The sequence below is a fragment of the Mustela nivalis genome (genome assembly GCF_964662115.1).
Source record: "Mustela nivalis genome assembly, chromosome: 7".
NCBI lineage: Eukaryota > Metazoa > Chordata > Mammalia > Carnivora > Mustelidae > Mustela > Mustela nivalis.
The window spans coordinates 93,665,932-93,727,193 of record NC_139026.1 but is presented as its reverse complement, the minus strand read 5'-3'; the positions used below and the strand labels follow the sequence as shown (position 1 = coordinate 93,727,193).

At 37.1% G+C, this 61,262-nt stretch overlaps 1 protein-coding gene and 1 pseudogene across 2 annotated transcripts; both read right to left on the bottom strand.

Annotated features, from left to right (window-relative positions):
• Positions 1-858: 858 nt before the first annotated feature.
• On the bottom strand, positions 859-23,257 carry LOC309868850 (olfactory receptor 6C1-like; annotated as a pseudogene). Its single transcript has 2 exons — positions 23,226-23,257; positions 859-1,848 (listed from the first exon to the last, which is right to left on the bottom strand). The product of its transcript is annotated as an olfactory receptor 6C1-like (transcript).
• Positions 23,258-33,982: 10,725 nt separating this feature from the next.
• On the bottom strand, positions 33,983-34,921 carry LOC309869885 (olfactory receptor 6C6-like; the record flags this gene model as incomplete). The annotated part of the gene is made up of 1 exon (XM_082741659.1): positions 33,983-34,921. The coding sequence occupies one exon, from the start codon at positions 34,919-34,921 to the stop codon at positions 33,983-33,985; it is 939 nt and encodes a 312-aa protein (XP_082597785.1).
• Between the last annotated feature and the right edge of the window lie 26,341 nt (positions 34,922-61,262).

Below are 61,262 nucleotides of genomic sequence, written 5' to 3'. Positions count from 1 at the left end.
ATGCCCAGTTTCAAACTAGTCCAAAACTAAGAAAAAAGCTATACATATATATTCCTTTGTAGTCAGAAAGTAGAGCTGACATTCCATGGAAATAGAGAAAGTGTACTTATCCTACACTTTTAAAACAGCTATTTCTTCACTAATTTCTACAGTATTTGTATATCTGTGGATGTATACATGCATGTATCTACCCTGTATATCTGTCTATATCTACTGAGTCATTATGGGATTTGGAAATATAGAGGTCTATTTATGTTCTTAAAGATCTATGCTTTTTTAAATTTTAGCAATAGGTAAATTATATGGACATACTCTATTAGGTAAGCAACAGTTTTTGGTTTTTAAATGAAAACTTTCACAGTTTTCAAAAAATCATGTGGCATTTGAAAAATTTTTCCTAGAGGAACTACAAGATGGTGAAGGGATTTCTGACAAAGATCAATGAAAATGAAAGATTTTATTGTCTGTATAGAATAAGGAAAATATCATATCAATAATTATACAACATCCCTTCTATTCTGGGTGATAGTTGTTTTCCCAAATATATCTCAAAGTACACCTTTCTGAATTAAAATAATTAGTGTTCAAGAAGTTTCAACGAACAATGGTTTCAGAAGGACGAAAACCAGACCGGCATATAAAGTTATACCAATTGAATGGGAAATATATTAAATGTACTTGTAAACTGTTAGAAAGAAGTAATGAATAGGATGACAGGAAGGTTATTGTAAACTGAAGAAGTTGCTCAGACTTCATTTTTTGCATATTTTAGTATATGTGCTGCCACAACGAGCACATCATTTTTGTATATTTTAAAGTGCCTGCAATGGGTGTGTCTAATTCATGTACCATAGTATTTCATTTGCTTGAGAAAAATACAATCTTCCTTGCCTTGTCCATGAAGGCTCGCTTGACTTGCTCATTCCTTAAACTGTAGATAAAAGGGTTTAATATGGGGGCTACTGAGGTGTTTAGCACAGCAACTCCCTTGCTCAGAGACACTCTGTCTTTTGCTGAGGGTTTAATATACATAAAAATGCAGCTGCCATAGGAGATGGAGATGACAATCATGTGGGATGAGCAGGTGGAAAAGGCCTTTGTCCTCTGACTATTAGAAGGAATTCTTAAAATTGTTCTGATGATATATATGCAGGATAGAAATATTAATGCCAGAGTGAACATTAAAGTAAACACAGCACAGGAAAACCCCATTATCTCTAGGAATTTTGTGACTGAACATGAAAGTTGCAGCAGGGGAAAATAATCACAGGTAAATTGATCAATAATATTAGATGTACAGTAATTAAGGTTTAAGAGCAACATGAGTGCAGGGAATACAATTAAGAATGAAATCAGCCATGAAGAGAAGACAAGGAGTATGCAGATTCTGGGATTCATGATGGTCATGTAATGCAGAGGTTTGCAGATGGCAATATGACAGTCATAGGACATGGCAGCCAGGAGGTAAAATTCAGCGACTCCCAAAAGAATGAAAAAAGAAAAAAAAAAAAAAAAAAGAACTGAGCAATGCAATCATTAAAGGAAATGGTTTTATCACCTATAATCAGGGTGCCCAGGAACTTGGGTATGCTGACGGTGAATGAAACCTCTAACAAGGAGAAATTTCTGAGGAAGAAATACATGGGAGTCTGGAGGTGGGAATCCAGCAGCGTTAGGGTGATAATGGTCAGGTTCCCAGTGATGCTGAGCATGTAGGTGATGAACAGAAAGATGAAGATCACTCCCTGAAGCTGTGGATCATCTGAGAATCCCAGGAGGATGAACTCTGTTAGTTCTGTGTGGTTTCTTATTCTCCAGTTGCTTATTTGTTGTTCTCCTGCCAGACCTCTAGGAAAAAAAAAAAAAAAACACACACACACACACACAAGGAACAAATTTTTATTAACATATAATGTATTATTTTCTGCAGGGGTACAGGTCTGTAAGTCATCAGGTTTACAGGATTAGCAAAGGTCTAAGTGTGGAGCCAGAATTTGGCTGAAATACTACATGTTTCCATCAACAGATGAGAATTTATTAGAACTGATAATAATAAGGATCCATTAATTTCCTCTCTTTTACCAGTGAAATCTCCAGTTAAGGCAAGTTTGAAAATATTCAATATCACAGAGCTAAAAGAGCTAGAGCAAGGAGTTTTCTCAGGCTTTTCTGACTCCAAATAACACGTGGTAGCTTTCAAAGATGTGCACATGAGGTTTATTTCTCAGCAAAGACCACCTTTGTGCTCTTGCTCTGATTGTTTACTAGTTTCCCACTCTCTGTAAGTTAAAGCTTAATTACAGTGAGAATCCTCAGAAATGGGAAAGAGCCTGTATTTTTTAATAACTTGTGAGTGTTTTGTCCTTAGACATTGTTCAACTTTTGCTAACACTCAGTTTTTCCAACTTCTCCTATTTCACCTGTCAGATATGCATGTCATTGCCACCAGCAACCTTAGAAGTTAGAGATAGAGGGGAGAAAGAGGCAGGAAATAATCTAAGCTGGAGAGTTTAGAACTGAGTTTAATCCCATCTGAATCCCTTGCCATAGTTTTTGATGTTTCAGCCCATATTTAATTATTATGACCTGTATTCGTATACAAATGACTTCTTTTTCTATTGAAAATAATAATTATTACTATTAATATTGAAGTATGTCCCCCAGCTAAAGAGTTAGCTAAACTTTCCCCAATAAAACTCAGGTAAATAGTTTAATTTCTTTACTTGTATGTGGTTTTAAGATAGTACATTTTAATTTCTTTTTTTTTATATTAAATGATATTACCATAGTTTTTCCATAAGGAAGAGTGAGGATATCTAGTCATGAGTCCAAGCTAATTACTAGGCCTGAAACCATGTCTGAATTTCTTCTATAAATATAATTTATTCTTCTGTATGCAGGCCTTTCTTTCTTTCTTCTTCTTCTTCTTCTTTTTTTTTTGTAATTAACATATAATGTATTATTTTCTGCAGGGGTACAGGTCTGTAAATCATCAGGTTTACAAACTTCTCATCTGGTTTCATTTTTTCCTTCCCTGCCCCCCACAACCTCCCTCCCTGCCTCTTAAATTCCTCATATCAAAGAGATCAAATGATAATTGTCTTTCTCTGATTGACTTATTTCTCTCAGCATAATACCCTTTATTTCCATCCATGTCTTTGCAAATGGCAAGATTACATTTCTTTTGATGGCTCCATAGTATTCCATTGTATATATACACCATTTCTTCTTTATCCATTCATCTGTTGATGGACATCTAGCCTCTTCCCATAGTTTGGCTATTGTGGACATTGGTGCTATAAACATTTGGGTTGCATGTGCCCCTTCAGATCACTACCTTTATATCTTTAGGGTAAATACCCAGTAGTGCAATTGCTGGGTCATAGGGTAGCTCTATTTTTCAACTTTTTGAGGAACCTTCATACTGTTTTATAGAGTGACTGCACTTGCATTCCCACCAACAGTGTAGGGTTCCCCTTTCTCTGCATCCTCGCCAATATCTATCATTTCCTGACTTGTTAATTTTAACCATTCTGATTGGTGTGAGATGGTATCTCATTGTGGTTTTGATTTGTATTTCCCTGATGCCAAAGTGATGCTGAGCACTTTTTCATGTGTCTGTTGGCCATCTGAATGTCTTTGCAGTAATATCCGTTCATGTCTTCTATGTAGGCCTTTCTTATAAAGTTATTGTGAGTATTAAATGAATTAATATGTGAAGCATTTGGAAAAATGCTTTACATGAAAAAAAAAAAAAAGCTACATAAGGATTAGGGCACCTGGGTGGCTCAGTCAGCTAAGCATCTGCCTTCAGCTCAGACCATGACCCAGAGTCCTGGCATCGAGCCCCACATCAGGCTCCTTGCTCAATGGGAATCCTGCCTTTCTCTCCCCCTTTGCCTCTCCCCCTGCTTGTGCTCTCTCTCTCTCTCTCCCTCTCTTTCTCTGTGTTAGATATATAAAGAAAGAAATATTTTTTTAAAAAGCTATATAAGAATTGCTCAATGGAGAAATCCCTTGGTGAAAAGCTTCAGGATTAAGATGGTGTCCTGGATTAACAACTTTGTTTTAAAGTAAGTGTAATGAATAAAGTAACAACAAGAAAATCACATAGTAGCAATGACAACAAAAATGTGAGGTGGAATCTGATTGTACAGTATCTGGAAGGCTCTAGGCAAGTGAATTTTAGTTTGCTTTTCTACTTTGTGAACATGATGACCTCTCCTCAGCATGGTTTATCTGTCTCCTGCACTCCATCACACCCTCAACAATTCACTGCTTTCATTCAGCTAAGATATGGTCACCACATTTGAGGCACGTTAGATATTTGTAACACTTCATCATTGCTACTAAAGGCTAATGATATCCACTTTGATTCTCTGCTGTTCCTCAGTAAGAGTAACCTTTCTGACAATGACTGGGAAACTTACGTTAAATAGAATATGTGTATGTAGGAAGCCTTGTTGGTAGCAGATTCCAGTGACACTCCAAATCATCTTCTTCCTTATTCCCACAACAACAGGTTAATTATTCTTTGTGTGAGTCTCATAAAAGTCTTTCAGTGATTCTTCCTATTCCATGACACATCTGTGCTGAAATATCCTGTGGAATACCTCCACTATGTTGTACATGTCTGAAAGTTAGGACAGAGTCTGACCTTTATAAAGCCTTTGTAACACAGTCCAGTGTCTAGAAGAGTCATATCATAGGAGGCTTAAAATAAACTTTTGTCTTCACTCATTCATTCATTCATTTTGGTTTGTTCTTGCATCATAGACACCCATCAGGTGAAGTTCTCTATTGTATGCCCAACTCTTGGCTGTGTAGTGTGTAGGTTGAATATTTGTTTTACAATATGTGTTCATATACGGAATTAAATATTACTCAGTCATCAGAAAGGATGAACACCCAATTTTTACATCACCATGGATGAGACTGGAGGAGATTATGGCTAAGTGAAATAAGTCGTCAGAGAAATTAAATTAAATCATCATATGGTTTCACTTATTTGTGGATCATAAGGAATAGCATGGAGGACATTAAGAGGAGGAAGGGAAAAATGAAGGGGGAGAAAATGGAATGGGGAATGAACCATGAAAGACTACGGACTCCAGGAAACAAACTGAGGTTTTAGAAGGGACAGGGGTAGGAGGATGGATGGTCCTGGTGATGGGTATTAAGGAGGGCACAGATTGCAAGGAGCACTGGGTGTTATATGAAAGTAATGAATCATGGAACACAACATCAAAACCAAATGATGTACTGTATGGTGACTAACAAAACACAATAATTAAAAAAAAAAAAACAAAAAACAAGATGTGTTTTCTTAGTTTACCTAGAAGATGTATATATTCACTGGGCCTAAAATCCCCATATCAAGTAAATTATGAAAAAGGACATATAGAAGAAGCCATTTTTTTGATATATAATTTTAAAAAATTTATAAGACATTATTTTACAATTACTTTCATTAAGTTTCTTTAGCATTCATTCCTTTAATTAACTGTATTTTGCTCATCAGCATCTCTCTTCCTTCATCAGGGTTTTTCATTGATAGCACTTTGTTTTCATAACACCTGGAAGTCTTAAAATGTATTTTCAATAAATAAGCAGTATTTGCTTTAAATCTCAAGATTGAAATTTCTGCACTATTTTATTGAAATCGGAGATCCAAGGTAAAAAAAAAAATATATATATATATATATATATTAATCTTCCATAGGTAATAATATAAATCTGCACTGTATATTACCCTTATTTAATTTTTTTGCATATTCATTTTTCCTTTTAGATTTCCTATCAATTTTAAGACTGTTCTGAAAAATCATACCATGACTGACAACATATTTTGGTTACTGATTAAACCTTTGAGGGAATATATGAAAAGATAAGAAAGAAGGTATTAATAGATAAGGAAAGGTTCATGTGAACAATACTGAAAATCAGTATTAATAGGTCAATTTTGTAGGAGCACAGAACATACATAAACTGTCAGAGAAAAGGGTCCAATATCACAGAATTGGGGGATGTATACTACACTACTTGTGTAAAAATGTTAATGTAAAAATGTCAATGGACAGTATTCATTTACCAACATCAACTAAGCCAGATGGATGTTATTCATTCATTCATTCTTTCATTCAGCAGGCTTTGGGGAGAAAAAAACCTCAGTGTTGAACAAGGTGCATATGATTCCTCAAGCCTGAAGCCATCCCAAGAATGTACTCATACAGAGTATGAAGGATATCTCTAAGAATTTAGCCCATCTTTTTACTTCTAAACACAGATCCATATTTCCCTTGGAAGAACATGGTTTAGGTTCAGCTTAAATTATCTTCCACCCATTTGGTCAAAGTCAAGAACCGCTCCTAAGGACCCCTGAGGCATACTCTTTGAGCTATTCAAAATGAAAATTAGCAATAACACTTCGTATTTGTTAAATAAGATGGCCACGAAGTACCTTCAAGGTTTCATTCTGAAAAAACCACTGTTCCATTCTCTCTTTAGTCATTAATAATTAAATAAAAAAGGAAAAATATATAAACTAATAATAAGATCATGGTATAAAAATCCTATTAATTTCTTATTATACCACTCTAAGGTAAATTGCTATTGCAGAAAGTATATGGGCTCTGCAGTTAGAAAAATGTGGGTTAAAAATATAAATAGGCCACTTAATAGATTTGTGATATTTTTTTAATTTTTTATTTTTTATAAACATATATTTTTATCCCCAGGGGTACAGGTCTGTGAATCACCAGGTTTACACACTTCACAGAACTCACCAAAGCACATACCCTCCCCAATGTCCATAATCCCACCCCCTTCTCCCAAACCCCCTCCCCCCAGCAACCCTCAGTTTGTTTTGTGAGATTAAGAGTCACTTATGGTTTGTCTCCCTCCCAATCCCATCTTGTTTCATTGATTCTTCTCCTATCCACTTAAGCCCCCATGTTGCATCACCACTTCCTCATATCAGGGAGATCATATGATAGTTGTCTTTCTCTGCTTGACTTATTTCACTAAGCATGATACGCTCTAGTTCCATCCATGTTGTCGCAAATGGCAAGATTTCATTTCTTTTGATGGCTGCATAGTATTCCATTGTGTATATATATCACATCTTCTTGATCCATTCATCTGTTGATGGACATCTAGGTTCTTTCCATAGTTTGGCTATTGTGGACATTGCTGCTATAAACATTCGGGTGCACGTGCCCCTTTGGATCACTACGTTTGTATCTTTAGGGTAAATACTCAGTAGTGCAATTGCTGCGTCATAGGGCAGTTCTATTTTCAACATTTTGAGGAACCTCCATGCTGTTTTCCAGAGTGGCTGCACCAGCTTGCATTCCCACCAACAGTGTAGAAGTGTTCTCCTTTCTCCGCATCCTCGCCAGCATCTGTCATTTCCTGACCTGTTGATTTTAGCCATTCTGACTGGTGTGAGGTGATATTCATTGTGGTTTTGATTTGTATTTCCCTGATGCCGAGTGATGTGCAGCACTTTTTCATGTGTCTGTTGGCCATCTGGATGTCTTCTTTGCAGAAATGTCTGTTCATGTCCTCTGCCCATTTCTTGATTGGATTATTTGTTCTTTGGGTGTTGAGTTTGCTAAGTTCTTCATAGATTCTGGACACTAGTCCTTTATCTGATATGTCGTTTGCAAATATCTTCTCCCATTTTGTCAGTTGTCTTTTTATTTTGTTAACTGTTTCCCTTGCTGTGCAAAAGCTTTTGATCTTGATGAAATCCCAATAGTTCATTTTTTCCCTTGCTTCCCTTGCCTTTGGCGTTGTTCCTAGGAAGATGTTGCTGCAGCTGAGGTCGAAGAGGTTGCTGCCTGTGTTCTCCTCAAGGATTTTGATGGATTCCTTTCTCACATTGAAGTCCTTCATCCATGTTGAGTCTATTTTTGTGTGTGGTGTAAGGAAATGGTCCAATTTCATTTTTCTGCATGTGGCTGTCCAATTTTCCCAGCACCATTTATTGGAAGAGGCTGTCTTTTTTCCATTGGACATTTTTTCCTGCTTTGTCGAAGATGAGTTGACCATAGATTTGAGGGTCTATTTCTGGGCTCTCTATTCTGTTCCATTGATCTATGTATCTGTTTTTGTGCCAGTACCATGCTGTCTTGATGATGACAGCTTTGTAATAGAGCTTGAAGTCCGGAATTGTGATGCCACCAACGTTGGCTTTCTTTTTCAATATCCCTTTGGCTATTCGAGGTCTTTTCTGGTTCCATATAAATTTTAGAATTTTTTGTTCCATTTCTTTGAAAAAGATGGATGGTACTTTGATAGGAATTGCATTAAATGTGTAGATTGCTTTAGGTAGCATAGACATTTTCACAATATTTATTCTTCCAATCCAGGAGCATGGAACATTTTTCCATTTCTTTGTGTCTTCCTCAATTTCTTTCATGAGTACTTTATAGTTTTCTGAGTATAGATATTGTGTCTCTTTGGTTAGGTTTATTCCTAGGTATCTTATGGTTTGGGGTGCAACTGTAAATGGGTTTGACTCTAATTTCTCTTTCTTTTGTCTTGCTGTTGGTGTAGAGAAATGCAACTGATTTCTGTGCATTGATTTTATATCCTGACACTTTAATGAATTCCGGTACCAGTTCTAGCAGTTTTGGAGTGGAGTCTTTTGGGTTTTCCACATATACTATCATATCATCTGTGAAGAGTGATAATTTGACTTCTTCTTTGCCAATTTGGATGCCTTTAATTTCCTTTTGTTTTCTGATTGCTGAGGCTAGGACCTCAGTACTATGTTGAATAGCAGTGGTGATAATGGACATCCCTGCCGTGTTCCTGACCTTAGCGGAAAAGCTTTCCATTTTTCTCCATTGAGAATGATATTTGTGGTGGGTTTTTCATAGATGGCTTTGATGATATTGAGGTATGTGCCCTCTATCCCTATACTTTGAAGAGTTTTGATCAGGAAGGGATGCTGTACTTTGTCAAATGCTTTTTCAGCATCTATTGAGAGTATCATATGGTGCTTGTTCTTACTTTTATTGATGTGTTGTATCACATTGACTGATTTGCGGATGTTGAACCAACCTTGCAGCCCTGGAATAAATCCCACTTGGTCGTGGTGAATAATCCTTTTAATGTACTGTTGAATCCTATTGGCTAGTATTTTGTTGAGTGTTTTCTCATCTGTGTTCATAAAGGATATTGGTCTATAGATCTCTTTTTTGATGGGATCCTTGCCTGGTTTTGGGATCAAGGTGATGCTGGCCTCATAAAATGAGTTTGGAAGTTTTCCTTCCATTTCTATTTTTTGGAACAGTTTCAGGAGAAGAGGAATTAGTTCTTCTTTAAATGTTTGGTAGAATTCCCCCGGGAAGCCGTCTGGCCCTGGGCTTTTGTTTGTTTGGAGATTTTTAATGACTGTTTCAATCTCCTTACGGGTTATGGGTCTGTTCAGGCTTTCTATTTCTTCCTGGTTCAGTTGTGGTAGTTTATATGTTTCTAGGAATGCATCCATTTCTTCCAGATTGTCAAATTTGTTGGCATAGAGTTTCTCATAGTATGTTCTTATAATAGTTTGTATTTCTTTGGTGTTAGTTGTGATCTCTCCTCTTTCATTCATGATTTTATTTATTTGGGTCTTTCTCTTTTCTTTTTGATAATTCGCGCCAGGGGTTTATCAATTTTATTAATTCTTTCAAAGAACCAGCTCCTAGTTTTGTTGATTTGTTCTATTGTTTTTTTGGTTTCTACTTCATTGATTTCTGCTCTGATCTTTATGATTTCTCTTCTCCTGCTGTGCTTAGGGTTTCTTACTTGTTCTTTCTCCAGCTCCTTTAGGTGGAGGGTTAGGTTGTGTACCTGAGACCTTGTTTCTTGAGAAAGGCTTGTACCGCTATATATTTTCCTCTCAGGACCGCCTTTGTTGTGTTCCACATATTTTGAACCGTTGTATTTTGATTATCATTTGTTTCCAAGATTTTTTCAATTCTTCTTTAATTTCCCGGTTGACCCATTCATTCTTTAGAAGGATGCTGTTTAGTCTCCATGTATTTGGGTTCTTTCCAAACTTCCTTTTGTGGTTGAGTTCTAGCTTCAGAGCCTTGTGGTCTGAAAATATGCAGGGAATGATCCCAATCTTCTGATACCAGTTGAGTCCTGATTAAGGACTGAGGATGTGATCTATTCTGGAGAATGTGCCATGTGCTCTAGAGAAGAATGTGTATTCTGTTGCTTTGGGATGAAATGTTCTGAATATATCTGTGATGTCCATCTGGTCCAGTGTGTCATTTAAGGCCTTTATTTCCTTGCTGATCTTTTGCTAGGATGATCTGTTCATTTCAGTGAGGGGAGTGTTAAAGTCCCCTACTATTATCATATTATTGTTGATGTGTTTCTTTGATTTTGTTATTAATTGGTTTATATAGTTGGCTGCTCCAAGGTTGGGGGCATAGATATATAAAATTGTTAAATCTTCTTGTTGGACAGACCCTTTGAATATGATATAGTGTCCTTCCTCATCTCTTATTATAGTCTTTGGCTTATAATCTAATTGATCTGATATAAGGATTGCCACTCCTGCTTTCTTCTGATGTCCATTAGCATGATAAATTCTTTTCCAACGCCTCACTTTAAATCTGGAAGTGTTTTCGGGCTTAAAATGAGTTTCTTGGAGGCAACATATAGATGGGTTTTGTTTTTTTATCCATTCTGATACCCTGTGTCTTTTAACAGGGGCATTTAGCCTATTAACATTCAGCTTAACAATTGAGAGATATGACTTTAGTGCCATTTTATTGCCTGTAAGGTGACTGTTACTGTATATGTTCTCTGTTCCTTACTGATCTACCACTTGTAGGCTCTCTGTTTGCTTAGAGGACGCCTTTCAATATTTCCTGTACAACTGGTTTGGTGTTTGCAAATTCTTTCAGTTTTTGTTTGTCCTGGAAGCTTTTAATATCTCCTTCTATTTTCAATGATAGCCTGGCTGGATATAGTAATCTTGGCTGCATGTTTTTCTCGTTTACTGCTCTGACAATATCATGCCAGCTCTTTCTGGCCTGCCAGGTCTCTGTGGATAAGTCAGCTGTCAATATAATATTTTTACCATTGTATGTTACAGACTTCTTTTCCCGGGCTGCTTTCAGGATTTCTCTTTGTCACTGAGACTTGTAAATTTTACTATTAGGTGACGGGGTGTGGGCCTATTCTTGTTGATTTTGAGGGGCGTTTTCTAAACCTTCTGAATTTTGATGCTCGTTCCCTTTGCCATTTTGGGGAAATTCTCCCCAATAATTCTCTCCAGTATACCTTCTGCTCCCCTCTCTCTTTCTTCTTCTTCTGGAATCCCAATTATTCTAATGTTGTTTCGTCTTATGGTGTCACTTATCTCTCGAATTCTCCCCTTGGGATACAGTAGCTGTTTGTCCCTCTTTTGCTCAGCTTCTTTATTCTCTGTCATTTGGTCTTCTATATCACTAATTCTTTCTTCTGCCTCATTTATCCTAGCCGTGAGAGCCTCCATTTTTGATTGCACCTCATTAATAGCTTTTTTTATTTCAACTTGGTTAGATTTTAGTTCTTTTATTTCTCCAGAAAGGGCTTTTATATCTCTCGAGAGGGTTTCTCTCATATCTTCCATGCCTTTTTCGAGCCCAGTTAGAACCTTGAGAATTGTCATTCTGAACTCTAGATCTGACATATTACCAATGTTTGTATTGATTAGGTCCCTAGCCTTCGGTACTGCCTTTTGTTCTTTTTTTTGTGTTGAATTTTTCGTCCTTTCATTTTGTCCAGATAAGAGTATATGAAGGAGCAAGTAAAATACTAAAAGGGTGGCAACAACCCCAGGAAAATATGCTTTAACCATATTAGAGTAGATCCCAAATAATGAGGGGGGAGAAAGGGGATAAAAAGAGGTTCAAAAAGGAAGAAAGAAAAAGAAAAGAAAAAAGAAAAGAAAAGAATTAAAAAAAAGAAAACACATAAGAAAAATATAAAAAAGAAAAAATATATATATTAGATAATCTAGTTAAAAAACGTTAAAAAAGGAAAAGGTAAAAGTTAATAAAAATTTTACCAGAGGCAAGAAAAAAAATACAAAAAATGAAAAAGAAAAAAATTAAATTAAGTGCAAGACTAAAAAAAATCACAGGGAAAAAGCCATGAGTTCCGTACTTTGCTTTCTCCTCCTCTGGAATTCTGCTGCTCTCCTTGGTATTAAAACCGCACTCCTTGGTAGTTGAACTTGGTCTCGGCTGGATTTCTTGTTGATCTTCTGGGGGAGGGGCCTGTTGTAGTGATTCTCAAGTGTCTTTGCCCCAGGCGCATTTACACCGCCCTTACCAGGGGCCTGGGTGAGTAATCCGCTGGGGTTTGCTTTCAGGAGCTTTTGTTCCCTGAGCGCTTTCCGTAGAGTTCCAGAGGACTGGAATACAAATGTCGGCCTCCTGGTCTCTGGCATATTAAGGATTTAAATATTCTATCTCATTCAGTCTTCATCATGACACACTTATGCAACTTAATTTTTATTCACAAATGAAGAACTGGTGTCAGTTTGCTTTTGTACCTTAGATATATTCATATAACTAACAACTGATCAATGTAATCAGGGACTAACTAAAATTAGAGTCTAGTCTCTTAAAGAAGATACTACTTATCCTGTTTAGAAAAACAGGCACAGAGATGGTAATCTCCTGCCTTTTATTTAATAGAAAATAAAAAAAAAATTGATTAATAAAACAAAACATGGACTTCTATACCCACTTGCAAAATAGAACTCCAGTATACCCTATTTAATCTAGTTAAAGGTTGAGATGATAAGTAATGATGCAATGATACAGTTTGGGAGACTCCATTGCTTTCTATGTGTCAGACTTAGCTCTGATTTTCATACAGGCTTATGAACATGCAGAATGGCTGGAACATAAAAAATATTAGCAGCTCTCATTGTTGTAATCCAGGGAAACCCAGCATTCCTGGACACACTTCTTCTCAGTGAACCATTTTGCTTTCTGCTGCTAATGTTTTTGTCTTAAATTTTCTATTTTATCTATAGGAAGTATATTAGAGTACAGAGAAAGAGAAAGTAGCAAATAGAGGAGGAAGAAAAAACATCAAAAGGTGTTTTAAAACTGTCTGGCATGGTTTCTACATAGATTTTATGTAGTATAAACTACTTATTGTTTTATCTGTTCTCTCTGCTGGGATCTCACTGGGAATAATTCAGTGAATCAAAATTGCCAGAATAGGACTATACACAAAACACTAAGGAATATAAAACATCATACACAATAATATTGAATTTGAAAATGAAGCTTGTGGGACAGTGTCCAATGAGGCAGAAAAAAAAAAAAAAAGCAAGCAACCACACTAGGTAAAGTTTGTTTCCCTTGATATTATTTTTCAGAGATTAATAGATAAAATCTAGCTCCTAATGCATATCTCTACTGAATGTGTATCTACCCCATGCCATTTTTTAAAACAGATCATCTATTGCATAGTACTAAGTCCATTCTTTACTCCATATTTTTCATCTGCCTTCCAATAAGAATGTTTAGTATTACTACTAAACCTTTATATATTTTCTCCTTGCTCTGTTGCTCACCATCAATAGATGTTGAAGAGTTTCTTGTTTTGATTGATTAAAATTCTAATGTAGGGGTGCCTGGGTAGATCAGTCAGTTAAGTGTCTGCCTTCAGCTCAGGTTGTGATCCCAGAGTCCCAGGATCAAATCCTGCATCTGGCTCTCCAATCTAACGTAAAGAGCAGAGTGACAAAAGCAAAATAAAACCAATAATCTCTAAAAGCCATGTCTTTGAGCATGAGAGATGTAATATGTGAAATAGTCACAAGAGAAATGATCAATTATATTGGAAGCACAGAAATCTAGTTGGAGGATGAACATGGGTGGTGGGAAAATGGTAAGAAATCTTCCTAGCCAGGACCCAAAGACAAGCAGGGTGCAGATTTTTTTGCTCATGATGGTGTATAATGAAGAGGCTTGCAGATGGTAATGTATTAATCAAAACACATGGCAGTGAGAAGGAAATATTTAGAAACACCCATGAAGATGAAGAAAAATAGTTGAGCTAAACGATTTTTATAGGAAATGGCCTTGGCATTTGTAATGGTTGCCCCCCAAAATCTGGGGATAGAGACACTGATAAATTTGATTTCTAAGAAGGAGAAATTCTGCAGTAAGTGAAACCTAGGAGTCTCGAGATGTCATTCTATCCAGGTGAGGATGATGATAGTTTTTTTTTTTTTTTTTTTTTTTTTTACAGTGACACGTAATACATAAGCCATAAATAAAAAGATAAAAATCACAACCTGAAGCTGTGGATCATGTGAGATGCCCAGGAGTATGAACTCTGTTATCATTGTATGGTTTCTCATGCTGCTTTTATTTTCTTTAAGAAAAGTCTACTCTACTATTGAGAAACAAGACAAAAAAAAAAGAGTATTTTAATAGTAAAGGAATTGAAGATTTAAAAATTTTAATGTTCATATTAGTAGTCCCAATAAATGAAGCAATGGAACTTTTTTCTATGTGCATTTTTGCAAAATACACTCAGTCTGTCACATATAATTTACACAACCTCTCTTGGTAAGGAAAATTGTATTCACAGTTCTATGTTAAAGTTCCCCTCTTGAGTGCCTTTATGTAAGACCTGTACCTGTACCCAAATTGTCAATATGTGCAGTAGCTCTCTTAATTATGTTTCTACAGCAACACAGTAATTATATTTGGATTTATATATTGAGACACCATGTTCCAGTTTCCAAGATTGTATGCTCTTAGGAGTGAAATATCTAATTTTGAGTTTTAATTTTGAGGCCTTTAAAATACTTTCTTGTTTTGTAAGGCTTTGATGGAAATTAAAGGCCCAACACAATTAGAGACCTTAAGAATAGCTTAATTATTTAATTCTTAAGGTGCATTCTTTTAAATATGCTCTGCAGAAATAAATGTGTTTTCAATCACGAAAATATAAGATTAGAATTATCTTGTTTGTAAATAAAAGTAAACGTCCTAATTTATGGGAAACACTAGTGAAGCCAGAGACACTAATTAACGCTCACATAGATAGACCTATATCAATAATATAGTTCATATTACATATTGATCTATTTTTATCATTTTAATGTTCTTTTTAGAAATTAACACTTAATTTTGTTTTGCAACTATGTTCACTTGGTCTTTTCAATCTTAAATTTGTTTGAGAACAAGAAGGAATTCATAAAGGAGTTTTTAAATTCCAACATATCTCATTGCCTTCTTTCTAGAATAAATAGGTAGAATAAAGAAAATTCTAAGATTTACTTTATAGAAAACACAAATTGGAAAACTAGTCTATATGGCTTTCACCTGTGTTGTTCTCTTTTTATCTTATTAACCAGAATTTCCTTTGTCCTATAGGTTCCTAATATTTGCTGATCTTTATTTTATAACATGAACTGGTCAAGTGAGTAGGTGATAAGTGTCAGTGCTGTATTGTGCCTTATTTTCCGGTTTAAATTTTTTTTTTTTTTCTGATGATCTGCATTGTCTTCCTTTAGAAATAGACACATATTTTGAACAAAGCAAAATATCAAAATGCTCACTCTTTTGGGTTTTCCACATAGAGTATCATGTCATCTGCAAAGACTCTCTACCCCAAAATTGCTACAACTCATACAGTAATTCAGCAATGTGGCAGGATATAAAATTAATGTACAGAAATCAGTTCCATTTCTATATAGCAGTAATGAGACAGGAGAGAGAGAGATAGTAAGGAATTGATCCCATTTACAATTGCACCCCAAAACATAAGATACCTAGGAATAAACCTAACCAAAGAGGCAAAGAATCTGTACTCAGAAAACTATAGAATACTCCTGAAAGAAATTGAGAAAGACACAAAGAATTGCAAAAACATTCCCTGCTATTGGAAGAACAAATTATGTTAAAATGCCTGTGCGACCTAGAACAATCTACACAGTCGATGAAATCCTTATCAAAATACCGTCAACTTTTTTCACAGAATTGGAGAAAATAATCCAAAAATTTGTATGAAACCAGAAAAGACCGCAGATAGCCAAAGGAATGTTGAAAAAGAAAACCACAGCTCTGGCAAAACAATTCTTGATGTCATGCTCTATTACAAAGCTGTAATCATCAAAACAGTATGGTACTGGCAGAAAACAGATCAAGGAACATGCTAGAGAACCCAGAAATGAACCCCCATCTCTATGGCCAACTAATCTTTGACAAAACAGGAAAGAACATGCAACCGAAAAAGGACAGTCTCTTCAACAAATGGTGCTGGGAAAATTGGACAGCCACATAGAGAAGAATGAAAATGGACCATTTCCTTGCACCATACACAAAAATAGACTCAAAATGGATGAAAGACCTCAGTGTGAGACAGAAGTCCATCAAAATCCTAGAGGAGAACACAGGTAGCAACCTCTTCAACCTTGACAGCAACAAGTTCTTGCTAGTCATATCTCCAAAGGCAAGGGAAACAAAGGCAAAAATGAACTATTGGGACTTCATCAAGATCAGAAGCTTTTGCACAACAGAAAAACAGTCAACAAAATCAAAAGACAACTGACAGAATAAAAGCAGGCATTTGCAAGTAACAAATCAGGTAAAGGGTTCGTTTCCAAAATCTATAAAGGATCTAACAAAATCAACACCCAAGGAGCAACAGTCAAGAAATGGGCAGAAGAGATGAACAGACATTTCTGCAAAGAAGGCGTACAAATGGCCAACAGACACATGAAAAAGTGCTCCACATCACTTGGCATCAGGGAAATGCAAATCAGAACCACGATGAGATACCACCTCACACCATTCATAATGGCTAAATTAACAAGCCAGGAAACAAGAGATGTTGGTGAGGATACCAAGAAAGGGGAACACTCCTACACTGCAGACTGGTGTAGCCGCTCTGGAAAACAGTATGGAAATCCCTCAAAAAGTTGAAAAAGGAGCTACCCTATGACTCAACAATTTCACTTTTGGGTATTTACCCCAAAGATACAAAGGTAGTGATCTGAAGGGGTACCTGCACCTCAATATTTATAGCAGCAGTGTCCACAATAGCCAAACTGTGGAAATAGCCCAGATGTCTTCAACAGATGAATGGATAAAGAAGATGTCAAATGTTATATGGTGGAATATTACAAAGACATCAAAAAATGAAATCTTTCCATTTGCAGCAACATCAATGGAACTAGATGGTATTATGCTAAATGAAATAAGTCAGTCAGAGAGAGACAATCATCATATGATCTCACTGATATGTGGAATTTAAGAAACAAGACAGAGGATCATAGGGGAAGAGAAGAAAAAGTGAAACAAGAAGAAACCAGAGAGGGAGACAAACCATAAGAGACTCTTAATATTAAGGAAACAAATTGGGGGTTGCTGGAGAGGAGGGGGGTGGCAGGATGGGATTACTTGGTGATGGACATTGGATATTATATAAGCATAGGGTATTATATAAGACTGAATCACAGACCTATATCCCTGAAACAAATAATACATTATGTGTTAATTAATTGAATTTAAATAAAAAAATCAAAATAAAAACCAAAACAACAAAAAATAAACAAAAATTAGAAATAATAAATTAAAGTGATAATTAGGGAATCATTGCAATGTATCCCAAAAAATAACCTTTGGAATGGGAGAAAGATAAAAGTATATTTATTAGCAAATACAGAACATATTTAATTTATGATATGCCAATGATTCCAGACAGAAATATAATCCCATATTTTCTTAATTTACTCAAAATGTGAGAATCAATGCATTCATAAGCTACTTCTGAAGACTTTTTGTCAGGAATTCACCCTTCCTCTCTTACATAAATGCTCCGCACATAGAAAATGCAGGCTTGATTGCGTGGATTGATTGTTGTTGAGTTTTCTACAACCTCTCCTTTAATTAAAGACTTTTTGTTTTTCTCTATTCTCTTTCCATATAATCATAACTATTGTTAACCTAAGTTCTAAAAAGCTACTATTGTAACCCTAAGAGTCTTCATGTAAATTTCCAGGGAATTTTTATGTAATATTCCAGGGAACTGCTTCATGACTGAAATGTAAACCACTTCAAAGTTCTCTGGGTAAGATGAGGATTGAAAACTATTAAAAGGTGAAACAAATTTACCTTCTCTATTCACTATATAAATGAATTAAGGACAGAATAAAGAAATGAATAAAGAATAAAGAGTAAAGAAAGGCCAGGATAGGCCCAAGAGGTATAGTGATGTCATGATGTACACATTCCAGAAAGCAAAGCAATATAGTGAGATAAAAGCAAAAGTGTACCTACCAACGTATCCAATCAACTTAGTTGCCCCTTTGTTTATATTGAGTTTTTCTAGTATGCTTGTGGCACTCGGTCCTCACTCAGTAGATAATTTATTCTCAATTCCTTTTGGATTAATTAAATACAAAGCTGAGCTCCAAAATTTCATTGAGGGTAACACTCAGGTTTTATTCATTTATACATCCCTATCAGCACAAAGAAGAATGAATGATTCAAGAAAAAAATGTAATATTTTTAAAAATCAGAAGGGTATTTGAAATTCAGTTTTTAAGTTTTTAGTGTTAAGAGTTATATAGACTTAATGCCATGAGAAATAAGTGTCAGAGAATCAATTACCATATCAGTGGTATATAATGACAGATGGAATGACTAAGTCATCCTCCATTTGCCCTCAAATCTTCAAATTAACAGGTATCAAATATTTATAGTACATTCTATCAAAAATTTCATATATAGTCAATACACAGTCATACACAGTCATATGCAGTCCCACATAATGTGAGCCCAAATTTTTTAATCCATTAATACAATTTTGCTAAAGAAAATATTCAGAACCCCCCCCCACTTTTTTTTTTCAGTTAACAATATGTAATGGGTATTATTCCTAGAATGAGCTGGGACTCATTCTTTTAAAACAAATTCATAGACTACTAGAGGAAACTTCAAAAATTTCATAATTCTATTATTTGTTGGGATTCAGGGGCTTAGCTTCCTGCCAATTTCACATCATAAGCTAAAATGCTAAGTCCATTTTTATGCATTCATCTGCATTTACACAACTACAAGAATAAAATATTTATGAGTACCACATTTTAATAGATACTTCAAAATTTCCTTCCCATGGACAAGAATAAGCCCTTTTTCATTGTATCCTAGACATCACAGATGTTAGAAATCATTTCAACAATTATACACAGAGAGGCAAAAATGAAGCCACAATTCACATAATGAATTATAAAGACCAGATCACATTTCCTAGCTTTTGAGGTTAAGGAGACCCAATGATTTTTAATATTGAAAAATTTATTCAACTTGCAAAATCTATTCAATCTATCAATTTCTGTAGTCATAACATGAGAGGGCTAATACTCTTAACTCATAGGATATTATAAAGATTAAGTGAAATCATAAATGAAAGCCATTCACTCTCACATATGTTATTTTCCTTGCTGAAAGTTGTTTCCTTGACATACCAACTCACTTCTAATCACTTATCAATGCTAATTTATTTGTTTGTTTATATTAAGTATAACTGACACACAACTATTAGTTATATTAGTACATTAGTTACATTGTTATATGAGTTTCAGGAGGAAAGCATAAGGAATAGACAATAATATACATTATGCTATGTTGCATAATATACATTATGCTATGTTGACCACAGTATAGTTATGATCTGTTACCAATCCTATCACAATAGGATTGGCTGTATTCTTTGTACTATATGTTTTATTCCTGTGACTCATTTATTCCATAACTGGAAGCCTGTACCTCTAAATTTTCTTCAGCTATTTTGTACCCTCCCCCCTCTGGCAACCACATATTTGTTGTTTGTATTTATGGTCTGTTTCTTCTTTTTGTGTGTTTGTTTGTTCATTTGTTTTTGTTAATATTAGTTAAATTGTACCCTTTAATGCAGTCTTCTTGATTCTCTGGTTTTCTCAAACGTATTTAATTCCCTGTGTTACATCTTCATAGTAGTAAATGTATTTTAATTGTTAATGAGTGTCATTCTTGCTAGAATAAGTTTCATGTTACACATGTGGTTATTTAAGTGTGAATCCAACAAATGAGATTTAAAGGGAACATATCTCAACTTAATAAAGGCCATATATGAAAAACCTACAGCTAATATCATTCTAAGTGGGAAGAAACTGAGAGCTTTTCCTCTACAGTTAGGAGCAAGAAGGAATGTCCACTCTCACCACTTTCATTTAACATAGTACTGGAAATCCTACCCACAGGAATCAGACAACATGAGAAATAAAAGGAATTGAAATCTGCAAGGGAGAAGTAAAACTTTCTCTAGTCACAGATGACAAGATACTCTATGTACAAAACCTGAAAGAGCCTATGAAAAACTTCCTAGAACTGATACACAAATTCCTAGAATTCATACACAAAGTCTCAGGATAAAGAACACAAATCAATGTCCAAAAACCTTGCACTTCTAGAAAGCAATAATGAATCAGCAGAAAGAAATCAAGGGATAGGTCCCAGTTACACTACTTATTAATAATATAATTTGTTACCAACTTTTTTACTTTTCTTCTCCTTCTTTCCTTCAAGAGAAGTTCTTGAATATATCCTATATATAGGATATATTTTATCCTGTAATATAATGTAATTTTCAACCAGAGTGCCAAATGTATTAGAAATAACATGAGAGGGTTACATGCATTTAAGCATTCATAATGTCAGGATCTTGACAGTGTCCTACATAGTGGGGGTAAATTGAACAAGAGGGTGCAAGACAAATCTCTTCTCTTCATCTTTTTTTTCTTTTTAAAGATTTATTTATTTAATTTAGAAAGAGGGAGGGGAAGGGAGAGCACAGGTGGGGGGAAGCACAGACAGGGTGGATCTTCAAGCAGTCTCCCCACTGAGAGCAGATCCTAGGGGGATTGATCCCAGGACCCATTGGATCATGACCTGAACTAAAACCAAGAGTTGGATGCTTAATTGATTGAGACACCAGGGGTCTGCATCTCATTTCTGCTACATTGCCCCCAATATTGATATCACATTTTGGTAGAGCCAGTGTAAAAAACACTCATTTGCAATTTCTGATACTCCTTTTTTGCTTATTTTCAAAGTATCTGCATTGAACTGTCTGTTGCCAACTGAACATCACATTATATTCTCAGTTGTTCTCAGTGCTGTGGAGAAAACTGGAATGCTATTTCTGAGAGTTCCCTCCCTCTATTTTTCTAATTTATGATTTGTCAGTGATAGGACTTGGTGAAAAATTTGGAGGTTGGAAGGGAAGCAGAGGATATTGCTTTCCACTTTGTACCCAGATTGTTGCATATAACCTAGATTCATAGTGGATTTTCAAAAAAACTTGAAAACTACCAACTTTATTGCTAATGCTATTAGTAGATGCTTTCTCAGAAATAACTGAGTCACTATGATTTCCCATTAAGCTTTTTTGAAGCATTCTCTCAGGGCTTCAACATAGTTTGGTATTAGTCTCCTCAACATTCTCTCTGGTCCTCGAAGGAAAACTTTGAGGAATGTTTTGAGGAAAGCTATCTCTTTCATTATTTTTAAAAGCAAAATTCCTCCAATATCGTCTTTCTTTCCAAAGGACTTACAGAAATCCTACCTTCACTTGAATCCTGACTGACAAGTGATCCATGCTGTAAGAATTTGCAAATTTATGATTTCTTATAATTACAACATTTTGTGATTCCATATATAACTGGCAGTATAGCCTTAAACCAAATATACTGATTCATGAGATGTTAGTGAAGACAGGAGGCAAGACAGTGTATTATTCCACAGCAACTCTTTGTGGGTGTAAACCCAAAAAGATCAAGTAGCTACTAACACAAAGGAGAAAAGTAGGTTGAGTCTTGCAACATGCTGCATCAAAAAGAAGAGCAGAAGATGTTAGTTAGCAGTTGGGATAAACAAAATAGTGAATGGTGTTCCTCTTCATGTATCCTTCTAACTTTTCTCTAAAGCAATTTTTGTAATTCTGTAATTCCAACTGCCATGGAGAATGGGAATTGAGGAGTAGAGTCACCAAGGCATAGGAGATGAACCTCCCTGCCCCAGTTAATTTTCCTTTGGCAGACACTTATTTCAGAAGGACAGTTTGGGAGGACACAGGCTTTTAGGGATTGGCATTTCAGAATATGGTGTGTACTTGATATTACACTCATCAAATCAAATGATTCTGTCTTGTGGAGAGATTCCTCAGAGAATAAGAACACCAATGTGTGGGAACTGGGGAGGGAAAGCCTGCTAAGACAGAAGGATGACAGAGATTCTGAATATGCTAAGCCAAATATGCTAAATGTAGATTTGGTCAAATTGCATGAGCAAAAAGGAAAGAACTTAAGGATGCAAACAATAAAATAGGTGAATATCCAAAATATGGCTGAGCAAGAGAAACAGACTTCAACATTCCCAATTAGTGATTTCTTTTATAAGAACTTCCAGAAAAGGAAAAGTGATTTCTGTGACCAAAAGACATCTGTATTTATCTGAATCCACTAGCAGGCATGGAGACCAGAAGGAATGGCTGGGAAGAGGCCAAATAAATTATTAAGTATAATGCAGATATTCTATATATGCTTTGTCAATAGTTGAACAGATTTGTTGGATTTAAATAATTATATTTCTTTTATGTAAGACATAATACATTTTTTTACATTGACACAACTAGAATGTATCAGAAATCTTTAATTTATAAATGGTTTTAAATATGGAAAGACTGGAGGGGAGACAAGATGGCGGGAAAGTAGGAGGAGGCACCCTTTCAACCTTTACCCTAAAATGAGCTGAATACCTTCCAAAGAACTCCGATCACCCACGAAATCAGCCTGAGATCAGAATTATACATGTCTGGATCTCTACTGGAGCAGAAGATGCCAGTGGGCAGGTAAAGCAGAGTGGGAAAGTCAGACTTCATCTTTTTAGAAGATAAACAAAAGGGGGAGGGAGCCACCAGAGGCGACCCGTTGGAAAGTAATATCCCAATACAGAGAGTGCCCTGTGCCTGGGGACCAGCATTAACTTGGGAGTCTGGTAGAAAGCACTCAAAAAGAGCAAAGGATCACCAGGGGGAAATTGTGGGAATCGGGGTGTTAGGGTTGGTAGGGTCAGGGCTTAAGTCCCGACCCAGGACAGCCACCCCTGGTGCAGAGCCAGAGAGAGTGTGGCAGAGAAACCAGGTCTCACTCACTGAACCACCAGCGCACCTGAGAGTGCATGGCGCCAGGCTCCCACGAGGGGCTGGGAGCCTCGCCAGCCAACAGAAGCACAGCCTTTTTGCAGTCCCCACGCAAGTGCCCTCCCATGCCATCAGAGTCCGAGGCGGAACCCGTGCCCTTTACTGAGAGAGGTGCACACAAATGACAGCCAGGTGCTCTTGGACAGGAAAGACCAGGCACTCCCAGCCCAGGCCAGCGGGAAAATCTCAGTGTGCAATTGCTGCTTGGAACTTCTCTGGCAGTCTGGAGATGCCCAGACAGCTGCTGCTGCCATGCTTTTGAGTACAAGCAAAAAATCCTGAGTCCCCAGGGACCGGGACTGGGAACCTGCTTTGCCAGCGGCAAAGGGAGGATTTATTTGGGCTCTGCAGCCAGACTGAGGCTTCTCTATGAGAGGGAGTCAGGGTGCAGTTTGCTTCCCTCTAAACCTACAAAAACCATCAAAAGCAGTCAAGACGAGAGAGAAAAACAAAAGTGAACAAATATAAAAACCTCCAGAGAACAAAAGCCTGAGAAAAACCAGTTTCCTCAGAGCCCACCCCCTTGAGGGGGGTGGGAGGAATTAACTGAGAGAACATCATTGACTGAAAACCCACATGGCAGGCCCCTCCCCCAGAAAACCAACCAGGAAAGGAAAAAAAAAATACCACAAGGGAACAACCACCACTACTTCATAGGACAATTTTTATTATTAATTTGATCCTACTATTCTGGCTCATTTTTTATATAGTTAATTTTTTATTATTATATAAATAATTTTTAACCTATTTACCGTCACAGTGAGATGTCCAATACATCAAATTCCATAATAACCTTCTAACCTAAACTTTTTGATACATACACCTGTATTTTCCTTGAATTTTTATCTTTTAAATTTCTTTTTTTTTAATTTTACTTTAGTTTAATCTAGTTTATTCCTTTATTTAATTTTTATTTTCTAATATTCATATAGAGTTAAAATTCAAGGTAATCCCCTTTCCCCAATCATTGCCACCCCTATAGGTAAACCAATTCCTAATCCCCCATTATTTTAGGAAAGTTGACTCCTTTAACAAAGATATCAAGATACATCCAGGAAGAATAAAAACAACCTTCCTCACCCACACTGAGAATTTACAACCACTCTCCCATCTTTTTATTCCACCAGTATTTCTGTGTTTTTGTGTTTGTACTGGTAGTACATAAATCTTACACTCGGGGTTCTTTTTGACGAGGTTCTTCCTTTATTTGCATATATATATATATTTTTTTTTTCTCTTGTCATATACTTTTATCAGTCTTTTTGTTTGTCTGTGTCTGCTTGTATACTTCATAAATCTTACCTTGGGGCCCATTTGGGCTGAACCTTCTCTTTTATCTCACCTTCCTTTCCTGTCTCTCTCCCTCTCTTTTTTTCTTTTCCTTTTCTTTTTCCTCTCATTTGGGTGGGGAACCCTGGTTGCTCAGAAGCATTCCGGGATGAACCTTGACTGCACCACAGTTGATACACCCAGCTACACCCGTTCAGCCATCTCTCACCAAAATGACTAGGAGGAAGAATGCCCAACAGAATAAATATATAGAGGATGGACCTTCTGCAACAGAGTTAACTGTTATCAACATAGACAATATTTTGGAAAGAGAATTCAGGTTAACAATTACCCAAGCAATAGCTAGGTTGGAGAAAGCCATGGGTGACCAAACAGAATTAATTAGGGCCAAACTGAAAACGACCAGAGATCATGTTTTCAATATTAGGGAAGAGCTGAAAGCTACCAGGGATGAGCTTCACAATTCTCTCAATGAGTTCCAATCTAATCTAAATTCTCTCAACGCTAGAGTAACTGAGTCAGAAGATAGAATTGGTGATCTGGAGGACAAACAGATAGAGAGAAAGGATCAGGAGGAAGCCTGGAACAAACAGCTTAGAAGCCACGGAAACAGAATCAGGAAAATAAATGATACCATGAAACGTTCCAACGTCAGAATTATTGGAATCCCTGAAAGGGAGGAGAAAGAAAGAAGTCTAGAAATATATAGGAACAAGTTCTTCATGAAAATTTTCCAAATCTTGTGAATGGAACCAGCGTTCATGTACTAGAGGCCAAAAGGTTTCCCCCCAAGATTACAGATTCTTGAAAGTCCTCGAGACACCTAATAGTAAGAATGAAGAATTATAATTGTAGGCAAAACCTCTTGAAAGCAGCTAGGACAAAGAAGATCCTTACGTACAGAGAAAAGCCCATCAGAATAACGTCAGACCTGTCCACAGAGACCTGGCAAGCCAGAAAGGGCTGGCAAGATATATTCAGGGCACTGAATGAGAAGAACATGCAGTCAAGAATACTTTATCCAGCAAGACTGACATTCAAAATGGATGGAGAGATAAAGAGTTTCCAGGACCGGTAAGGCTTAAAAGACTATGCAACCACCAAGCCGATACTGCAAGAAATATTCAGGGGGCTTCTTTAAAGGAGGAAAAAGCACAAGAATAGCATTGAACAGAAATATAGAGACAATCTACAGAAAGACTTCAAAGGTAACACAATGTCAATAAAAACGTATCTATCCATAATCACCCTCAATGTGAATGGCTTAAATGCGCCCATAAAACGGCACAGGGTTGCAGACTGGATAAAACGATAGGACCCATCCATATGTTGTCTACAAGAGACCCATTTTGAACCTAAAGATACACCCAGACTGAAAATGAAGGGATGGAGAAGCATCTTTCATGCCAATGGGCCTCAAAAGAAGGCTGGGGTAGCGATTCTCCTATCAGACAAATTAGATTTTAAACTAAAGACTGTCATCAAGAGATACATAAGGACACTACATCATTCTTAAAGGGACTATCCACCAAGATGATCTAACAATTGTAAATATCTATGCCCCCAATATGGGAGCAGCCAATTACATAAGAAAACTGTTAATCAGGATAAAGAGTCATATTGATATGAATACACTAATCATTGGAGATCTTAACATGCCTAACTCAGAAATAGATCATCAAAGCAGAAAATCAATCTCACAAACTGAGGGTTGCTGGGGGGAGGGGGTTTGGGAGAAGGGGGTGGGATTATGGACATTGGGGAGGGTATGTGCTTTGGTGAGTGCTGTGAAGTGTGTAAACCTGGTGATTCACAGACGTGTACCCCTGGGGATAAAAATATATGTTTATAAAAATAAAAAATTAAAAAAAAAAAGAAAATCAATAAAGAAACGAGAGCATTGAATAACACATTGGACCAGATGGACCTCATAGATATATACAGAACATTCCACCCTAAAACAATAGAATACTCATTCTTCACAAGTGCACATGGAATCTTCTCAAGAATAGACTACACACTGGGTCACAAATCAGGACTCAACCAATACCAAAAGACTGAGATTATTCCCTGCACATTCTCAGATCACAGTGCTTTGAAACTGGAGCTCAATCACAAGGAAAAGTTCAGAAGGAACTCAAACACCTGGAAGCTAAAGACCACCTTGCTTAAGAATGCTTGGATCAACCAGGAGATCAAGGAAGAACTGAAACAATTCATAGAAAGCAATGACAATGAAGACACTTCAATCAAAAACCTATGGGATACAGCAAAGGCGGTCATAAGGGGGAAATACATATCCATCCAAGCCTCCGTCAAAAAAATTGAAAAATCCAGAACACAGCAGCTGTCTCTACACCTTAAAGAACTGGAGAATCACATACTAATCAAACCAACTCCACACATAAGAAGGGAAATAATCAAGAGTAGAACTGAGATAAATGAGGTAGAAACCAGAGGTACAGTAGAACATATCAGTGAAACTAGAAGCTGTTTTTTTTTTTTGAGAGAATCAATAAGATTGATAAACCATTGGTGACATTAATCCAAAAGAAAAGAGAGAAATCTCAAATACATAAAATTTTGAATGAAAAGGGAGAGATTGCAACGAACACCAAGGAAGTAGAAACAATCATCAGAAGTTATTATCAACAATTATATGCCAATAAGCTAAGCAACCTAGATGAAATGGATGCATTCCTGGAAAACTATAAACTCCCACAATTGAACCAGGAAAAAATTGACAACCTGAATAGACCAATATCTAGTAACAAGATTGAAGTGGTGATCAAAAACCTCCCAAGAAGAAAGAGCCCAGGACCTGATGGATTCCCTGGGGAATTCTACCAAACTTTCAAAGAAGAAATAACACCTATTCTCCTGAAGCTTTTTCAAAAAATTGAAACAGAAGGAAAACTCCCTAACTCTTTCTATGAAGCCAGCAATACCCTGATCCCCAAACCAGGCAAAGACCCTATCAAAAAGGAGAATTTCAGACCAATATCACTGATGACTGGATGCTAAGATTCTCAAAGATCCTAGCAAACAGGATCCTACAGAACATTAAAAAGATTATCCACTGTGACCAGGTGGAATTCATCCCTGGGCTACAAGGATGGTTCAACATTCGCAAATCAATCAATGTGATAGAACAAATCATTATGAGAAGGAAAAAGAACCACATGGTCCTCTCAATTGATGCAGAAAAAGCATTTGACAAAATCCAGCATCCGTTCCTGATTAAAACACTTCAAAGTATAGGGATAGAGGGAACATTCCTGAACCTCATCAAATCTATCTATGAAAGACCCGCAGCAAATATCATCCTCAATGGGAAAAAGCTTGCGTCCTTCCTGTTGAGATCAGGAACATGACAAGGATGCCCACTCTCACCACCCTTGTTCAACATAGTATTAGAAGTCCTAGCAACAGCAATCAGACAACAAAGAGAAATAAAAGTTATCCAAATTGGTAATAAAGAAGTCAAACTCTCTCTTTGCAGATGACATGATTCTTTATATGGAAAACACAAAAGACTCCCCTCCCAAACTACTAGAACTTATACAACAATTCAGCAATGTGGCAGGATACAAAGACAATGTACAGAAATCAGTGGCTTTCTTATACACTAACAATGAAAATACAGAAAGGGAAATTAGAGAATCGATTCCATTTACTATAGCACCAAGAACCATAAGATACCTGGGACTAAACCTAACCAAAGAGGTAAAGGATCTGTACTCGAGGAACTACAGAACACTCATGAAAGAAATTGAAGAAGACACAAAAAGATGGAAGACCTTTCCATGCTCTTGGATCGGAAGAATAAACATTGTTAAAATGTCTATACTGCCTAGAACAATCTATACTTTTAATGCTATTCCAATCAAAATTACACCGGTATTCTTCAAAGAGCTGGAGCAAATAATCCTAAAATTTGTATGGAATCAGAAGAGGACCCCGAATTGCTAATAAAATGTTGAAAAAAAATAAATTTGGGGGCATCACGTTACCTGATTTCAAGCTTTACTACAAAGCTGTGATCACCAAGACAGCATGGTACTGCCATAAAAACAGACACATAGACCAGTGGAACAGAATAGAGTGCCCAGATATGGACCCTCAACTCTATGGGCAAATAATCTTCAACAAAACAGGAAAAAAATATACAGTGGAAAAAAAGATAGTCTCTTCAATAAATGGTGCTGGGAAAACTGGACAGCTATATGGAGAAGAATGAAACTCGACCATTCTCTTACACTGTACACAAAGATACACTTAAAATGGATAAAAGACCTCAATGTGAGACAGGAATCCATCAGAATCCTAGAGGAGAGCATAGGCAGTAATCTCTTCGATATCAGCCACAGCAACTTCTTTCAAGATATGTCTCCAAAGGCAAAGGAAACAAAAGCGAAGATAAACTTTTGGGACTTCATCAAAATCAAAAGCTTCTTCACAGCAAAGGTAACAGTCAACAAAACAAAGAGGCAACCCATGGAATAGGAGAAGATATTTGCAAATGACAGTACAGACAAAAGGTTGATATCCAGGATCTATAATGAACTCCTCAAACTCAACACACACAAAACAGGCAATCATATAAAAAAATGGGCAGAAGATATGGACATACACTTCTCCAATGAAGACATACAAATGGCTATCAGACACATGAAAAAATGTTCGTCATCACTAGCCATCAGGGAGATTCAAATTAAAACTACATTGAGATATCACCTTACACCAGTTAGAATGGCCAAAATTAGCAAGACAGGAAACAACATGTGTTGGAGGGGATGTGGAGAAAGGGGAACCCTCTTCCACTATTGGTGGGAATGCAAGGTGGTGCAGCCTCTTTGGAGAACAGTGTGGAGATTCCTCAAGAAATTAAAAAATAGAACTTCCCTATGACCCTACAATTGCACTCCTGGGTATTTACCCCCAAAGATACAGATGTAGTGAAAAGAAGGGCCATCTGTACCCCAATATTTATAGCAATAATGGCCATGGTCGCCAAACTGTGGAAAGAACCAAGATGCCCTTCAATGAACAAATGGATAAGGAAGTTGTGGTCCATATACAATATGGAGTATTATGCCTCCATCAGAAAGGATGAATACCCAACTTTTGTAGCAACATGGACGGGACTGGAAGAGATTATGCTGAGTGAAATAAGTGAATCAGAGAGAGTCAATTACCATATGGTTTCACTTATTTGTGGAGCATAACAAATAGCATGGAGGACATGGAGAGTTAGGAAGGGGAAGTGAGTTGGGGGAAATTGGAAGGGAAGGTGAACCATGAGAGACTATAGACTCTGAAAGACAATCTGAGGGTTTTGAAGAGGCGGGGGGTTGGAGGTTGGGGGAACCAGGTGGTGGGTATCATGGAGGGCATCGATTGCATGGAACACTGGGTGTGGTGCAAAAATAATGAATACTGTTATGCTGAAAATCAAAAATAAATAAAATAATATGGAAAGATTCCCCTAACACAGAAATAAATAAATGATACCTTGAATTTCTTCCAAGAATCACTTTCATTGTTATAATATAAATGAATCTAAGCAAAGTCTGGGTTCAATTATTTCTACACAGAACAATAACTGACAAAATTTATAAATATTATATGTTGCAATCAACTTCTTCTGAAGTCCTGTTCATATTGATTCTTTTCCACCACTTCCTATGATTCAAAAAATATTCTATATGGTATGTAAAGTGATAAATCCTTTCCAGGAAAATTTTCTGTTTACTTTGCCCAGAACCATCAGAGAAATCCATATCTATGGCATCTGTAGCGTTATGAAATGTATTTTTAAAAGTATAAGACTTGAAAGTCAGAATTATGCCTTAATTCATGGCCTGCAGAATAGTGGTGTTAAGAGTCATGAAAACAACATTAACCATATTGTACATTTCCATAAGAGCTCTGGAATGGTCCGGTGCATTATCAATGAACAACAATATTTTGAAAGGAATCTTTTACTGAGCAGTAAGTCTCAACAGTGAGCTTAAAATCTTTAATAAACCATCTTATAAACAGAATTGATGCCATCCAGGCTCTGTTATTCCGTTTGTAGTATTCCAGAAGAGTAGATTTAGCATAATTCTTAGACCTAGGTCTTTCAAAATGGTCAGAGAACATTGGCTTCAATTTAGAATCACTAGATGCCTTAGCCTTAACAAAAGAGTTAGCCTAGACTTTGAAGCTTTGAAGCCAGGCATTGGCTATTCACTAGCAGTGTATGAAGGTTTCAAATTTTATACATCATCACTTGTTATTCTGTACAGTAGCACTTGTTTTTTTTAATGATATTTATAACCAAGATATATGTACACACACACACACACACACACACACACACACACACACACACAAGCAGACACCCAAACAAATACATATTATAACTGTCTTACTGGCTGTAAAGTGGTATTTCTTACTGGCTGTAAAGTGGTAGTAATGTTCTTGGACATCTTTTCATGTGCTTTTTTTCCTGTTTGTATATCTTTCTTAAGTCCCTTGTCTATGTTTTGTTGAGTGTTTGTTCTTTTTTATTGTTCAGTTATAGGAGTTATTTTAAGTGATTTTAACCAGGATAGTGCAACATTGTACCAAGAAATTAACAAAATTTCATGGGGAGTTAGAGAGGAGAAGGGAGTTGGGGGAAATTGGAAGGGGAGGTGAACCATGAGAGACTATGGACTCTGAAAAACAATCTGAGGGTTTTGAAGGGGTGGGGGGTGGGAGGTTGGGGTACTAGGTGGTGGGTATTATAAAGGGCACGAATTGCATGGAGCACTGGGTGTGGTGAAAAATAATGAATACTGTTATGCTGAAAATAAAAAATAAATTTAAAAAAAAAAAAAAACAAAAGAAAAGAAAACAAACAAACAAACAAACAAACAGAAAAAAAAAAAAAATTTTAAAGAAATTAAAGAAGTCCTAAATAAACAATAACAAACTATGTATGTATTGGAGAGTAGACCAGACATTGAATTAGATGGTAATAGTTCCCAAACTAATCCACAGATTCAAAATAATTGTTATTAAATTTTCAGCTGCTTTTTTTACGTAAGTGAACAATTCGATCCTAAAATTCATATGGAATTGCAAGTGACCCTGAATAGCCAAAACAATAGTGAAAAAGGAAGAAAGTTGAAAGAGCTATATTTTCCAATTTTATAACTTATTATAAAAGTACAGTGATAGAGAGAGTGTGGTACTGGCATTGCAACTGACCGATAGCACAAAGGAATAAAAGTGAGAGTCCTATAATAGCCTATACATTTATGATCAATTGATTTTTAACAAGTGTCCCAAGATTATTGAATGGGGAAATGATAGCCTTTTCAGCAAATCATGCTGTGATAACTATTTTCATTCAAATGTAACTTTAATCTTTACCTGAAACTGTATGGAAACATTAATTCATAGAAACCAAAGACCAAATTGTCATACAAAAGTAGCGATTTCTTAGAATAAATGGTAGGTGTACCTCCTTGCAACTTTGGATTAAGCAATGGTGTTTTAAATATACCAAAAGCACATGCAACAAAATAAAAACTAAAAAAAAAAAAAAATTGACTTCATCAAAATTAAAAGTTCTGTAACCAAAGGAAACTGTAAGGAAAATGAAAAGACAACACAAAAAATGAGGAAAATATTCTCAAACAATATCTAATAAAGGTCTAATAGTTTTTAAAGAGCTTACTGGAAAGTTTTGGGGGCTTGAATATCATATATGAACTTATTCCCTTGTGGTTACCTTAGAAAAGAAGATGCTTAGCAGTGTTGGCTTAAAATACTAAAATAAATCAGAACACAAACATGAACTTAGATTGTTTTCTTCTCAGAGTCACATGGATAGGAGTTACAGAATTAAATACCTTGATGATTTTTGCACTCGTAATTCACAGGTAGCATAATATACCCAATATGGAACTCTATGTATTTCATGGATTTCTTTGTAGGTACTTTTTTTTTTTTTAATCTGACCAGATACCAGTAATACTGCCTTCTTTAAAAATATTGAATATATAAGGGAGTATGTGCAGGAATAGGTAGAATGAAGGTTTAAGGAAGCTACATTTTAGTTTTTTTTGTTTGTTTGTTTGAATATTTTATTTATTTATTTGACAGATAGAGATCACAAGTAGGCAGAGAGGCAGGTAGAGAGAGGAGGGGAGGAAGCAGGCTCCCTGCTGAGCAGAGAGCCCAATGCTGGGCTTGATCCCAGGACCCTGAGGTCATGACCTGAGCCAAAGGCAGAGGCTTTAACCCACTGAGCCACCCAGGCACCCCTACATTTTAGTTTTGAAAATCTTTTTCCATTTATCCCATGTAGCCAAATGTTCAACCATTCTTCTCAGTTTGTTTTCTTAATATCTATGGAAGCATTTCCCAGAGCTTCAAATTCATTGACACTATTGCAATTCAATTCTCAAGTAACTCATTTAGTTTGAAGTATTAGCCATTTAACTTGTCTTCCTGACTCTAACACTCAAAAACCCATCCTCAATAAATTTAACATAATAATCTTAATAAAATAAAAATCTGCTCACATAAGCTTTTATATCAAAAAAGAAAACTCTCATAGGAATCACCGACAACAGAATCACCTGTAGTCCATGTTTCTATACTTTACTCCAGCTAAGTTAAAAAGACATTTTAGGGGGGCACCTCAGTGGCTCACATGGTCAAGCATCTGCCTTCAGCTTAGGTCATAATCTCCTGGTCCTGGCATCTGGCCCAATGTCCTGCTCAGAAGTGAGTTTGTTTTTCCCTTTCCCTTTGCTTTATGCTCATTTTCTTTCTCTCTCTTTCTCTCTGTCAAATGAATTAATAAAATCTTAAAAAAAAAGACATTTTTAAAGATGAGAATATTGTCTTTGCTATTAAATAAGCCAACCAGGTGTGTGATTGTTACTCACTCCAAATTTTCAGGTCTACTGACATACCAGATAAAGTTCTGTTACATTTTAGAACATATGAGCTATTTATGACTTGAAGCCTACCTTCTTTTCTTGCTTTGTTGAAAACATTTGTATGGCATTTGAAGAACTTCCTAGAGTTCCAATAGTAGTGCATATTATTATATTGATGTCTGTATACTTATTTAAAATTTTTATAATGAATATCTATTTAAAATCATGTTTTTGAGGTGGTCAGAACCATGTTTTGTAGAGTGAAAGAAATTTCACATTTGTGTTGGTAACTCAAGTGAATACTCATACTTTAGCACAGGACTGTTAATCATAGAGTAGGAAGAAAAAGATGAATTGTGGTGACAGGGATGGTTAAATATTATGAGGTATAAATATTAGATGGACAATTTGAAGAATAGATTAAGTAAGCTTATAAAATGAGTCAAAATTTTTATTTACCTTTTAGCTAAGATTTTAAAATTTCCTCTTCATTTTTTGAAAAAAGAGAAAATCTTTTGGAGTATATCCTTGAAGGCTTCTTTCACTTGCTGGTTTCTGAGAGCATAAATGAAAGGGTTTAATAAAGGGGCAACTGAGGTGTAAATAACAGTTACACCTTTGGATAAAGTCACCCTTTCCTTTGCTGTTGGTTTTATGTAATTAAAGATACAGCTACCATAAGTAAGGGAGACTACAATCATATGAGAAGAACATGTAGAAAAAGCCTTTGTTCTTTTCTGAGCAGAAGGGAGTTTTAGAATGGTCTTGATAATGTATGTGTAGGAAAGAATTACTAAAGGCAATGTGATCAAAAGTATTCCAATAGCTACAGCAAATGAAATCAATTCCAGTAAATGAGTGTCAGTACAGGAAAGCTGCAGCACAGGGGAAGTGTCACACATGAAATGATCAATTACTTTGGAAGCACAGAAATCCAGTGTCAATCCCAAGGCCACTGGTGGAAATGTAACCAGAAAGCCAATTGTCCATGAGCTGAATAGAAGTTGGTAACACACTTTGTTGTTCATAATGATGGGGTAATGGAGGGGTTTGCAGATTGCTACATATCGGTCAAAACACATGACAGCCAGTAGGTAAAATTCTGTAATTTCTAACAAGATGAAAAAGAATAACTGAGATACACAACTACTGTAAGAAATTATTTTGTTTTTAGTCATGATGCTTATCAGGTATCTGGGAATACAGACTGTTGTCAATGAAGCTTCCAAGAAGGAGAAATTTCGGAGGAAAAAATACATGGGAGTCTTGAGGCGGGGATCTAATAAGGTAAGAAGGATGATGGTTAAGTTCCCAATCACGCTCAACACATAGTTTAGGAGGAAAAATATAAAAATCACAATTTGCCATTGTGGGTCATCAGTCAATCCTAGGAGAATGAACTTGATCTCTCTTGACTGATTCCTCATTTCTGATTTGAATATTATGAAGATAGATATAGGAAAACAACCCAGAAGTGGAAATAAGAGGAGTTTTTAAGAAGGTACAGACAGAAAAAAAAAAAAAAAAGCAAAAAACCAAAAGCAGTAGTTGGAAATGTAAATAAATTTTAAAAAATGATCTGATTTTACAAGAGAGTTGATACTTAAAACTATAGCATAGCTCAACCTAGGAACCTCTAACAGATGATTCCATTTAAACCTTAGCTATGGTAACAAACTACTTAATTTTTTCTTCTTCCTATTGGAACTTAAAAGATAACTTAAATTTTAGCTGATCATTTCCAAATGAGCTGATTTCTGTTTCAGTGTTTTAAATAGAACATAAGCTTGACTTTAAATTTATTTTCTATGTATATCTTTAAAATTATTGAAAAACTTCTGGTAACATTTAGAAAATTAATACCAATGTTTATATGTAATATTCTTCAAAAATTCTTAGCTCATTAAAACACTTAAAAATTTGTAATATGTAGAAATAATCACAGTTACATATTTTCTCTATGGTTGAAATATTCTGAAATATATTATTATTTTGTTTTAGTGCAGTACTTCTGCATTGTTCCTTTATTTCATTTCACTTAATTATTGTTTTTCTTTGGTTTCAAATGCATCAGTCTTCTCATATCAGTTGCATTTAATCATGAAGCTTTGAATATTGTATCTACATAAAAACAGAAAAGTAAATGACAGTTCAGAAGTCAGTAGACTACCTGACTTTACTGGTGAGAATGTTTTCATTTATGATCTAGATATTTATTGCAAATTTTAAGGGACTTACCATATCTCAAAAACATTCATATAATTTTCCCCTTATAGGAATATGGTAGAAACAGTGGTCAAAAATAAACGATGACTATTCTCTCTCAAGAAGGTTCCTAAAAACATATGCATTCTCAAAATTATATGTATCTGTTAATTATGTTCATTTCCACTGCTACTTATTAAAATGACAGAATCCAAATATTACATATAATTAGAATCCTCTTTCAGGCTAGGTAAGATTCATTTTCTGTCTTCTTTTCTTCTATATTAAAATAAAGCTGAATGTCTCCATAAAAATTCTAAATGGAAATGTAATGCTATAAATGAAAAGATGTTTTGGCAAATCCCTCATGTGAAAGGAATCCAAATTTTGTAACAAAGAATTCTTGTTTCATATTAAGCACTAACAAAAGGCAGAGTTTTATCATTTTTCTCAAAAGACACACAAGGGATTAATTAAAAAAAAGAAGAAGAAGAAGAAGAAAAGAAAAATAAATGACCTCTGGAGACTCATGTCAGGAATATCAGTTATGTAAGAAAACAACAACAACAACAACAACCAAAACAAACAAAAAAAAAAAACAAAAAAGTTAAGAAAGAAAAACTGAATTGCTTTAAGCACAAAACTGATTTTCTTTAACTACAAAACACATATGCTCCCAAAAGAGAACTAGAAATTTTTAAACTCTATACTTAACGCCAAAAGAATTTCAGATATTCCAGTTCCCCGGGACAGTATGATCATATCCACACATTAAGGTGGTTTATCTCAGAAGGAAACTTTCTCTTGCTTTCTTACTCAATGTTAATATTTCAATAACTTCTGACCAATGCCCCAAACTGGAGGTCAAAAACAATAGTTAAATATTTTGCTATTTTTTAAATTTTGAAACAATATAAAATATAACCAAAAAAACCCCAAATAGACAATGAATAACTTTTATTCCTGCACCATTTGATGCTCCGTCAATATACTAATATGTGACTTATTTCACTCAGCATAATCTCTTCCAGTCCCATCCATGTTGCTACAAAAGTTGGGCATTCATCCTTTCTGATGGAGGCATAATACTCCATAGTGTGTATGTACCACATCTTCCTTATCCATTCGTCCCTTGAAGGGCATCTTGGTTCTTTCCACAATTTGGCAACTGTCGCCATTGCTGATATAAACATTGGGACACAGATGGTCCTTTTTTTCACTACATCTGTATCTTTGGGGGTAAATACCCAGGAGTGCAATTGCAGGGTCATAGGGAAGTTCTATTTTTAATTTCTTGAGGAATCTCCACACTGTTCTCCAAAGAGGCTGCACCAACTTGCATTCCCACCAACAGTGGAAGAGGTTTCCCCTTTCTCCACATCCCCTCCAACACATGTTGTTTCCTGTCTTGCTAATTTTGGCCATTCTAACTGGTATAAGGTGGTATCTCAATGTAGTTTTAATTTGAATCTCCCTGATGGCTAGTGATGACGAACATTTTTTCATGTGTCTGATAGCCATTTGTATGTCTTCATTGGAGATGTGTCTGTTCATATCTTCTGCATGATTTTTGATATGATTATCTGTTTTGTGTGTGTTGAGTTTGAGCAGTTCTTTATAGATCCTGGATATCAACCTTTTGTCTGTACTGTCATTTGCAAATATCTTCTCCCATTCCGTGGGTTGCCTCTTTGTTTTGTTGACTGTTTCCTTTGCTCTGCAGAAGCTTTTGATTTTGATGAAGTCCCAAACGTTCATTTTTGCTTTTGTTTTCTTTGCCTTTGGAGACATATCTTGAAAGAAGTTGCTGTGGCTGATATTGAAGTGATTACTGCCTATGCTCTCCTCTAGGATTCTGATGGATTCCTGTCTCACATTGAGGTCTTTTATCCATTTTGAGTTTATCTTTGTGTATGGTGTAAGAGAATGGTCGAGTTTCATTTTTCTCCATATAGCTGTCCAGTTTTCCCAGCACCATTTTTTGAAGAAACTTTTTTTCCACTGTATATTTTTTCCTACTTTGCTGGAGATTATTTGACCATAGAGTTGAGGGTCCATACTTGGGCTCTCTACTCTGTTCCACTGGTCTATGTGTCTGTTTTTATGCCAGTACCATGCTGTCTTGGTGATCACAGCTTTGTAGTAAAGCTTGAAATCAGGTAACGTGATGCCCCCAATTTTATTTTTGTTTTTCAACATTTCCTTAGTGATTCGGGTTCTCTTCTGTTTCCATACAAATTTCTGGATTATTTGCTCCAGCTCTTTGAAGAATACCGGTGTAATTTTGATTGGAATAGCATTAAAAGTATAGTTTGCTTTAAGCAGTATAGACATTTTAACAATGTTTATTCTTCCGATCCAAGAGCATGGAAAGGTCTTCCATCTTTTTGTGTCTTCTTCAATTTCTTTCATGAGTTTTCTGTAATTCCTCGAGTACAGATCCTTTACCTCTTTGGTTAGGTTTAATTCCAGGTATCTTATGGTTCTTGGTGCTATAGTAAATGGAATCGATTCTCTAATTTCCCTTTCTGTATTTTCATTGTTAGTGTATAAGAAAGCCACTGATTTCTGTACATTGACTTTGTATCCTGCCACATTGCTCAATTGCTGTATGAGTTCTAGTAGTTTGGAGGTGGTGTTTTCTGGGTTTTCCATGTAAAGGATCATGTCATCTGTGAAGAGAGAGAGTTTGACTTCTTTCTTGCCAATTTGGATACCTTTTATTTTTCTTTGTTGTCTGATTGCTGTTGCTAGGACTTCTAATAATATGTTGAGCAAGAGTGGTGAGAGTGTTCCTGATCTCAATGGGAAGGACGCAAGCTTTTTCCCATTGAGGATGATATTTGCTGTGGGTCTTTCATAGATAGATTTGATGAAGTTCAGGAATGTTCCCGCTATCCCTATACTTTGAAGCGTTTTAATCAGGAATGGATTTTGGATTTTGGATTTTGTCAAATGCTTTTTCCGCATCAATTGAGAGGACCATGTGATTCTTCTCTCTTCTCATATTAATTTGTTCTATCACATTGATTGATTTGCAAATGTTGAACCATCCTTGTAGCCCAGGAATGAATCTCACCTGGTCATGGTGGATAATCTTTTTGTGGAGCATAACAAATAGCATGGAGGACATGAGGAGTTAGAGAGGAGAAGGGAATTGGGGGATATTGGAAGGGGATGTGACTGAGAGACTATGGACTCTGAAAAACAATATGAGGGGTTTGAAGTGGTGCGGGGTGGGAGGTTGGGGGAACCAGATGGTTGGTATTAGAGAGGGCGCAGATTGCATGGAGCATTGGGTGTGATGCAAAAATAATGAATACTGTTATGCTAAATAAAATAAATAAGTAAATCAATAAATATAGTATTATGTGTTTATATTAAAAAAGTATATTCTACCATTAGTGTCAGGACATTAACAATGATACATTATCAACATGAAGTTCTCCAATCCTATTTAAGTTTCACCCGTGACTAAAAACTTTTTTTATAGAAAAAATGCAATTTAAAAGTACATGTTTATTTTATTACCATAATGTTTTAGTCTCCTTTAATTTGGAAAACTCCTTAGTCTTTCCTCTTCAAGAATGTTGGTTAATATTTTTTTTCCTTTTTCCTTCTTCTACGTTTTCTTCTTTAAATTGACTCTAAGTACATTTTTTAAAAAATTTAAATCCAGTGTAGTCTACATATACTGTTATATTAGTTTTAGATGTGCAATACAGTGATACCTCAATTCTATACATTACTCAGTGCTCTTCAAGGTAAGCGTGGTCTTTGTCCCCTTCACCTGTTTCAGCTATCCCCTCACCCACCTCTTCTCTGATAGCCATCACTTACTTGGTTCTTTTAAGTTAAGATCAGTTTTTTGGTATCCCTCTCTCTTTTTTTCCTTTGTTCACTGGTTTTGTTCCTTAAATTCCACATGTGAATGAAGTCAAATGAAATTTGTCCTTCTCTAACTTATTTTGCTTAGCATAGTACACTCTATATCTATCGATGTTGATCCAAATGGCTAGATTTCATTCTTTTTTTATAGCTAAGTTACACACACACACACACACACACACATTTTATCTTCTATTGTATTTTTTCTATTATATTTTCTTCCTAATCCATTCATCTTCTGAATCTTCTTTATCCATTCAAATCTTCTTCAGCACATATTCTTTATCCATTCACCTATCCATGCACATTTGAGCTGCTTCTATATTTTGGCCATTGTAAATAGTGCTGCAAAAGCATAGAGGTGCACATATCTTTTCAAATTACTGTTTTCATATTCTTTGGGTAAATGCCCACTAGTGGAATTAATGGATCATATGGTAGCTCTATTTTTAAGTTTTTAAGAAACCTCCCTACAGTCTTCATCAGTGGCTGCCCCAGTTTGCATTTCAACCAACAAGGCATGAGTAGGACTCCTTTTTCACCACATCCTCACGAACACATTGTTTCTTTAGTTTTTGATTTTAGACATTCTGACAGGTGTGAGATCATATATCATTTTAGTTTGATTCACTTTTCCTTAATGATGAGTGATGATGAACATCTTTTCATGTGTCTGATGACCATCTGGATGTCTTTGAAGAAATGTCTGTTCATGTCTTTTGCCCATTTGTTAACTGAATTGCTTGTTTTTCAGTGTTGAGTTGTGTAAATTCTATATACTTTAGATACTAACCCTTTATTAATATGTCATTTGCAAATACCTTATCTCCTTTGGTAGATTGTCTTTTAGTTTTATTTATTATTTCCTTCACTGGGCAGAAGCTTCTAATTTTGGTGAAGTCTCAATAGTTTATTTTTGCTTTTGCTTCTGTGCCTCAGGAAACACATTAGGAAAAATATCATTATAACCAATGTCAGAAAAATTACTGCCTGTGCTCTCTTCTAGAATTTTTATGGTTTCAGGGTCACATTTAGGGCTCAAATCCATATTTTTGTTTGGTGAAAGAAAATCCTGTGTGTGTATGTGTGTGTAAGAAAGTGATTTCCTTTCCTTCTTTTGCATATGGATTTCCAGTTTTTCCAACCTGCAAAGACTTTTCCCATTATGTATTTGTGAAAGAATAATTGAATCATGGGTTTATTCTGGGTTTTTTTATTCTGTTCCATTGACCCATATGTCTACTTTACTGCCAGTACAGTACTGTTTTGATTACCATAGCTTGGTAATATAACTTGAAGTCTGGAATTGTGATAACTCCAGTTTTGTTCTTTTTCAAGTTTGCTTTGGCTATTAGGATTTTTTGTGTGTGTGGTTCCATACAAATTTTAGGTTTTGTTTTATTTTGCTTTTTTTTTGGTTTTGAAAATGCTGTTACTATTTTCATAGGGACTGCATAAAATGCTTAGATATGCTTTGGGTAGTATAAGACATTTTAATAGTATTTGCTCTTCCAATCCATAAGCATGAACTATCTTTCCATTGATTGTGTCATTTTCAATTACTTTCATCAGTGTTCTACAGTTTTCAGAGTAGGTTTTTCACCTCCTTGGTTGAGTTTCTTCGTAGGTATTTCATTATTTTCCGTGTAGTTGTAAATGGGATTGTTTCTTGTTTTCTCCTTCTGCTGTCTCATTATTGGTATATAGAAACACAACATACTTCTGTACATTGATTTTGTATCCTTTGATCTTAGTGAATTCATTTATTGGTTCTAGTCATATTTTGGTGGAGTTCTAAGGGTTTTCTCTATGCAGTTTCATGTCATCTCCAAGGAGTGAGTTTCACTTCTTTTTTACCAATGTACATGAATTTTATTCCTTTTTCCTGTCTGATTGCTGTAGCTAAGACATCTAGTACTATATAGAATAAATTGTGGATATTCTTGACATCATCCTGACCTTAGGAGAAAGGTCTCAGTTTTTCCCCATAAAGTGTGATGTTAGCTGTGGGTTTTTCAATATGGTGTATGTTTTGTTGAGGTATGTTCCTTCTACATCTATTTTGTTGAGAGTTTTATCATGAATGGATATTATACTTTGTCAAATGCTCTTTTTGCATCTATTGAATTGAACTTTTGATTTTTATTCTTTCCCTTGTTGATGTGATGTATGATGCTTGATTGACTTGCAAATATTGGATCATCCTTGCATCTCAGGTATAAATCCCACTTGATCATTTAAAATAATTTTTAAAATATATTTCTGGATTTGATTTGCTAATATTGTGTTGAGGGTTTTTGCATCTGTGTTCATCAGAGATATTGGCCTGTAGTTTTCTTTTTTGTAGTGTCTTTATCTGACATTGGTATCAGCACAATGCTGGCCTCATAGACTGAATGTGGAAGCTTTCCTTCTTCTGTTTCTTCAAAAAGTTTGAGAAGAATAGGTCCTAACTCTTTTTTACTTATTTTCTGGATTCACCTGTAAAAGCCTCTGGTCCTGGACTTTTCATTTGTTGGGATTTATTTTATTGATTCAGTTGTATTACTTCTAATTTGTCTGTTCAAGTTTTCTAATTCTTCCTGTTTCAGTTTTTATAGTTTATATGTTTCTAGGAATTTATCCATTTCTTTTAGGTTTCCCAATCTTTGGGCATATAATTTTTCATATATTCCCTTGTAATTCATTATATTTCTGAGGTGTCAGTTGTAATTTCTCCTCTTTCATTTGTGATTTCATTTGAGTCCTCTTTTTTTTATGATTAGTTTGGCTAAAGGTTTTTTTTTTTTTTTAACTTTTTTGATCTTTTAAAAAACACAGCTCCTAATCTGCTTGCCTGCTTTCCTTGCTTCCTTAACTTCCTTTGTTGGGCTCCTCGCCAAGGGGAGGAGGCGCCCGGGCCAGCCGGAGGCCTCTCCTTGGGGCTGAGCGGGATGGCGAGTGTCGTGAGCCCGGAAAGCACCCACAGAAGACACCGGGCTCGGGGGATCTGTCGAAGCAGGATCTCACTTTATTGTGCGGGGGCACACCTTATATAGAGCAGCAGAAGGGAAGTGAGGACAGAGGGGGAAGAGCCAATAAGATTATGCCAAGTAGCAGTTGCTGGGTAAGGCGTGTCGGGCGAGAGGAGGAAGTGCCATAGGTTTCAGGAACCGAAACTGTGAAATTGGCGCCTTGTTGGCCGGAAGAGATGGCAAGCCGGCGCCATCTTCATTCTGGGCCGCACCCTGTGGAGGCACCTCTAGTTATGTGCCTTACATTCCTTCCTTTGCTCCCTCCTTCCTTCTCCCTCCCTCCTTCCTTTCTTCTTTTTTTTCCTTTCCTTCCCTTTCTTTCCCTTCCCTTCATTTCCTTTTCTTTCCTTCTTTCCCTCCCTCCCTCTCTTCTTTCCTTTCTTCATAATTTATTTATTTCTGTTTTATTTTTGCTCTAATCTTTATTATTTCCTTCCACAGAGTTTGAGTTTTACTTATTCTTCCCTTTTTGGTTTCCTTACATGGAATGTTAGGTTGTTTGAGATTGTTTTCACTTCTGAGGTAGGCCTGTATTGATCTAACTTTCCCTCTTAGATCTACTTTTGCTGCATCTCAAAATTTGAAACAGTGTTTTCATTTTCATTTTCATTTGCTTTCTTGTATTTTTTGATTTCCTGTTTTATATCTTGGTCGTACTATTTATTGTTTAATAGCATGTTATTTAACCTCCATGTATTTATGTTCTTTCTAGGTTTTTTCTTGTGGTTGATTTCTAATTTCATAACATTGTGATCAGAAGTGATGCATGTCATGATGTCAATCTTTCTGAATATATTAATATCTGTTTTATGGCCTAACATGTGATCTACTCTGAAGAATATTCAATGTGCTCTTGAAGACAATGTGTATTTTGTTTTGGAATCTTCTGAATAAACCTGTTAAAAATCACCTAGTGATTTGGGTAGTCCCTGGTACAACTTATCATCAGAGCTAGTGTTTCTTTGTTGATTTTCTGTCACTGAACTTTCTGTTGATGTAAATGGGTTGTGGAAGTCCCCTACTGTTATTGTCTTACTACTGATTAGTTTGTTTATATTTCTTATTAAGTGCTTTATGTATCAGGTGCTCCCATATTGAGTGCATAAATATTTGCAGTTGTTATTGTTTCTTGTGGAATTGTTACCTTTAGAATTACATCGTGTCCTTTGTCTCCTGTTCCAGTCTTTTCTAAAAGTCTATTTTGTCTGATATAAATATTGCTATCCCAGATTTCTTTTCACATCCATTTGCATGATAATATTTCTCCATCCCCTCACTTTCAATCTGTATGTGTCTTTAGGTCTGAAAGCATATAGATGGGACTTGCTTTTTTTAATCTATTCCATTATTCTATATTTTTGATTTGAGAGTTTAGTCCATTTATACTTAAAATACTTAAAATATTGATAAGTATGCACTTACTTTTTACTTGCTGATGGTTGTATTTGTAGTTCTTCTCTGTTCCATTCTTCTCTTACTCTCTTTTCTCATGGTCTGCTTTATTTCTTTAATGATATACTTGGATTCCTTCCTCTTTATTTTTTGCATATCTATTACTGGCTTTTGATTTGTGGTTACCATTAGGTCTGCATATAACATCTTCTGCATATAACTCTCTGTATTAAGCTGATGGCCACTTAAGTTTGAACATTCTTTTCTCTTGCTGCTTTTAACTTTCTTTATCACTACTTTTTGCAATTTTATTTAGTATGTGTCTTGGTGTAGACCTCCTTAGGTTGATTTTGTTAGGGCATCTCTGTGCCACCTGGGTACGGACTTCTGTTTCCTGCCACAAATTCAGTAGTTTCAGGATTTCAGCTATTATTTCATCAAATAAATTTTCTGTCCCCTTTTCTCTCTTCTCCTTTTGAGTTTCCTATACTGTGAATGTGACTGCAATTGATGAAGTAACTGAGTTCCCTAAGTCTTTTGTCATTTTGCACATTTTCTTCTCCCATCTGCTCAGCTTGATTACTTTCTGTTATTCTGTCCTTCAGGTTGCCAGTTTGTTGTTGCACTTCATCTTGTCTATTTATTCCATCTCATGTGTTTAAACTTCATTTATTGTGTTCTTTATCTCCAATTGTTTCCTTTTAATCTTTTTGTCAAGGATTTCACTGAGGTTCTCCACTCTTTTCTCAGGTACAGTGAGGATATTTATGATCATAAATTGTAAATCTATATCATTTCACTGAGGTCTCTTACTGGGGTTTTGTCTTGGTATTTCCTCTGGGATATATTCTTCTGCCTTATTATTTTTTCTAACTCTCTCTCTCTCTTTTTATTATTTTGTGTGTGTGTGTGTGTGTGTGTGTGTGTGTGTGTTAGGAAAATCAACTATGTCTCCTGCTTCTGTAAGTAATAGCTTAATGAAGAAAAGATCCTATATACCCTGCGGGGGAGTGTCCCTTATTCACCAGAACCTGGCCCTTAAGGGGTGTCCCTTATGTGTGCTCTGTGTGCCTTGCTATTGTATATTGGCCACTTTTTTCTTCATTCTGATCATCTTAGTGGCTTTCTTTGCCTTTTGTGGGCAGTGTTGTGTCCCTGTGGTATTAGTGGATCAATCTGGGGGTGCCTTGGACTGAGTTTAGTCAGACCAGGTGTTTTCCAGAGATGCAGTAGCACCAGACTGCATGGTGCTTCTCCCATGTCCCCTGAGAAGCTTTCATTGGTGGGTGGTAGTGGAATCTGTCCAACTGTCTTCCCCCAGCCCACTGCTAGGGCTGCAGTCTGACTGGAGTGTAGTTATCTTACCCTCACCACAGGGGTACTTTGGAGTGGTGCTGACTCCTGTCAGGGCTGCTTGCACCCTGCCAGGCTTGTGCCTGATGTGAATGGGCTCTTGTCAAGAACATTTCGGAGGAAGAGGGCACAGAATTCCTGGTAAGTTTGCATGCTAGTGAGAGGGAAAATGTTGCCATCACTGGGGCTGGGTTGGTGAGGGAGGGTTTTGGCAAGGTCTGTGCAAGTCTTCCATGGGACTGGGCCCAGCAGCACCAGTAGGACTGCCCTGCAAAGTGCAAAGATCTATTGATGCAGTGTTGGCAGGGTTTGTAGTGGTACTCTGGGGAAGGGCACTTGCAGCCCCAGGACTGAGGCAACTGTGATTGAAAAGAGCAGATCTACTGAAGATGGAAGGATGGTCGGTGTGGGCACAGTGTAAACAAGCTACATAGTGAATGTTGACACTGCACTGGTTCCCACAGGTAGAGTATGTTTATACTGCAGGGTACGGGAGATAAATGGTGCCTGATGAGGGAGCAGGAGGCTGGCTGAAGACCAAGCAAAAGCTGGCACCTTGCACCCCCTCTCCACCCACTCCCCTCCGTAATATGTGTAGCATTTCTTAGGTACCCCTGACTGCCATAAAACGATAAATAGTTAACTTGCAGAGATCACAATCCTGTAGGACAGGAATCTCCCTTGCTCTACAGATGTCCTAGAGATCTACAAACAGGGAGGTTACCTTATCAATACAACAAATTTCCAGAGGCAAATAACTCTCCTTCCCCACCATAAACTGGAGGAGGTTGAGGTAGAAGGGAGTGTAAATGATAGCAGGATCCTAACACCCCACCAAGAATCTCCCAACTATCTTGATGTTAATGCCTGACCTAAAGACGACATTGATCAGGCCATAAGGGCAAGGCCTCCACCTGGCACCTTGTAGGCCCTCTTTAACATATGAAAACTCTGTTGAAACCTCCCATCCCTTCCCCTCACCTTCCCCCAACCACAAGGTATATAACCTGCCATCCCTCTCAACCTGGGGCAGCAGCTCTTCCTGCCCACAGCTCCTGTCCCCGTGCTTTAATAAACCACCATTTTGCACCAAAGATGTCTCAAGAATTCTTTCTTGGTCATCGGCTCCAGACCTCAGCCCACCGAACCTCACCTAGGTTCTAGAACTTCATCATATGGTGCCCAACGTGGGGCTGTGAGTCTTTACATTTGGACTCTGAGCGTCGGTGAAAAATTGGTGATTAATTTTTCTCTTTTTCCTTTACTCTCATTTCAGGGCTTTTCAAGGAGTATGGTCTTATTGGAACAGTTGCATGTCAATTGCTCAGGCTGAAATCCTCTAGCCCGTGGCTAGTCTACGGGGAGGTGAACGTCTGCCTTTTGGCTGTAAGTTAGTACCCTGGCCGGAATGGCAATAAGACCCAGAAACTTGATGGCCTCTCTTTATTCCTGTTCTTATAGAAAGTTGTCTCACTTGGACATGGGACAGCCACCTAAGTCACCAGGATGGCCGCCAATCTTAAGACTCCCATGTGAGGTTTCCTCCTGATTGATCTAATGTGATCCCCTCCACACCCCTGGCCTAGCCACTTCTGGCCAGGAGACCTCCACTGGGAGCCAGCCAAAACCAGTATCCGATTGAATTAAAAGGCAACCGGGGACCGTTTCCTAAGGAAGTTGGCTGCAAGGACCACATGTGTTGGAATGTCGCATAAACCATGATGGATTTCAGTCTTTACTGTTTCTTGTCAGTGTCTTCTACAAACTGCCTAAAGCTATGAAATTGGGTAATTTCCTTTTACCAAACTTTTCTAGTATTTCCATGGGTTAATATGGCAAAACAGTATGCAGTCTTAAGGACAGACAATGGCATGGCAGTTTCCTAGTCCATTCACCAGGCACCCATCTGTAGCCTAGGATGCGATGGGGAAGTGGAGGGACACTGGCACCCCTCCAGGGCCTTTTAAGCCAGGATGGTGATCAATAGCGATATCTTGAGGGACGCCTCCGGTTGCTTTTGACACCTAAACCCTCTGACATACCTTGTGTGGGACGCCACCCAGGAGTCGGGGATTTGGTAATGGACATTCATTACTTTTCTGGAAGCATGGCCTCAGTAGGCTTCTTCAGTTCCCAAGGACTCTACCTTGGGGTGCCTGAACCTGATCACTGTACTTCTTTCTCTATAGAGCAAAAATGTTCAGAGGTTATTGATCTTGCTTACTCTACATGGCCAGATTTAAGATGCCCCTGTTAAAAATACGAATGACAGTTGGTTTATTGATGACGGTAGTTTTCACTTAAAAAAAAAAAAAAAAAAGATTAGATAGTGTTCACTAGCACTTTGCAATTGCCAAAGCCTAAGAATTAACATTTATGCTGACTCAAAATATGCCTTCCTGGTACTACATGCCTATGGAGCTATTTGGAAGAAAGGGGATTGCTATCAAGCCATAACTCCCCAATCAAATATGGGCCTACGTTACAAAACCTCCTTATCGCTATACTGAAGATGGCATATATCAGATCTGGGATACATATTTGTGGCTTACACCCATGACTGGAAGGCTCAGTCAAAAGGCAGTTTTATGCTGGGAACAAAAGAATCATACATATGATACTTGGCAAATAACACATGATATCTCGGATGGCTATCATTAGAAATGTTTTCCAAAGTAATAGTACTCCAGGCTACTGACTGGTTTGCTACTGATTGGATAAGGCGACCTGACATTAGATGGCCAGCTCCAAACGGAACCCACTGTATGTGTGGAACTAACCTGTGGCCCTGGCTTTTCCTCCAGGGTGTATAGGTCACTCTACCTCAGGATTTGCCTGGATTCATGGGCACATTACTAAAACCATCACCACTCCAGCTAATTTCCCCAATTTAAAGCAAAGATGGACATGATCTGTTTTTAAATGGGATGGTCACTTAGCATCCATTTTTGTTCCATCTGCGGGACTAGAGGATGTCATGTGGCATGTAGAAGCCCTTAATAAATATACTACAAAGGCACTCAGTGATTCACTAAACAGCATCTCCCTACTTAACACCGAAGTCTCACAAATACGCAAGGCAGTCCTACAAAATAGGATGGTCTTAGATGTCCTGACAGCAGCCCAGGGTGGCACATGTGCAATTATCAAGACAAAATGTTGCATGTACATCCCAGACTATCACAAAAATGTCACAGGATTAATAAAAGATATGAATGCCCATATTAAGGCTCTACAAGATCCTTCTCTCTCTCTCAGTGATTGGTTAAGTTCCTGGCTTGGAGGAGGGCTATGGCCAAATCTCCTTTTTGGGCTTCTCACTCTTGTTGCCTTATTAACCTTAATATGTTGCTTTGTTTGATGTTTCTCTACTTGGTGCCAAGACTCCATCGCTGCAATGACTTCACCACAACAGATGATCCTTACCATACGCAGGACACCTCTTCACTGTCAGAGCTGGATTCAGCTGCCTCCACCTTTCATAACTCACTTATACGTTCCTATCCTGATCAATATTGACCTGAGCAGGTAGGGACAGCTCTACGCCCCTATTCAGTAGGAAGAAGTTACAGAAGATGAGACCTTCCACCTTCAACCACCTTAAAGATTTAAGGGTCAAAATTGTGCAGGGAGGAATGATGAGGGAGCAGGAGGCTGGCTGAAGACAAAGCAAAAGCTGGTGCCTTGCACCCCCTCTCTACCTGCTCCCCTCTATAATATGTGTAGCATTCCTCAGGTACCCCTGACTGCCATAAAACGATAAATAGTTAACTTGCAGAGATCACAATCCTGAAGGACAGGAATCTCCCTTGCTCTACAGATGTCCTAGAGATCTACAAACAGGGAGGTTACCTTATCAATACAACAAATTTCCAGAGGCAAATAACTCTCAGTTCCTGAAGCCCTAATGTCTCCTTCCCCACCATAAACTGGAGGAGGCTGAGGTAGAAGGGAGTGTAAATGATAGCAGGATCCTAACACCCCACCAAGAATCTCCCAACTATCTTGATGTTAATGCCTGACCTAAAGATGACATTGATCAGGCCATAAGGGCAAGGCCTCCACCTGGCACCTTGTAGGCCCTCTTTAACATATGAAAACTCTGTTGAAACCTCCCATCCCTTCCCCTCACCTTCCCCCAACCACAAGGTATATAACCTGCCATCCCTCTCAACCTGGGGCAGCAGCTCTTCCTGCCCACGGCTCCTGTCCCCGTGCTTTAATAAACCACCATTTTGCACCAAAGGTGTCTCAAGAATTCTTTCTTGGTCATCGGCTCCAGACCTCAGCCCACCGAACCTCACCTTGGTTCTAGAACTTCATCAGTGCCTGTCACTTCCTTTGCTCCTGGAGAGTCTCCTAGGGATCTCTATTCCTCCAGGATATGCTCTCAGGTACTTTTCTTATAAGCAGTATCAATGGGTCTTTTTTTTTTTTTTTAATCCCTTCTGATACCCTATATCTTTTGATTGGAGCATTAATCCATTTTCAATTAGTAATTACTGAAAGATATGAGTGAATTCCATTGTATGACTTATAAAGTCTCTCTTTCTTACATTGTCTCTGTTCCGTTCTAACCTTTGTAATTGTTGGTCTCTCTTTCTGCTCAAACATTCCCTTTTATTCTTTCTTGAAGGGCTGGTTTAGTGGTCATGATGTCCTTTAGTTTTTGTTTTTCTTGGCAGCTCTTTATTTCTCCTATTCTGATGGACAGTCTTGCTTGATAAAATACTCTTGGCTGCTTATTTTTTTTTTTTTAATTTAGCATGTTGAGTATATCATGCCTTACCTTTCTGGTCTGCCAGGTTTCTGTGGACAGGTCTTCTGCCACCTTTATGTACCTATCCTTAGAGATTAAGGACATTCTCTCCCACACTGTTTTCAAAATTCTCTGTTTATCTTTGTATTTTGCATGTTTCACTATGCTATGCCACTGATTGACCTGTTCTTGTTTATTTTGAGGGGAATTCTCTGTGCCTGGACTTGAATGCCTATTTCCTTTTCCAGATTAGGGAAGTTCTCAGGTATAATTTGTTCAAATAAACTTTCTGCCCCTTTTTCCACTGTACTTTTTCTAGTACTCCTATGCTATGTGATGAAGTTCTAGAGCCTAGTTGAGGTTTGGGGGGCTGAGGTCCGGAGCCAATGACCAAGAAAGAATTCTTAAGACATCTTTGGTGCAAAATGGTGGTTTATTAAAGCAGGGGGATAGGACCGGTGGGCAGGAAAAGCTGCTGCCCTGGGTTGTGAGGTATGGCAGGTTATGTATCTTGTGGTTGGGGGAAGGAGAGGGGAAGGGAGGTTTCAATGGAGTTTTCATATGCTAAATAGGGCCTACAAGGTGCCAGGATTTCAGAGGCCTTCCAGAGGCCTTGCCCTTGGGGCTTGATCAATGTTGTCTTTAGACCAGCCATTAACATTAAGATAGTTGGGAGACTTTTTGGTGGGATGTCATAATCCTGCTATCAATCATCTTTTTTAATGAGATTTAGGACATTTGTAAGCCAAGGGAGACTCCTGTCTTGCAATATTGTGCTCTCTGCAAGTTAACTATTTGCTTATTGTTCATGGCAGTCAGGGCTGCCTGAGGAATGCTACACTTATGACTGAGGGGGAGCAGATGGAGAGGGGGGTGCAAGGCACCAGCTTTTGCTTTGTCTTCAGCCAGCCTCCTGCTCCCTCATCATATGGATATATTATTTTGGTTCATGGAATTGCTGAGCTTCCTAAGCCTACTGTTGTGGTCTAATAGCTTTCTTTCCCCTTCTTTTTGGTTTTATTATTTTCCATACTTTTATCTTCTACATCACCTAGGCTTTCCTCTGCTTCTTCAGTTTTCATAGTGATTATATCCAGTCTGTTCAAATCTCTGTTTTAGCATTTTTAAATTTCAGCCTGACTAGTTTTTAGGAATTTTTCCTCTGCATCAAGGGTTTTTCTGGTGTCTTAAGTGTTTTTTTTCAAGTCCAGCTAGTAGTCTTAGAACTGTTGATCTAAATTCTTGTTCAGATATATTGCTTATATCTGCTTTGAGCAAGTCCCTGGCTGTGATATCTTCCTGATCTTTCTTTTGGGGAGAATTCCTCCATCTTGTCATCTTGGCCAAGTTTCTATATTTTGCATATTATGAAAAGTTGTTTTATTTCCTGTACCTCAGGGTATTGCTAAATTAAGAAGAGGCCATAGAGTGTTCAGAGCCTGGCACTTCAGGAAGTGTTTCTGGTGTATGCTGTGTACTCAGCTGTTGCATTTTGGCTGTTCTTTCCCAAGGTCACTCCTCTGCAGAGTTCCTCCATGCTGGCAATGGGGATTGCTTGGAACTTTATCCAGATGAACTTTGATTTGTTCATTGAACAAAGCCTAGAAAAAAAGGGAAAAAAAAAGAGAGAAGGAAGGGGGAGGTTCTGAGAACAAAAGCATGCTCCAAAAATAGAGGGACATGAATAACAACAAAAAGGACAATTAAAAGAAAAAGAACCCTAAGGCTCAATTCCAGAGAAAAAGGGAAAAAAAAGAAGAAAAAAAAAGTGTGATTTTAAAAAGATAAAAAAATATTAAAAAGAAAAAAGGAAATGAAAAAAAATGAGCAAACAATCAAAAATTTTAAACCTGATTGTAAAGGGGGGGGGGGAAGAATAAGGAAAAAAAAAAGAAAAGAAAAGAAAAGAAAGGAAGGAAGGAAGGAAGGAAGAAAGAAAGAAAAGTAATTCTGCCTGTCCTATTTCCACAAGAACTGAAGGGGATCTTGTGGGACACTGTAGATCAGCAAAGTGTGAATGCAGCTTCCTGCCTGTACTGCTCTTTTGGGTGAGAGGCCTACCATGCTGTCAATCCTGCTCCAGTAGAGAAAGGACTTAATCAAGCACAGGGCAACAGGGTTTGATGTAAGTGGCTTCCACCTCCAGTGGGGACTGCTGTGTTGCTCTCTGATGTATGACGGTGTGGTAGTGATGAAGTCCCAGAACCTAGGTCAGGTTCGGTGGGGTGAGGTTCGGAGCCGACGGCTAAAGAAAGAATTATCAAGATGTCGCTGGTGCAAAAGGTGGTTTATTAGAGCACAGGGACAGGACCCATGGGCAGGCAGAGATGCAGCTGCCCCGGGTTGAGAGGGATGACAGGTTATATACCTTGTGGTTGGGGGGGTGGTGAAGGGATGGGAGGTTTCAACAGAGTTTTCAACTGTTTAAGAGGGCCTACAAGGTGCCGGGGGGAGGCCTTGCCCTTATGGCCTGATCAATGTCGTCTTTAGGTCAGGCATTAACATCAAGATAGTTGGGAGATTCTTGGTGGGGTATTATGATCCTGCTATCATTTACATTACCTTCTACCTCAGCCTCCTCCAGTTTATGGTGGGGAAGGAGACATTAGGGCTTCAGGAACTGAGAGTTATTTGCCTCTGGAAATTTGTTGTATTGATAAGGTAACCTCCCTGTTTGTAGATCTCTAGGACATCTGTAGAGCAAGGGAGATTCCTATTCTGCAAGATTGTGATCTCTGCAAGTTAACTATTTATCGTTTTATGACAGTCAGGGGTGCCTGAGGAATGATACACATATGGAGGGGAGCAGGTGGAGAGGGGGTGCAAGGCGCCAGCTTTTGCTCTGTCCTCAGCCAGCCTCCTACTCCCTCATCATTAGCAGGGTTAAAATGGTAACATTCCATTGTCTAGTCCTGGACAGGGGCTCTTGAATCCCCTCTGTTCAGGAAGCCCTCATACTAAAGCAAGGGCCATCTTGTCCAAAGATACAGCTCTCCTGCATCTGTCTCATGTGGATGGGCTTCAAAATTCCAAATCCCATCCACTTCCTCCTCTGTATTAGAGGGTCACTGCACTTTTTTCCCAGAAAACCAGTCCCCTCGTTGGTGAGTTCACAGATTCTATGCTGTAACTCCTCGAAAATCAACAAGCAGCTTTCCCCCCTCAGCACATCTTAGTCCCGTACACTTGGGAGTCCACTTGCTGGCACCTGAAGGATCTTTGTCCTTGGAGAGGATATATACCCTCTTCCAAATGCACTCTGGGAAGGGGAATGATCTCTCCCAGTGAAACCCTTGAGATCCCTACACCACTTTGTGCACTCTCCTTGGCCAAAGCAGTCCTTTTTTCCAAGAGCAGAAGATACAGCTCTGCTCTGGTAAAAGCCTAGCACTTCCAGAAACTCAGAATTTGAGCTATGCTCAATGTTTGCAAACAAAACAAAACAAAATAAAAACAAAAAACAAAACAAGCAAAAAAACACTGTGTCTCTCAATTCCCCCAGCTCCCAATCTGTGGTCTGAGGGTTTATTCTTTTGAAACCACAATGCTGCACTCTCTAAACAACCCCCCCCTCTTTTCTCTTCCTATGGAAAGTGTTCCCTCCCCTCTGTAGCAGGACATGTTTTCTCTCCCCCAATTCATTTCCACTCACCTCATGCCTGCCTTGCTATTTCCCTCCAAATATGGAAATCTTTCTTTCAATCTTCAAATCATTTTCATCAGTGTTCCAAGTGATCTGACTTCAATATAGCTGTGTTCCATGGATGAGAAAAGCCCAGATCTCCCTACTTCTCTGCCATCCGAACTCCTGAACAGCCCCCACCCCAACCTTGGCATTTTTCAAACTGCTACTAATCTGTGGGGCTAATTGTTGTGCTGTCTCTTTAAGGATAGGAACTTAGCTTTCTATTGCCCTCCAGGCTCTCCCATCACCTAGCCACTGATTTTTACAATTCCAGGTTGTAAGAACTCATGAAATTCAGTCCCTCTGGTTTTCATAGCCAAATATTGTAGGGATTTCATCTTCTCCTTCCACGCGCCCTAGTGTGATAGTCTATTTCTCTCCTTTCTCCCCACCTATGGGTCCCAGGGTCTGTTTAGCTCCCCACCTGTCTTTGCCCTTCCTACTCTCTTCCATATGGTCTCTTCTCTACCTTTAGTTGTGGAGTTTGTTCTGCCAGACTTGGGGTCATTCTGGATTATTTATATGATGCCAGTGTTATCTAGTTGTATTTATGGAATGAGATGAGTTTAGAATCCTCCCACTCTGGCATCTTTCTTTGCCTTTTGAACCACATTGTCATAATAACATTTTTTTTTCCTTATTCTAGGTAATTTCTCCTAATATCCAATCAAATATATGTCAGAGCATCTCATATGTACATTGTTTTGTGAACTCTTTCTTATTTATATTATCTTGCCTTTCTACACTGTATTCAAAACAATTCATTTAGAAGTATTTTCCTGTTGACACATTAATCCCTTGAATACATCAATCAGTGGTTTAACTATAAATAAAATTGAATTTTAATTATTTTAAATCTCATTTCATAAGTCCTATTTTCCCAAAATGTTTTCTTAAAAAAAAAAAAAAGTTTCAGGGATGCCTGGGTAGCTCAGTCATTTAAGTGTCTGTCTACCTTTGGCTCAGGTCATGATTCCAGGGGCCTGGAATCCAATTCTGCATCTGGCTCCTTGTTCAGTGGAGAGCCTCCTTCTCCCTCTGCCTGCCTTCCCCCGGCTTGCAGTCTCTCTTTCTCTCCCTGGCAAATAAATAAATAAATAAATATTTTTTTTTAAAAAAAAGAAGTTTTGTGTCTTTGGAAAGCTAAGAGTTTGAAAGATACAGGTTTACTGAGTTGTGTTTTAAACCAATGAAAGAGGGTTGAGGAGAGAATAAAAAGTAAAAAAGTAGTGCTGGTAATAATAGCTAAATGTAGGCAAAAATTGATGCTTTTTCAAATTCAGATTAAGAAACAAGCAAGGAAACATTTAGTAGGAATAGCATATTTTTAGGAATGTTATCTCAATGGAAACACTAGTCCAACTTTTAGTCAATAATATCATGAACAATTTAAAAGGCCTAATAAATAAGAGTGCATTTGCTACTAAAATTTTCAAATCATGGCCAGCTAATTAAAAATAAGTAAATAGAGATTTGTTAGACAACCTGAAAATCTGATTATGCCATACTTTGAAAAAGAGAGCACTAAAAATGAGAAATGGAGTTTCTAATTAGGAAATTTCTTTTGAGATATTTAGAAAAATAATTCTGCAAAGAACTTATTATTATAGGAGAATTATCTGAACCTTTTAGAGACTCTAATCATAGGTTAATGTCATAATCACTTAACCTAAAATAATGTTGAACTTAATAATATGGATGTCATATTCATAGTACAACAATGATAAACATTTTTAGTGGAGAAAGGATTTTATACTATTTTTTAATTGACCAAAAGTTGAGATGTTTCTTGAGACAAAGCATGGAAGTTTCCATGGATTCTTTTGAATAACAAATAAAAACCTTTTAGTCATGGGAATTTTATTTATATTCTGGAAGACTAAATTGATAAATGAACACAAGTAAGACTAAGACCGTAATCAGATAATGAACTCCATACTATTACAATTTATTTTGGAAAAACTAATTTAAACCTACTAAATTCATGGGCAAACCAACTGGTAAGTCTGGCACAACCTTAGTAATTTTAAGCCAAAAAAGGTATTAAAAAACAGAAGATTACAGGAACTTTAGGTAAGGATGATTATAAGCAGCGGTAAAATAGTACTGTTAGTACTCTTACTTTGTATTCATAGTGCTCAAAATGTAAACCAACATCTCAGGAGTGTCCAGAGATTAGGCTTAAAACATAGGCTTAGAAGATATTAAGATTACTCATTGGAGTAATGAACACTAATGCTTCCTGAGTTTACATTTTCACTAATCTTTTTAGCTATACATCTCTCAAACTGATTTTAGCTTCATTGCCCTAGCTCTTCTACTGCACCTAATGCATAATAATAATAATATCTTCTATGGTAAATAACTACTAGTAGTTATATAATTAAAGTGCGGCTTCCCAATGGCACATAGGAGAAGGGGCACAAACATGTCAGTTGCAAGAGAATGGGAGCTGGGGATGACAGTAGAAAAGACTGTCACCCCAAACAACTCCTCAGTCTCATATTTATTAGAAAGTGGGTAACAACCAACAAAGAAGCCAGAGTAGATTACCATTACATTGACCATGAATCTTGTAAATATGTAAGAAGAAAGGCCAAATATGTCTGGTTACATAGTACATGACCCTACAGTGAGCAAGTTCAGATTAAAAGATTGTCTGACTAACTACTGATGCTCTCTGGGGCAGGTGACATAACAGAAAAATGAAGTAGGTGGCATTCTGCGCTAGGGGCCAGGCATTCCCAGCTGCTAGGCTTCCATGAAGCAGGCTTGATCTGACCTGAGTGAGCCATGCATCCCAGCTGCTGGGCTTCAAGGATGGATATTGTCCTCTCTCCCAGAGGCCTGTTGTCAGTACGTTTTTGTTAAGGATATATCTAAGCATGCATGCTAACTAGTATAATTTATCATAGATTATATTTTAAGCAGTACTTTGTTCTGAGGGCTGGTGACCCTAAAGCGTCTTAGGATGGCTTAATGATAAAGTAATGGCTTAACTTGGAAGTATGTTTAAAGCAAAGTCATTTGGGTTGACTCAAAGCAGGATTGGAAAACAACAATAACAACAACAAACACTTTGAGAGCCTTAGGTTTTAATCTTATTAAATTGTCTCAATATATGTATCTTGTATTCTTTTCTGTGTATTTTTTAATTTCTAAAATTAGATAATGTTCCTGGATCATTAGATTTATTTTCTCAAAATATAAAAGGTACACATAAAAAGGATCATGGAAAAATGTAATCAATGGTTTATCTGTTGTTCCTGAAATCATTCATGATTCAAATATCTTTTAAGATCTAGTCCATTAATGAACTATACAGAGAATTTAGATAATAATTTTCAAACATATTCAAGACCCATAGTTAAGATAAAAAGAAATTAAAAATGGCCTAATATACATATATTTTTATTAAAAATGAAATATAATATAGATGTATGAAGATGTTTTTATTATATTTAATATTATAATACTCTGTTCATGACATAGAAAGTTTTTGAAAATCCTAGATTGAAATCCTATATTATGATCTGTGGTTCAAAAATCCATAAGTAAATATTTATTTTAATTCTACTATTTTGGTTTTACTGGGGTAGCTACATATGTGTATATTTTTGTCTCTTCAAAAACTGATGTTGGGAAAACTGGTCAGCTATTTGCAGAAGAATGAAATTACACCACACACAAAATTAAACTCAAAATAGATTAAAGATCTATATGTGAGACCTGAAAGTATAAAAATCCTAGAAGAGAGCACAGGCAGTAATCTCTCTGAAACTGGCCAAAGAAACATTTTTCTAGATATGTCTCCAGAGGCAAAGGAAATATGTTTCTGCAACAATCATTTTCATGTCTATAATTTAGATATTCAGACACTATTCTCCAGTTTCCAGGATTGTGTACTCTTAGGGCTGAAATGCATAATTCTGATTTTTAAGTTTGATGCCATTTACAGACTTCATTTTCTTCCTAGATTTTGGTGGAAGCAGATGACCCAGTCACTATTCCTGAGCTTAATAAGAGTTATGATTATTGCTATTCTTAATATATATTCTTTTAAATGTGGTCAGAAGAAATAAATGTGTTTCCTGTCTTAGAAATATAAGACTAGGATTGCCTTGGTTTTAAATAAATGCAAAGTTCTTGTTTTGTGGGAAAGAAAACAGAAGCCAGAGATACTAATATTCACATAGATAAATCTACATCAATATATAATTTGTACAGCATGCTGGTCCATTTAGATCATTTTTATATTTCTTATTTAAAATAGCAATTGCTTCTTTTTTTTTTTCTTTTCTTTTTCTACTATGTTCACCTTGCTTTTTTACTCTCAAATTTCCCTGAGGACAAGAAGGAATTCATAAAGGAGATTTTTTAAAAGATTTTATTTATTTACTTGAGGGAAAGAGACAGATAGAGAGAGAGCACGAGCAGGGGAAGTAGGGAGGGGGAGAAGCTGTCTCCATGATGAGCTGAAAGCCCCACCCAGGGCTAGATCTCAGGACCCCAGGATCATGTCCAGAGCTGAAAACAGATGTTTAACCATCTGAGCCATCTAGGTGCCCTATACTAAGGGAGGGTTTTGATGACAAAATATCTCAATATCTTCTTTCTAAAAGACTAAAATGTTATGCCTCAATAATGGGTCCGTGATTAAAGGAATGAGACTGATATAAAGCGAAGGTCAAGCAAAGCTTTATTTCGCGCCAAGCATCAAGAATCTAACTGAACATTCAGGCCGCACCTGTTATGAGAGAGGGCGACCCTTCCCTGTTTCACAGACTAGTTTTTAAGGGCAAAGGCCATGCAGTCAGGCCTGGCCATGCACAGGTGACTAATGAGATTGTAACACACACAGGAAACTCCACAGTGATGCTTGGTGACCAATTGAATTACAATTTACCCTAGTAGATATTTGAACCAGCCTATTACACCTTGATTAGGATTGGCGCCAAAAAGAGTTCCCAAAGGGTAGGGGCCCCTACTCCTTGGTAGCTAGGGAGACAGTATGCAACCCCCTACTGATCAGATGTCTCCACTTGGCCTGACCCAATCTTGTGTCTGGGCTTTGTTACTTGAGGCTGGTTTCCAGAACTTGTTTTTAAGTAAATCCCCTGAGGGGAAGGGGAGCAGGGACAGTTTAACAGTTAAACAAGATTTTTGTTTAACTTTAATGAAAGCCTCTGGCTAAAATATAAAAATATAAAATAGGTCCTTACATAAAACATAGAATTAATAAAAATTCTCTCTAAAATTAACTGTGTAAAAACTGTTGGGCTGGCAGAAAGGGCTACTTAAGATGGCGAAAGTTCCCACCACAAAACCTGAGCTCAGACAGGAGAACAAAGACCTAAACAGGAATCTGAAAACCCTCCCACCCTGGGCTTCCATGGCAATGGGACCCTGACGAGTAGGTGAAAAATCCAAATAAGGGAAACGTGCCAAAGGACCCCTGAGCTCCCCCTCGAGACCCCTTAAAAGCCCCCTCCTCCCTGCCTTGGGCGCGACTTCCACTACTCTCCTTTCCAGAATCAGGGAACCTCCCCAGAGGGTGCCCACCTCCTCCGGGTGCAACTTTCCCAGCTCCCCCTCTACTGAGCCCTGAAACTTCGCCGGAGAGTGTTTTTAATAAATCTTGCCTTGCACCCACTTTGCCTGGTGTTGTGTTTATCTCGCCGGAAAAACTTTACAAAAACCACAAATTGTTAAAATGTAATCTATATGACATTTATCCATCATGTTCTTTCTTCATTTTTAGCAACAGCATTTTGTCTATGCCATAAGTTCTTAATAATATTTGCTGTATTATTTTCTTCCTGTGGGATGAACTTGGCAAGTAGGTAGGGACTAAGTGTCAATCTTGCATTGTAACTCTTTTTTTCTTCTATATTTTTCTGACAATCAACATTCTTTTCATTTAGGAATAGAAACATATTTGTTATTAGACACCATCAAAACTGGCAGATCAAAAGGCAGAGATTATTAGTGTATTTTAACAATGACTGAAATGTTAAATTATAAAATTAGTGATCCTAAATATACTGATGTGATAACTTGGAGACCTCTGTAATTTATTTCAACAAAATAGCCTTTGAAGGGGGGAGAGAGAAACACATTCATTGACAATATGAAACATACTTTCTTTTTGCTATTTTAATGATTCAAGTCATAAATATAACCCCGGATTTTCTTAATTTACTTAAAATGTGAGAGGCAGTGCACTAATAATCTACTTCAGGAGGCTTTTGTCATGAGTTTACCCTTGCCTCTATCATGTAAAAGCCTCTCACACTGAGAAAATGCAGGTTTGATTGCACAGGAGCTTTCTATAGCCTCTGCTTTAAGCAAAGGAATTTCTTTTCATCACTCTTATCTTTCCATATTACCATAAACATTGTTCTGAACTAAACTTCAAGAAGTACTTTTGTAAACCTGTGAATTCTAAGAGTTTTCCCAGGGGTAAAACCCTATGACTGGAAGGTAAAACACTTCACAGCTCCCTGAATAAGACAAAGATTGAATACTATTCAAAGACAAAATAATTTTACCTTCTCTGGTCATGGTATAAATCCCTGAGAGACCAGAGTAAAGAAAGGAAAAAGTGCAAGGAGAGATAAACTCAAGAAGCATAGTGATGCCATAACAGGTATCTTTCCAGACAGCTAACAAATAGTGAAGTAAAAGCAGAAGTGTATTTACCAGCAACCCAATCAACACGGTTTCTTTGTCTGTACTTATTTTTCCTGATATGACCATGGAGTTCAGTCTACACTCAGGAGATAGTTTATTCTCAGTTCCTTTGGGACTGGTTAAATACAGGGCTGAGCTGCACAATAGTGGGCCCTCCACCAAAGGTAGTACCCAGGCTTTTTAAATTTATACATCTCCATCATTATAAAATAGAGTGAACAAATAAACAATTCATTTTTGTTGTGTATTTTTAGTATTATCTTTAAAGTGAAAACAGATCTTTGAAATGAAAATGCCCCAAACAGTTACCAAATTTATTGCCCCAAAAAACAAAAAACAAAAAAACATTTTCAAGCTTCAGTGTTAGGCTGTTGTTCTTTCTTTCTTTCTTTCTTTCTTTCTTTCTTTCTTTCTTTCTTTCTTTCTTTCTTTCATGATAATTTTTCTTTTCTTTTTTTTTCTTTCTTTTTAAAAAATTTTTATTTATTTTTAAAATTTCTTTCCAGTGTTCCAGAACTCATTGTTTATGCACCACACCCAGTGCTCCATGCAATATGTGCCTTCCACAATACCCACCACCAGGGTCACCCAACCTCCCACCCCCTCCCCTACAAAACCCTCGGTTAGTTCCTCATAGTCCATGGTCTCTCATGGTTCTTCTTCCCCTCCAATTTACCCCAACTCCCTTCTCTCTATCTCTCCATGTCCTCCATGCTATTCCTTATGCTCCACAAATAGGTGAAACCATATGATAATTGACTCTCTCCGCTTGACTTATT